Source organism: Leopardus geoffroyi, chromosome A3 (assembly GCF_018350155.1).
Source record: "Leopardus geoffroyi isolate Oge1 chromosome A3, O.geoffroyi_Oge1_pat1.0, whole genome shotgun sequence".
Lineage (NCBI taxonomy): Eukaryota > Metazoa > Chordata > Mammalia > Carnivora > Felidae > Leopardus > Leopardus geoffroyi.
Genome location: NC_059336.1, coordinates 137,393,978 through 137,466,066, shown reverse-complemented (window position 1 = coordinate 137,466,066; position 72,089 = coordinate 137,393,978). Strand labels below are relative to the sequence as shown.

Sequence of the window (72,089 nt, the reverse complement as noted above, 5' to 3'; positions counted from 1 at the left end):
AAAGTCTTAGAAACTGTTGCCCAGCAGAGCAGGGTGAAGAGAATGGTGAGTAAATGTAATGTGGGTCTCAGATGGGATCCCGGGACAGAGGAAGGGCGTCATTTAAAAAAAGGAAAAATTTGAATAATATCTGGCTTTTACCTAATAATACTGTATTCATGTTAGTTTTGTGTTTGTCTCAAATATACGCATCTGACATACGGAATTCTCTCTACTGTACTTGCAACATTATTATAAACCTACAAGTACTGAAACTATTCAGATTCTTTCAAAAGTTTATTTAAATAATTAACACCCTTCTGATATGATTCATCAATGAAATAAAAAGATAAGGCACACGGGGCGCCTGGGTGGCTCAGTCGGTTAAGCGGCTGACTTCTGCTCAGGTCATGATCTCGCGGTCCGCGAGTTCGAGCCCCGCGTCGGGCTCTGTGCTGACAGCTCAGAGCCCGGAGCCTGTTTCAGATTCTGTGTCTCCCTCTCTCTCTGACCCTCCCCCGTTCATGCTGTGTCTCTCTCTGTCTCAAAAATAAATAAGCGTTAAAAATAAAAAATTAAAAAAAAAGATAAGGCACAGATAATATTGCTAGTGAAAAAGGAAACAGTTGCAGACACAGCTAACTTTAAAAAAAAATAGGAAAATGCCATCAAAAACTTTAGGACATGATTAGTATATAAAAATGCCATGGATTTCTACATTGATTTCGTATCCTGCAACTTTACTGAATTAATTGATCAGTTTTAGTAGTTTATTGGTAGAGTGTTTAGGGTTTTCTGTATATCATATCGTGTTGTCTGCAAATAGAGAAAAAATACAGACAGCCAACAGACACATGAAAAGATGCTCAACATCACTCATCATCAGGCAAATGCAAACAAAACTACAATGAGATATCACCGCACATCTGTCAGAACAAGAAAGAACAAGTTTGGCAAGGATGTAGAGAAATAGGAACCCTCATGCACTGTTGGTGGGAATGCAGACTGGTGCAGCCGCTCTGGAAAACAGTATAGAGGTCCCTCAAAAAGTTAAAAATGGAAATACCATATGATCTAGTAATCGACCCACTGGGTATTTACCCAAAAAATACAAAAACACTAATTCAAAGGGCTACCCCTATGCACCCCTATGTTCATAGCAGCATTATTTACCACAGCCAAGATATGGAAACAGCCAAAGTGTCCATCGTTATATGAATGGTTACACAAGAGGCAGTATATATATGCACAGTGGAACACTATTCAGCCACAAATAAAATGAAATCTTGACATTGGTGACAACATAGCTGAGGCTAGAGAGTATAATGCTAAGTGAGATAAGGCAATCAGAGAAAGACGAATGCCATATGGTCTCACTCATATGTGGAACTTAAGAAACAAAACAAATGAGCAAAGTGGGCAAAAAAGGAGAAAGAGACACGCCAAGAAACAGATTCTTTTTTCTTTTTTTTTTTTTTCAATGTTTATTTATTTTTGGGACAGAGAGAGACAGAGCATGAACGGGGTAGGGGCAGAGAGAGAGGGAGACACAGAATCGGAAACAGGCTCCAGGCTCTGAGCCATCAGCCCAGAGCCTGACGCGGGGCTCGAACTCCCGGACCGCGAGATCGTGACCTGGCTGAAGTCGGACGCTTAACCGACTGCGCCACCCAGGCGCCCCCAAGAAACAGATTCTTAACTACAGAGAACAAATTGATGGTCACCAGAGGGCAGGTGGGTGGGGGTGGGGGAAAGGTGACGGGGATGAAGGGAACACGTCTCAGGATGAGCACTGAGTAAGGTACAGAAGTGTTGAATCACTGTATTGTACACCTGAAGCTAATACAGCACTGTATGTTGACTACACGGGAATTAAAATGAAAAACTGAATAAAAAATCTTCAGGGCAGCCATTTTGAAAGTTTAAGTGAAATAGGCAAATTCCTAGAAAGCGTATAACTTAAAATGGGTGACATGAACTATCCAGAGAAATATTTAACATTAAGCAAGTTGAATCACTAGCTTAAATGCATGCCCACAAAGAAAACAAGAAGCTGAGTATCTGTAGAAGTGATTTCATTACAGTTTCTCACAATAAGCAGATCATTCCGTCTCATAGGAACTTTTCCAGGGAATAGAGAAGGGGACACTGTGCTTCTTTTGATTTCTGAGAACGGCGTAATCTTCTTCCTCCAACCAGACTGGGGAGATAATACTGAAAGCGGCAAAGAAGAGATCATTCTTGACTAAATGCAGAATGAACCTCAATTAATTTTTAAATCTTTAAGAAAACATAGCAACCCAGATAGTTCAATTCTTACCCCAAAACTGGTAACTTCGGTCACATCGGGCTTACCCAGGATTACACGTGAGATTTACACTTAGGAAATCTGTAAATGATTTTTACTCTATTTCCCGACTCAGGAGGGCAAACACATTCAGTTAGCTCTTGGGTCTAAATCGGACTACACTAGTGTGAGTCACGCCTTTAAGAACACTTTCTGGGCTTCTCCTACAAGATAGGGAGAAGCGGTGGGCTCTGTGCAGGGACAGAAGACCCAGAAGCAGAAAATACACTCCTTGCTCCCAAACAGCTTGCAACAGACCTAGGGAACACAAGTCACAAACGGATAATTAGTGAGGCGTGGGTTAGATACCAGCTCGAGAGAGAAATGGATGTGTCACTGACTCAAACAAAGTCGAATGTCAACTAATTGGTGTTCTTGCCTCTAGATTTGTCCCATCCAGATACTTCCCTTACACACCAGGGACAGATGATTGCTGCTAAACATACTTCAGAAGCTCTTCAGTAAAAAATAGATAATAAAAGAGGAGAAGAGAAGAGGAGAGAAAAGAAAAGGAGAGAAAGGAAAAGAAAAGAAAAGAAGAGAAAAGAAAAGAAAAAAGACAAGAAAAGAAAGGAAAAGAAAAAGCTCTCTTATCCCTTTCATACAACCTAGGGTGCAATTATTACCGACCTACTAGATGCCAAACACTCTGCTTCAGTTGAAACATACTGGTATGGTGGTGGTGGTGGAGGCGGGGGGGACTTACTAGAAATTCGAGAAAGGTACAAAGTGATTCATCTTTAAAAAATGCCCTGTGTGTCAACATCGAGTTTAAGGAATGATATATCTTTAACTACTAATATAATACATAACATAACAGTTGTCAATTGCGAGGAAAGGATTATAGCAGTTACATTCTTTTAAAAGTGGTTAGCACTAAAGAATTTCTGTGCCTAAAGTCTGAAGAAGTCAGCAGCGAAACACATGATGATAGGATTCATTTTTCTTCAAATAACAAAAGTAATATATCCTCATTAAGGAAGGAAGAACACACAGAAAATAAGAAAGTGAAACAATCACGTATAATCCCCCTATCCAGAGAAAACTGTTCTTTTTATCTTTACTATATTCCACTTGAAGCTCTCTCTGATTTGTGTATCTTGCGGCATTTCATCTTTTTCTGTCTATAGGGAGTTAGATAAATAGATACTATGATATGTGTATGTATATGTATGTACACAGAATAGTTACGAAATTGAAGGGTTTTCCCTTCTTCCTTTCTTTCGTGTTTCTTTTAACTAAAAAGTCATTTAGAATAGAGATCTGTGGTGGAACTCTGCCGATGACAATGAACAGGAAGGATGAAGCCCAAGGCTAAAATTGTAGCCCCTGTCACTTGCTTATATCTTTAATCAGTAATTAAAGGGTTTTGCTGGTTCCATTCAATAGTAGCATCTTTCTTAATGGCCTGCAGCCATTCAGCTAGACCAGTGATTTAATCATTTCATCATGCCACCAGCTTGATCTGAAATCCCTTTGTAGGATCCTTTACAGTTTAAAGAGGCTTATTTTTACGTTAGAATGATCTGAAGGGTCCAAGATTAAGGTCTAAGAAAATCTCATGTATTTACCCGGTATTGAGCTGAAACCTGGAATATACATACTAAAGTCTCTTCCATCCATGACGAGGAAGGAGTTTCGAGAGTACGATGATGAGTACGGCGTGCTAAGTGAAGATTGCCATCTTCTAAACGTTTCGAAGGCCTGGTCATTTACTCTTGTTTTCTTTTATGCCCTCCCACAAGTTAGGTTACCTTTAGAAATGCATATGCTTGTCATCAAAACACAACTTTATCCTCATGTGGAGTCGATGTTGAGTTTGCCTTTGCCGAAACCATCTGGAAAATCTAAAGAGCTTTCGATATTTTTATATAATTTGCAGGCATCACTAGTTTCCATAGGACTGCATTTTTGCCTTTTACTTCAGAGATGGTTACTATCAAAACAGTATAATAATAGATTTGGATTATCGTAAAAAATGATAATCACAAAGTATTTGGTGTCTCTGTCAATGTCATAGAAGAATAAAACTTTATCATCGTTAAGTCCTGAGGCAGCAAAAATGTTCTTCTTTACAGTTGCAGGTAAGCCAGAAAACCTGGTAAGACAAAATAAAAGTGTCCCAATTTGGATTTTAGCAAGTTGGGCTTCTCACCTCCGCTTCCGATGAAAACCCTGCTCATTTCATTCACTGGCCCACTGTGTGGATGCAGGTTCATTTCCTGCGATGTTTATATCAGCTCAGGGAAAAAAAAAATGTATTTTATATAATGATCACATATAAGCATGTGTATGTCTCTATATGTAAATACTGTACATATATGTATACGGATGTATATATCACGGTACACAAATTTAAAGTCGTGCAGCATTTGAAAATACTATCTCGGTACATTTTGGCAACAAAATGGCATTAAGGGTGGTATGTTAGTATCTCCATCTTACGAATGAGAAAAGACAGACGTCTACGGCTAAATAATGTGCCCATAGGGGGCAACATGTGTCAAACGGTCCTTTTCACCGACTCACACTCTGTGCCATCAACCACTATGAAGTGGCTTTTGGCCCCACTGTATAGTTAGTTAACTTCCCTCAGTTTACTCACGGGATTAAATACGCTCCCCTAGGTGTGGCTGGTCCATGTGGGTCCATCATGGGCAGGAGTCAAATTCCTTCATGGCCACGATGTGTTATAACCATTATCGTTGCTCTTTTGAGTCTGGATGTTTCGTCCGATAAACCGTGGGTCCCGTAGACTAGGCGCAGTCATCGTGACTCGACCCCAGTGTTTCCCACAACTATTGTTCACTGCCACATAAATCTCAAGTGTCACCTGTGTCTCTGGCCTCCTTATACAAAGCATTACCTCTGGGTAGCGCTTCTCCATTAAACTGTTGACATGAAATGACCCTCTTTGTGTGTTTGCTTTGTGTGATGAGTCTGCACTCAGAAGGTAAGTTCTCTACGTGTCTTCTTCTGAGGATCTCAGCGTGGAGAGCAAGACTTTGCATATGGCAGTGCTTGGATGGATCATCGCAAACTAAAAAAAAAAAAAAGGATGCATTTTCTGTTTGTTTTTAAAGAAGTGTAGAGGGGCGCCTGGGTGGCTCAGTCGGTTGAGCGTCCGACTTTGGCTTGGGTCATGATCTCGCGGTCCGGGGGTTCGGGCCCCGCGTCGGGCTCTGTGCTGACAGCTCGGAGCCTGGAGCCTGTTTCGGATTCTGTGTCTCCCTCTTTCTCTGACCCTCCCCTGTTCATGCTCTCTCTCTGTCGCAAAAATAAGTAAATGTTAAAAAAGAAATAAAAAAAAAATAAAGAAGTGTATAAACCTGAAAAATTTTTTTGAACAGCAGAACTAAGACCCATTTTTGGTGTCTGCCACCTTCACACACTATGCTCTTTGGTCACTTAAAGACCAGCTATGGGCAGCGCCACCTAGATTTCTTCGCAAGAACAAAGGAGGCTCCACGGGAGAGGTGCTAGGTACGTACTCTTAATGATTCTTGAGATCAGTGTTATCGTTCACATTTTACATATATGCAAGATGAAGCTCACATGTTTTAGAAGCTGGAAAAAGTTACACGTGCCATTAGAAAAAATATAAAGCCAAGGTTACTCTTCCTCCAAAGTACAAGGCTTTTCATTCTCCCATGCAAGGTCAGAGAGACCCTAAAAGCATCTCACCTCCCATCGCTCCCATCGATGTCAAGGGCCGCCTGTGGCTGCAAGAGGGTCCCAATAGCAAGGTTCACCTTCCTTCATGCACAATTAGAACTCCAAACAATTAAATTTTGCCAATATAGTTGTCCTTATCACTCAAACATTCCTTAGAAGTACTCAAGTGTTTAACCGTTGCAAAGCTTCTAAGTATACCAAGCATTCCATGGATGGTTTTCCTTTGGCTCAAGACTCACCGGAATTTGAAATTGGCAAATCCAGTCGACCTACCAAAGTTTAATTTTCTCTCTGGAAAATCCTGGTCTGAATCAATCGATGCCTTCAAAGTCAGCTCCTGATGACCAGCATTCATCTAACTGATTAAGGGAATGACACTAACGATCCTTCCCACAGTAAATTAACTGTTTTTCTCCTCTTTGGTGGTGTTTCTATCATTCACCAGCCAACCAAGTACCTAAAAGTTTGGGAGGGCTTTGGCTAGACTATTAGCGCTTTTTGCCTCCAGCCATAATATCTCCCCAAGTCCAGGCCCACAACTTGTAAGAAGGATCTCAACAAACCTGAAGCTGTGATTAACCACAAGCGTGTGAGGTTATAAACCATGTATTTTAAGAATTCATTAAAGAAATTCCAACTCTTTAGCTTGATGGAAAACAGGCCGAGGAGAACACGAAAACTAATTTCATGTGTCAAGGAAAATCAAGTGGATGGACGCTCTCAGGCCTGAAGGATTAACCGAGAGCAGTTGTAGCTCTTGGGAAAACTTTCCCTTCAGTTTAAAACATAACTGCTAAAAAAACCTAAGCTGTCCAGAGATGGAGAAGAGGAAGTGAGTTTTCATCTAGTACAAGAAGAAACACTTACTTGGTGACCACCACGTGAAAAGCAGTGTGCCGGTTGGTTTTCGTTTGTTTGTTTGTTTTAGTTTTTGGTTTTTCATAAAAGACGAATCGGGAAACTAATGGTATGCTCAATTTTGGGGGTGAAAAACAGAGTCACAGAAGCGAGGCAACTCACCTTCAACTTATCCAGCTAAGCGACGACAGAGCCTAAGCCTAGCCCACCGCCCCTGCCCCTCCTGCCCTTCCATTTCCCACGTGCTGGTCAAGGTAGAACCCCCCCCCCCCCAACCCAGGACTGTTTCTTCTGTGAGTAGACCTCATGGCTTCAGGTTTGGTACGGGCACAGGTCCTGGCTCCTGATGATGCTGAGGGCTCTGGTGCCCCATCAGAGATTTTCTTGGAAGTCTACTTGGGCGGGACAAGCGTGCTTCGGGGCCAGCGCTGGTACAGCTGGTTTATGATGAAATAGGGGAGCTCCGTCATCAACTAACCATTAAAACAACCCTTAATTCCAGGCTCGTAATTTTGCAAGTTGAAAAAATGGTTTTATTCATATTGGGTTTTTTTGGTACTCGAGACGTAACAGCAAGAATTATACTGGCCCAAATCTGGCAAAAGGGACAAATAAAATCTGGTCTAGTTCGCGTTGCAGTTTCACCTATGTTATTAAAAATCAGCTGTTTGTTAACATAACAACCAGTAGCTCAAAGAGAGGAGGAGTCGAGGAGGGAGACACAATATGGCGGTGAGTTTATTCCAGGTTTGATTAATGGGCAGATATGGGCTTGCTGTTCTGCAAGGCAAATTTAGGTTGAGCTGAAGATGGGGTGGGGGGGGGGAGAAGAAAGCTCAGATTTGAAGCAGAAATGCCATGTTATTGAAAGAATGAAAGAGTCTTTGGGGAGATAGCTATGGTTCCAAAAGTCTGACTTTCACACGAGATATCTAAGTGGGAATAACCGCTGCGGAACTGTCTGAAGTCTGGGAGCCCCGGGGCAGAAGGACTCCCAAAGTAGGCGGTTCAAAATCTCCCGAAGCCAAATCGTTTCTGAGATTTGCCACGGGCTATTTGTATAGTACTCGGCCTATAAAACAAACTCATAGGCTTAAAGGTGTGTCCCCTAACTCTGCCAAGTACCGTGGGGAATACCACAGAGGATACATGGGGTCTGTGCTCTCAAGCAGGTGTGCTGTACATGGAGGGAGAAAGAGAGAGAAAAGAAGAGAGCCAGGATATCTCAGCAGCCTAAGTGAAGTGATACATAATTGGAGATTCACTAATAATAATAGGATTGCCCAGTAATAGACAGTGTTCCTATACGTCACATATTGTGCCGGGCTCAAGGATTAAGAGTGGGTATTAGCCTCACTTTCCCGGTGAAGGAACAGAAGCACAGTAGCTAGTTTGCTTAAAATCACTCAGGAACTGATCGTGCTGGAGTCGTAAATGAGAACGGCTGAGCCCAAAGCCTGTGTTTTTTGCAATCCATCATGTTGGAAGGGACATCTTCAGCCGGAGGGATCACAGACGCTGCTCTTGTTGACTGTCAGAAGCCAAGGTGTAGACCTTACTCTCGACTGACATGTTTTGGAATGCAGGCTGTCCTAAACTTCGTCCTGAGAACCACCTCGATCCAACATGCTGTTACCTGTAACTCTCTCAGGCACAGATGGTTCCCGGCATATTGTTCACACCTCATAGGTATCTGTTGCATGCTCATTTCATTGTATGGTGCCGACCAGAAAGTGCTCACACAAACGCCATACAAATCTCCCAAAGGAGTCGCCACCTTCGTTTACAGGTGTTTAAGCTGGTGCTACCCAGCACTATGTTTTTTCTTAATGCTTTTCTCTTTTACATTTCTTGACTAAACTTAAAGTGGTACAACGGTACAAAACACAGTGGAAAAAAAATTTTTTTTTTTTTAAGTAGTCTCCATGCCAGCATGGAGCCCAAGGTGGGGCTTGAACTCGTGATGCTGAGATCAAGAACTGAGCTGAGATCAAGAGTCAGACACTTAACTGACCGACCCACTCACGTGCCCCCAGAACGAAACTTTTTGAAGCTAACTAAGAGAATTTTCAGGGGCGCCAGGGTGGCTGAGTCGGTCGAGCATGCAATTCTTGATTTTGGCTCAGGTCATGGTCTCACCATTTGTGAGACTGAGCCCCCACCCCCCCGCCCCCGTTGGGCTCTGAGCTCTCAGAACCGAGCCTCCTTGAGATTCTCCCCCTCTCTCTACCCTTCCCCCTCTCGTACTCTCTCAGTATGAATAAATAAATAAATAAATAAACAAAATAAATAAACCTATAATAAATAAATAAACTATAATAAATACAATAAATAAATAAAAAACTATAATAAATAAAATAAATAAATAAATAAATAAATAAATAAATAAATAAATAAAAAATAAATGCGGTCATTAAGGGGTAGAGCTAGGATTTGAATAAAAACCATATGGTTTCAGAAATTTCTCTTTTCTTCCATTCACAAATATCAATCTTTATGTATGTTTGGGGCTACACAGTTATACCCATGTACCTGTGTGAGAGATATAGGTGTGAATACTTGTACAATCACATGTCCACATGAAAGGTGGAACACCTGACTTAGGACTAAGCACCAGCTTAGTATTCAGGACCTGACCTCCTGGGACCACCCCACGCGCCCACTTGCACCCCTGTGATTGCCAACCATTCTCAGGTCCAGTCCTGCAGGACTATTTGGGGTCTCCCACCCCATCCGACCTTTGCCTGTTGCAGACCAGCTGTACGCTCTCAGCCAGTGGTGTTCTATTTACTCTGCCATACATAACACAAATCCTACTCACTCGTTGAAGTTTCCTTTAACCTTCCGCAACAAAATGCTTAATTCCTTGGTTCTCCCAAACTACCGTGTATGTGTCTTTACTGTACCATTGTGTTAAGCTTTCAGTATATTTTTGCTACCGGCTATGGACTTTCAGGGGATAAATATTTGTTTCTCTGTCCTCATCAAATAATATGGTCCATGATACAGCATAAGTGCTCAGCACAAGTCGGGTGAGTGAAAGACCTCCTCAGTCTTTCCTTACTGGGGGTCGATGGTCGTGATGGCCAACGCCCTCCAGCCAAGAGGTCAAACATTCACGGCAACCTTTGGTTTTGTCACTGTGCTTTTTAGGTCTTGGAATGCCCCTTTCTCTTTCCACATTATTTTTATTTTTGTTTTCACGTTGGTGGTCCTGTCTTTAGATTTAGTTCAATCCAATCAATATTAAGTTCTATAAAAGTTCAGGAAGTTTGAAAGGTTCTAGGGATAAAAAGAAGATGTTGATGGCAACCCTACCCCACCTCCCGCAAAGTTCATAGTTTAGGAGGGAGGCACAGCAGTTACACCAGTTACAGCAGAATGTGGCAGCCTCCAGGGAAATGGACTAAGGACCGTGATGGACTGTCTAAGGGGATTAGGGAGAGCTTTTTGCAAGAGTTGGCACTTGAGAAGTACGTTGAGGAATGAGTTGTTAACCAGGTTCCCAAAGGAGGTGGGGCAGTTTCCAAGTCTGCACGGTCTCTGTGTAGTCCAGTCTCCCACACCCAACACATGGAGTTTGTAAAATACACTCAGGGAATCCATATCAGCATAAAAATGAATTTTTTGTCTTAATTTTTGAAGGAATTTTATAGTCAGGCTCTTAAGATATTAGTTATGGTTGGCTAGGCACTCCCAGCAATCCCTATAGGTGATGTAGCTAAGCAAGCATGGAAACAAGAAAAATTAGCATCTGAACTGGTACAAACAATGAACTTTTTAAAGATTAGGAATTATAGGTACAGTAAACAGTGAAGTTGACAGAATGTATATGTTGCGGACCTATCGCCTGTTGATTATAACTTTGTTGTTCTTAATTTCAAATTTTGGATCCAAAAGGTTTTCAGGACTCAGTCACTTACGTGAGCCCCCAGGCTTTGCAAATCCCCACCTAGACTGCCTAATGGCTACGGGACAGGGCCTGGAGGCTGGAGAGATGCGCCCACGGCAGGAAGAAAAAATTTGATGGTGAGGGCAGGCAAGATAGGCATCTACGTTAGGAAACCGTGGAGGTTTTGATATTACTGTAGATTAAGTATAAAAGGCATTTTCCCCAAACTCACAGATTGTCTCTGTAGTGGTAATATCTAGTTAATATCAGAGTTTTGCGTCTCTTGCTATAAGTTTGTAAAATTTGCTTTCTGGAGGCTTTCCTTTGTTCTCTTACTTAACCGCATTGTCTCTCTCACACACTATGTTTTTTTTCTCTGAGATGCTAAGCATTCCATGCCTTCCACCAAGTTGCACAATGTACGTATTTACTTTGTCTATTGACTCAATATCTGGGTCAAGCCTAGAAGTGGATGTCTCTGTCACGAAGCTCTTGGTCCCCTTCCCTACTTGCCACCTGCCATCGTGTCTTGCCGATTCCCGCTGACATCAGCTCCTAAAGCCACGCCATTCTGTCTTTATCCCAGTCAGGAGAGAAGAGTTAATGCCTTTACTTCCGGAACCCGCCTTGTTTAGGTTGAGAAAGGCTTTCTGGTTTCAGAACACCAGGAAAACAGTCTCTATAGAAAATAAAGAAAAATTATTTTCTAACATTCTTACTGTTTTAATTGCCTTAAGTAATCTTCTAGCCAGAAAAATCTGTCATCCAAATGATATCAATTTAAGACTCATTCCTTGGAGTGCCTGAGTGGCTCAGTCTATTGAGCGTCCGACCCTTGATTTCAGTTCAGGTCATGGTCTCGTGGCTCGTGAGATCGAGCCCCACGTCGGGCTCTGTATTGACAGCCTGGAGCCTGCTTTGGATTCTCTCTCTCTCTCTCTCTCTCTCTCTCTCTCTCTCCCTCTCTCTGCCCCTCCCCTGCTTGAGTTCTTTCTCTCTCTCACAATAAATAAATAAACATTAAAAAAAGACTCATTTTCTGACCTTTTAGAACATATGTAGGAGAAACTTTCTTTCTTTCTTTCTTTCTTTCTTTCTTTCTTTCTTTCATTCAAGCAAGCTATATTTAAATGCTATTACTCTATTAAAAAATATGGTTGTGTCTCACTATTTAAAAAGAGCCACTTAAAATGAAAAAAAAACATACTATTTTGAATGCATTAAAGTTTTATATAGTGAGATGACGTCTATATGATTTTGTTTACATACTAAAACTGTCCATGGCATCAAATGATGAAATGGTTAAAAGCGTTACACATGATTTTACTCATACATGTGCGTTTTTTGGTGATTATATGACAATACACAACATTTTCAAAACAGCCTGAATTTAATAATAAAAGAGAAAACAGTTGTGTAGCACATATACAATGATCAGCTACTGATTTATTATTATTATTAGTATTATTATTACTATTATTTTCAATGCTTTAGTTATCAGTACAGTATTGAGGTCTCTTTTTATAATGAGATTCCTATGGAAATAGTCACAATTGTTGCTGTGGAATGACTCCAGAAAGGAGACGGATCAGAGATCGCTCTAGTGTTGTCAAGCCTATGACTTGAGTCAGTTCAGAGAAACTCGCTGCAAATGGGTCATTTATTGCCGGCCAGGGCATTCTTTGATCCTGTCATTCTGTCTTCCTTATCCTTTTGTAGTTACACCCATCTTCTCTCTCCCTGGCCCCTCTCAGCAATTCCCAGTGACCACTGCCATTGAAACCATCGGAAGGGACGTGTGACCGAAACCACAGGGGCTTCTAGAGACAGGGAGCGCCTACTGCGTGCCGTCCAGGCGAGCTCCTCACACGTGCCAAGGGGACACGAGGTTAAGCCATTTTCTCTCACAATGACAAAGCAACATGAAAAAGTTCATGAAAAGAGTCACCTTCTGGTATTAACCTGCACATTTCGAGAGCCATATTTGTATCCCGGAGGGTGGACAGAAAAACCTAAAGTATGAGTTTTACTTCCGTAATGTTTCCCCAGTATAACAGTATATCTAATGTTTGATATATTGGTCAACTTAAATTTCCACAGCTTAAAATTGCAGAATTTAAAAAAGTAAGTATAGATTTAAATTGGATTTAAATCTTTAAAAAATACCATTCTTCAAGGTCTTCATATACCAATCATCAGTCCCCGGGGTCCTCAAAGAAACAAAATAATGATTATTTTTCAATGCACAGAGAGATTAGTTAGAAAGTTGGGAGTGCAACTACTTGGTTTATTAATCAATAACAATGCTGAAGAAATAAGATGCTTATAACGGTGCAATTAATGTAATTCACCTCTTCAGGCACACTTATAAAAGTCAAATCGCTCACAGTTGGCATACAGACATCCAGAATCACGCTTCCTGGTTTCGTGTGGACTGAACTGATTCTTGACTCTCTCGCCCACACGCCAGGGTCTCTGCTCCGGCCAATATCTGTTCTGCTAAGCCTTTACATTCCCCAAATAAAAAAGATGTGTACTTTTAGGTATATTAAAAAAAAAAAATCAGAGATTGTGGCAATCAGATTAAAAACGGGATAAACTCGGGGTGCCTGAGTGGCTCAGTCAGTTGAGCGACCGACTTGAGCTCAGGTCATGATCTCCCGGTCTGTGAGTTCGAGCCCCACATCAGGCTCTGTGCTGATAGCTCAGAGCCTGGAACCTGCTTCGGATTCTGTGTCTCCCTCTCTCTCTGCCCCTTCCCTGCTCATGCTCTGTCTCTGTCTCTCTCTCTGTCTCTCTCTCTCTGTCAAAAATAAGTAAACATTAAAAGATTTAAAAAAAACGGATAAACTTTAGGTATTTCCTATCAGAGTTAAAAAAAAGGGGGTCGGTAGTGGTTGAGATGTTGAAGAAAAGGGGCGCACTAGTGGCTGCTTAATAATTGCCAAAGTCGGGGCGCCTGGGTGGCGCAGTCGGTTAAGCGTCCGACTTCAGCCAGGTCACGATCTCGCGGTCCGTGAGTTCGAGCCCCGCGTCGGGCTCTGGGCTGATGGCTCGGAGCCTGGAGCCTGTTTCCGATTCTGTGTCTCCCTCTCTCTCTGCCCCTCCCCCGTTCATGCTCTGTCTCTCTCTGTCCCAAAAATAAATAAACGTTGAAAAAAAAAAAATTACCAAAGTCATGTGAACAAGGACAATATTAACTGACTGACCATAAAGACGTCTTGCCAAGTACTATTTTACCCCGTTCACTTCGGATTCAATCCAAGTATCCGGATACAGCCCCCCTACTTTTCAAACGCTCCCTTTGCGTCGTTTTGTTTTTTTATAAAAGACCTACGTTGATTCCTCTTGTCCCTCAGGGCAAGAAACCTGAAGAGAATTTTCATTTCTAGGGACAAAAAGGCTGAAAGGAGAGGAGAGTGCAACGTTGGTACCGCGGCGAGCTGTCTTAGCGGCAGGTGCACGGGGCCCCGCCCACCTCCCCCAACCACACCCCGCGTCTCAGCCTCCAGCCCCGGGGCTCTGAGCTGGTGTCACGGCGTGATCTTGGTTCGGTCTGGACATCTGTCAGCAAGAGATGTCCGAAGCTCTCAGATATATCTAAAAGAGCTGTTTTTTCTTTGCGGGACTCTGGGAAGGGTGGTGTCCGGGAATGTTGAAAAAGGTTTCCCTGTAAGTTAACGTCAATTGCTTCTTGCTTTGTGTCGTTTTGGCTTAAGGAAGGTTTCATAGGAACACTCTACTTTTGGATAGAGCGGGTGGGGGACCCGTATCTGGTTACCTTTCTGTAAAAATCAGTAACGTGCTCAAAACTGGTCATCTGCTGACCTTCTTGCCAGCTCTCCCACTGCGATCCACAGGTAGAGACTTTTCACAGTCTGACCCACAGGGATTTCCCGGTGGTTTGCTCCCCATCTTCTGGCCAGCTGCTACACAGGCCCCTGTCTTCTCCACATGTTGCCCCTGGAACCTAGCTTAGACGAATCCTTCAGGGTGGCGAGTCCAAATTCTGTTCCCTACACGTGCACCTTATACATTTTCAAGGTCCAGCCCACATGCTTCCTCCTGCCTGAAATATTCACGGACACCGTTAGACAGAATATCGTCCTTCTCAACCGCTCCCGGCTCTTTCTCCGGGCCACTCAAATGCCTTATGGCATGTGCGGTTTTGCAACATCATTACTGATGGGCCCGTATTTTGCTGTATGCTCCTCAAGGGCAGCGCTCGTAGATTCCTCCTAACACATGTGCCGTGCCTGTGGTGACGGGTCAGAATATTCTTGCTGAGTAAACGTGTTCCCACAAGTAATCATAATAATTCTCACGTGTGAGTGTTTTCATATATTAAACTAAGTATTTCCGCCTTCCCTGACGTATTCCTAACACAGTTCCTGTAAACCTAAGACTATGAAAGCAAATCATGAAAACCGACCCAGAAGAAAACTTACACCTGTAAGGAACCTTACATATTACATTGTTCAATGTGAATTATCCTTTTCCAGATGCAGAAGCGAAAGCTCAGAGAGGAACGGAAATTTGCCCAAGGCACTGAGAAATGTGAGACCCTTTTACGCCAAGAGCATATACTTACTCTCAATGAAAATCCCAAGCTTCTGATTTAAAAGAACATGAATAAATTAGGAGGATGTTATTATACAACCAAAGGTCCTTAAAAACAACGAGAAAAGAGGGGCGCCTGGGTGGCGCAGTCGGTTAAGCGTCCGACTTCAGCCAGGTCACGATCTCGCGGTCCGTGAGTTCGAGCCCCGCGTCGGGCTCTGGGCTGATGGCTCAGAGCCTGGAGCCTGTTTCCGATTCTGTGTCTCCCTCTCTCTCTGCCCCTCCCCCGTTCATGCTCTGTCTCTCTCTGTCCCCCCAAAAATAAATAAACGTTGAAAAAAAAATTAAAAAAAAAAAAACAACGAGAAAAGAGAGAAGAAACCTGCAGACAGGCCCGTGTCTGGGGTCCCCATGGATTTAAGCACAAATGACAACCTGGTCTTCCTTCCTGGGCCACGGCCCCTCCTCTGACTCAGAGATCGGTGGACCCGAGGCCTCTCAGGTGTATCACCTGGGACCAGGGTCCCAGGACCGACGGGCCACCCCGAGTCACTCCAGCTGATGCTCAGGAGAAACTTCCCGTCATCGTGTGAAGATTCAAGCAGGATTTGTGGGCCTGCCTGGGCCTTCTACTCGTTTGCAGTGGATTTCTGTAGTCTCGTAATTCTTCTCTGCAGGTTACACCTTTTGTACTGATGATATACTCACTATACGCATCCAAATGCAGAGAGCTAGAGACCATGCGGAGATGTTTCTGGAAGCCCATCCACCAGACACTTAAACGTATTTGTGAACATGTATTCATGACTGCCAACAAGTCCCTGAACTGTAGGCAGGACCTGAAAATTGAGACAGGGAGGTTGAGTGCAGAGGCGTGGGAGAAAGCACACCCCCCTGGGTCGTGGGGGATGGACTCTGGAGTCAGGGTGAAGGATAAAGGCAGAAGGTGTGCGAGACCAAGGGGGGGAAAGCGCGGTGACAGCAGGCACGGGAATCCCTGAAAACAAACACAGTCAGCTGTGACTTTCACCAAGGGCTGTCCTAAGCCCAGATATGAGCGACTGGCTCATTCAGTTTCAACCAGGAAGTTTTACACAGATGCCTACTTTGCAGGTACACACTCATCAATTCAGGGGTCACAGATGATGGGGACTCACAGATGCTGAAACAGATGGTGTTGGAAGACACACGTCCCAAGTGTCCTGGTGCATGAAAGGCAGGTCTAGAAGAGAGGCCACGCCACAGCCCCTCTGCTGGCACGCTGTGTTAACCCCGGCCACCCCTTGGCCACTTCAAGAGCCGAGCCAGATGGAAATTCAAACTATTGACGCTCATTCACTTCCGCCTTCCATCGACACATGATTGTCGATTATCTACTTTGTGCCGGGTTCCATTTTAGGCGCAGGAGATGAAATGGTAAACCGAATGGAAACCAAAAAACAAAACCTCTGATATCATGGAGTCTGTGTCTTAGTAGGGGAGGAAGGCCCTAGACAGGTAACTCATGAGTCACTATCAGATAATGATCCGTTTGAATCTGAGAGCACTCTGGAGAATTACCCGAACTCTCTCAGGTACGCATGGAAGAGATGGTGTTGGGGAGTCAAGGCACAGGCAGGAACCGTGTCTCCTGAGCTGTGAGTTTCCACTTAGATATTGATAATCACCTACCTCCTTTCGCTTTGCTTTCAGAGAAACTGAGAGTTAAATGTGTGACTCAAATCCTGGATGCCCGTCAAGGAGCCGACAGTACGGTTTGATGTATCAAACTCATTACAACATGGTTGTTTTTTTCCCCACTTCAATTTCCTCTTTTTAATTTGATTTATTTAGAAAATCCCCCACTCTCTAACGTTCATTGGTAAAAAAAATTTCATACTCCCTAGAAATTACTTATTGATGTTAGTTAGACATGGCCAACTTTAAATAGGCAGTGTGGTTGCACATTTAAAAGGGAAAACGGAAGGTACTTTGTAATTGAGGGAGTGCTTTTCGTATTCAATTTCCTTAAAAAGTCTGCACAGCCATAACCATCTTATTTTCTGCTTGCTTAACCAAAACTATGAATAAGCCCGATTCTGCAAGCGGGATCTGTTAAAACCTCCAAGAAACAGGTCAAGAGGGTATCGGGCTCAGTCTTTTCCATGGCAGAGCTCAGTGTTGCCAGATTCCTGGCTGATCCCATGTTGAACCACACGCTTTCTTCCCCTTGGAACCACCACACTCTGATGCCATAAGCTCACGCGTTGACACCGCTCTATTCCTCACATTGACCGTCTCCTCATGTGTGTGTTTGCTGGCCCTCTGTGCTTAGAAGCAGGTCTACACCGAGTTACCAATCCTGACTTCTGACGGACACCTTCAAATTCGGAAAGGTTGGTGGCTAAAATTAGCCTTAGAAAGGAAGGTCACTGGCCAAGGTCTTCTAGACTTTCTAAAGTAATGGACATAGAAGTGATCTCTTGATCACCATTAACGTTACTATATTAAGGAGCCAGATGATGGAGCCTGAGAAGGATTCCGGCCAGTTGAAAGTATTTCTTACCCTGGCTATAAAATCACGTCCAGCTGGCAGAACATTCCCTACGGATCACAGGGAGGAACACAGAAGGTCCTTCCCTTCCACAAGATAAATCTGAAATGCCACAAATAACAAAACATAAGAAAGCACTGTAGAGTCGAGAGTAAAAAAAGTCCTCATTATTAAAGGTCTTTATCATTTAGGTAAAAGTTATGTAACTTTTCACTTATTTCAAAAGATGGTTAACCTTGGTTTCTTCACTATGTAAGTCCATGTTACAACAGGTAGATACGAATGGAATTTAAATGTCAACCCAAAGCCCCCAGACACAGCGTTTCCTATTTCACACTGACATTTGATTAAATCACACGGATGCACTGAGAGAGTAAACGATTCCCTTGAAGGATATTCGGCATGCTAACATTTTTGATTTGAAATATTAATTGTAACACACTAACTCATGGTGGCGGAGATATTTGCCAACCTGACACGCAATGGTTTTCAAATTCTGATTTCAGAGGGACAATCGGCATTCTGGAATCTCTTTAATTGACATTTCTGGGCACCGGGAAGAAAAATCTTAAGAGGTATGTGCAAGTAAGGGTGTTTCAAGTGGTAGATGAATCGTGTAATTAGGGAGATATTTGGAGGAAAATGTCAGTCTGTGGGGAAGTGTGAGAACGTGGTTAAGATGAAGACAGAAACCGCATCGAAAAGGTGCCTGTTTGGCAAGAGAAATAAAAACGACCTCAGAGGAAGCCCTGCTCTAAAAGCCCTGGCTCCCTGACTTCTCTACCTGGGCTGCGCGTTTCACTTAGGATTGTAGTTCCTTAGTTTGAGACAGAATCCAAAACACAGAAAGGGGAGACGAGGAACAGCATGTACAGGGTTTAATTAAAGCCACTTAGAAAGCAGAGAGCTAACACAGACCCTGTCTGGTTTTCCAACAACTTTAACCTCCCAACTGTCTCCCTAATATATTATTAAGTTACATAATCAGTACACGTTCTTTCTGTAACACCAAGAGCGTCGCCTTACAGAAGGGAACATGCACTGATGATGTGTATACACGTGAGTGTGTGCTCACGTGGGTGTCCCTAGGTGATGGAAGGCTTTATGTCACCATGGAGATGTTCACATTGTGAGCCATCACTCACGCTCCGTTCCAGCTTTCTATCCGGTTCTATCTATGAATGTTTTCATTCGAACATTCATTCGGTATTTTCAGATTCCTAGGGCTGCTGTGCTGGTCGGTGAGGGGCACATAAATACAGCACATTCACCTTCCTCACAGAGCTCACCATGCAGACAAGCGGACGTGTGTACAGAGGATCGAACAAGATGTCACAAGAGATGTGCTTGTGAGCACAGATCATGGAGGTCATTGCCTTAGCTGGTTTGTTACTGTAACAAAGTCTGAAAGACATTTATTTGTCACGGTTCTGGAGGTTGGCAGTCCAAGATCAGGTTGCCAGGGCGCTCAATGTCTGGTGAGGGTCCCCTTCTTGGTTCACAGACGGCCGCCTTCTGCTGTGTCCTCACAGTGGGGAAGGGAGGAGGGAGCTCTCTGGGGTCTTTCATAAGGGCACTAATTCCGTTCACGGGCCTGTAGTATTCAGCGCACAGCAGTCATCATGATAGACTTCCTGGATGAGATCATACTTACTTGGGTTTTCAGAAAGGCAGCTTGGCATAATGGAAATAGCCAGGATTTCATAGTCAGAGACCTGTGTTTAAGTCTACCTGTGAGTCATCTGACATTTGGGGAGAACATTCCTCTGAACCTTCTGTTCACATCTGTCCAGGGCAGAAGCACATATCCCTGAGTGGGGACATGCACTCAGTGATTTGAATGTGTGACAGCAGAGGTAGAGGGCACGTGGGGAATTTTCAATAATGTGTCACAGAGTTAGCACTAATTATTATTCTAACAGGTAGAGGTTACCAGGTAGCAGAGGAGAAGGGAGGGAAAGAACGTTCTCGATGGAGGTAGCCGGCTATGCAAACCCTCAGATGTGAGAGAGAGTGGCATCTGAGCAAAAGGGCAAAGATTGAGCTATGCTGCCTTCCACTCAAGGAGGGGGCTGGGCACAGGGCTGAGCCCTTACAGGGCAACCGGGCAGGGAGAGCCTTGCACACCACACCGGGGGAATAAAAGTTGCTATGAAGACAGCAAGAAACCAATGAGAAAGTTGAAGAACAGAGTGGTGTTATCAGACTTCTGTTTGAGAAGGATGCTCTGAGAGTTCAGCGTAGAGAATGGTGAACGTTGGTGAAGCCAGGTCTGGGACAACCATTAGGCGGTCGTGGGAGGTGTGGAGAGGGCATCCGGGTCAGCATACCTGGAATAAATCAGAGAGATACATCATGAGCAGAATTGCAAGGTGGGATATGGAGGGTGGTGGAGAAAGGAGGTGGAGAAAGAGTCAAGAAGGGCTCTTATGTCCAACTTGGCCCATGGCTGGAGCCCGTGCCTGGATGGAAAATACACATCATGAGCAAGGGAAGAAGATTAATTCGCTTTGGCACAGGTGGAGTTAGAGCTGCTGTAGGATGTTCAGGTAACAGTACGTAAACATCAGGAGCACGAGAGAGGGGTGTGATTATGAACGGAGACTCATGGATGGGCAGCGGGCACATGGCAATTGCGATCCAAGGCGGGGCTGGTACGGACTCATTTTGTTCCTACGATAGGATCTTCGGTGTGGCCACATTTGAATCCAAATGAAACTTATGTTGGAAGGGCACATTGCAGCAGACATCAGTTTGCGGTCACAAAACCGATTCGAGGCTACCATTGACGTTACCCGACAGGCTCCAAAGGAAGCTTTAGAACATTTAATATTTAACCTTTTTCATTCTGTGCCTAAACCACTTGCTTACGAAGGACCTATAATTGCTGAATTATCACTTTTTGGTCTGGAACCTCTCTTCTCATTAGTCATGTTAAGTATATGACTACGCTTTTAATGTTGCTGTTAGTAAAGAAGTAGTTATTATGGAAAAATTCCACTTCCAAACCATACAAGTAGAATAATGGATATGCAAATCTCTCGAAAGAGACAGAGCTCAAGCCTCGTGTGTCTTGCGCTAAACCCCATACTTCTTACGTTTGTGTTGGCTGCCTCCACCTTGCTTTGGTAGAGGAGGACTTGTAAATCAGGATCCATAGTTCCTTCCTGCCACTATGTATAAATGTGTATCTTAGTCTGGGTCATAAATTTGACTTTTTTGTGTTTGATAACTGATGAAACACATGTGACTCACAACTCTTGGAATATTTGGGCGATTGGTATTCCCGTCAGGCATTGGGGGAATGAGGAGAAACCCAGAGGAAGTAATTAATGATCCCTGCCTATCAGTTCTTTTTTTGTTGTTGTTAATGTTTATTTTTGAGAGAGAGAGAGAGAGAGCAGGGGAGGGGCAGAGAGAGAGGGAGATGAGAATCCGAAGCAGGCTCTGGGCTCTGAGCTGTCAGCACAGAGCCTGATGGGGGGCTTGAACCCACGAACAGTGAGACCTGCTCCGAAGTCAGATGCTTAACCAATCGAGGCACCCAGGCGACCCTCTGCCTATCATTTCGAAAGCTTGGCAACACCATGTTCTGGGCCTGTGGCTTTAGAACACACATCATTTTACATGATTTAATTTTCCTCAACACACTCACTGTATTTTTGAGAACACGAGAAAATAAACTGGCGGATTGAATCTATCACGAATTATTGCTAGACTGATTCTGTAAAGATCCCTTGGGATTTGCCAGCTGCTGAGATTCAGAGGCAGGTGGAAGCTTGTGCAGAAAAAACACACATGCCCACGGTCTTTGCTCGGGAGCACACTTCCTTACTGGATTGATGAGATGATCTCTATTGCAAGAGGTTCATTTTTCTAACTGACGAGGCATTGTGTTTTCAGTGTTAACGGGCTAGGTTGGCAATCTGGTTCTGCTATTAATTAACATAATAATTAAGAAGACAATATTTTAACCATATCAGCTTGTGTCTCGCTTGAAAATATAGAACCTGAAACAATAATTTATTTCTAACAATAATTTCTACTACTAGAGAGTGATGTCTTCCAGTTGCGTGTAAATTAAAAAGCTGTTATCGCCAAGAGATGCGTGCACTATCATTGATCAGAGAGGTCCATTGCTTTTACCAGTGGCTGGATTACGTCTCTCGTGCCTTCATGGGTTTAGAGATCAGTGTTCTGGGTGAATAACACAAAGTCACCGTGCTGGAAGATGTCCATTTCTTCTGGGGCCAACATGACCAGGTACAGCCTACCAGATGTTGAATGGGAGCCCTAGCAGAGGACTGGTAGACGGGGCAGAAGGACAAGGCAGGAAATACCCCCTTTTGGCTCGATCATTCTGTTACTTATTCATGCCACGTATATATGTTGCCACTTTAATGTAGAAATACAGGGGGGCAATATTGGGATTCCTCAGTTTTTCTTTCAAACATTTATAGGAATTTTGACTTGAATTTAAAAATATAAAATAATGGCAGGCAAATAAATGTTATGTTACATTTTATTTTTATGAAAATGAAATATCCTTTAAAGGCATTGGCATCTGGTAAACCCAGTGTCTGCTGGGTGTGGTCCCTGTGACGCAGTAGCCCTCAGAGTGTCATTTACACAAGCTCTATTACAGCACTTTTCAAACAGAAGCTCTTTGCCCCCCAGTGGATATTGGGCAATATCTGGGGACTTTGGGATCGCCCCAACTCGAGGCAAAGGGGGTGCTACCGGCCGCTAGTGGGTGGAGGCCACGGTTGCTTGAAACACCCTGCAGTCAACAGGACAGCCCCCTCTCAACAAGGAATGGTCCACTCCAGAATGCCGATGTACTCTATGCACCATATCTTTGCAGGCAAATCACAGAGTTCACGCTTTGGACCTGTCCCTGTTAGAGTTTAAACGCAGAGCCCGGGAACCTGATAACAGGGGTAGAAATACGCCCCATCTTCCCAGGGCCATATTACGTACAATTTTCCATCTGGCTTCCATGCTGAGGCCCACAGAAGCCCTGAAGAATAGATTTATTGCAGCTTGTGCAGGACCTAGCCGTGGAGAGCTCTGCCTGAGTATTTATTGCATTTGGCACAGGTGCTCGTTTTTGTTGGATGTTTGCGTAGAGTTTTATTAATTCAACTTTTACCGTATTCCAATATTTTCGGTTAATATGGGAGTTTAAAATTCGTGGGCCATCTGCTTTAGATGCTGCAAGGTGTCTGCTACCAAAGATTTGGAAAGATGCAACGCAGGAGATGCGCAGGTTGTCTCAGGAAAATAAATAAAATAATTAAAACGCCACACTTGCTATTGTCCAAATGAATTTTCAAAACGAATTTTCAATTTTTTGCTAACAAGCCGTGTGAGCATGTAAATCAACACAAAGTGCATTCTGACGCGTAGTGTCTACAGAGAGGGGTCCGTATCTGTGTCCTCACATGCGTGCATTTCACAACAGCAAGAATACTTTTCGTTTAATATGGATTTCAATAGCAATGTGGAGCGCATAGGACATTTTAACTTGCCAAGACAAACGTTGACGTAGAATCCTTGCACACGCGTGTTCATTACAATTTACTGACACGTGTCAGAGATGTCTTTTTTGAGATGTGCTGATTTGGCGAATAAGCTGTGGGGTGTCCTAGGGCTGGGACACGTGGCATTTGCATGGAACTTTCTAAGACTCAAGAATTCTGGTAAACTCGGGTCATCTGCTCAAGTACTACTTCTACAGAGATTTCTCTGAAAGACCTTCTTAAACAGAACCCTTGGCCACTCTGTATCTGTCTCACTCTTTTTTTTTTTCTTCATTGCATTTGTTACTTCTAACGTTGTATTCTAGACATGTTCCATTATTTTCTGTTGTCTTCCCCACTGCGCATGTGCAAACTCCCAGAGAACACATTTTATGTCCTATTAGCCATTGTCTCCTCAGAAGCTAAGGAGTGTCTGGCAGTAATTAAATGCTACAAGAAGTGTATTAAATACATTTTAGGGAGGGGCACCTGGGAGGCTCAGTCGGGTGAGCATCTAATCCTTGGTTTCAGCTCAGGTCATGATCTCATGGTTCATGAGATAGAGCCCCAAGTTGGGCTCCAAGCTGAATGCAGACCTTGCTTGAGATTCTCTCTCTCCCTGTCCCTCTGTCCCTCTCCCCAACTCGTGCTCTCTCTAAATGAAAAAAAAAAAAAGTAATAAAGGAAAGAAATAAATGAGATTAATTTAGGGGTACATGAGTGGCTCAGTCTGACTTTGGCTCGGGTCATGATCTCACAGTTTGTGAGTTTGAACCCCACATCTGGGCTCACTGCTATCAGGAGAGAGTCTGCTTCGGATCTTCTGTCCCCTTCTCTCTCTGCTCCTTCTCTGGTCATGTGCACCCTCTCTCGCTCTCTCTCAAAAATAAACAATTATAAATAAATAAATAAATAAATAAATAAATAAATTTATTTTAAGGTGAAGCTTCACAATTTTTATATACACAAGCAATAATAATAATGTTTTAAGTACACCGACCACTTACTATGTGCCAGGCACATTGTGTCAAGTGTCTCACTTAATGTCATCATGGCCCACGGAGGAAGGTGATATTAGTAGCCCCAATTTGTAGATTATAGAACTGAAACTCGGTCAAGTTTAGTAATTTGCCCATCTAGAATGACCAAAAAGGGGCGCCTGGGTGGCTCAGGTGGTTGAGCGTCCGACTTTGGCTCAGGTCATGACCTCCTGGTTCGTGAGTTCGAGCCCCGTGTCGAGCTCTGTGCTGACAGCTCAGAGCCTGGAGCCTGTTTCGGATTCTGTGTCTCCCTCTCTCTCTGCCCCTCCCCTGTTCATGCTCTGTCTCTCTCTGTCTCAAAAATAAATAAATGTTAAAAAAAAATTTAGAACGACCAAAAAGAACGCAGGTAAGATTTGAACCAAATACTTTGATTCGGCAGTCTGACATTCTAACCATTTATGCAGTGAGGTTGACCATGAAGTTAGAGCTCAACTACACTTATCCACGTACTGGAGTGGTAAAATGTCGCTTGCTTTTACAAAAATCATTTTATGAGTACTGTCCGAAGAATTTGCGATAATGACAATGCTCATGCGTTAGGATTTTATGTATCGTTTCTCTCTTTAAACATGACCAACTTAGCTCTGGTCACCAATGAACTCTCAAATAATGCATCCTCCAAAGAAGCACACAAATGCTGTGAACTGCGTGTATGTGCATATATTTGACTTCGGAGTCATCCGACATGCTCCTTTCCGGAGCTCCTGTCTGAATTAGAGGCTCTGAAGGTGGGGCCTGTGTAATTCTGATCACACTCGTTAAAACACTGGGTAAGGAGAAATTCTTGAAATGTTACACCAGTTTTACAGAAAGAGATCCAGCCGATACGTGATTGTTTTATAATTCTATGATAAAATATATGGCATATTCCCTTCCAAACAATTTCGGGTCAGTGATCAATTTCGCCGATGCAAATCATTCTCTCTTGATAACGTCCTTTGTTACACTGCCCCTAGAAAGCCTGGCGATTCCATTAACACTGGCCTGAACTCTGCCTGTGTTGATGCTCAGTTGGATGCCACCAGTCCCACTGGCTTCTCATGATCGCAAGCCTATGACCTATGGGAAACCAGAACATTTTAGAGACTAGTAAAGTTAGTGTTATTTTTTCATTTAGCATCAAAGTTCGTTTGGATGTCATAGTATGTTTAACATGCTGCAGACGTGAAAAGATGGATGTTTAGAACTTGCTAGAACATTTTGACTTACATGCTTTGAAAGGTTCATTTAACCCCTTATTATTTTAATGATCTTTTAAATATTCACTAATTGACATTAAGATTTTAATCGCTGCCATCCCCACATGAATGCTTCATTGCTTTTTAAATTTGGAGGACTGTTGCTTCTTTGCAGTGTCTGGTTAGCTCAGTTTGGTACAAAAACTATCAAGGCCTCAAGTTTCGATCTGCGTCTTAGTTGCAACCAGTGGTCTTCGGGATGTGATTTATTGTTCACAATAAAACTGGGCAAGGTCAGAATAGCCAATGAGGTTGGAAAAACTACGCAAAACATGTGCAGTGTGGTTATTACAGTAATAGTGTATCCACAGTGACTATAGTAATGAATGAAATCAGTATAATATTATCGGACTGATGTTTCCATGGACTGTCGAAGTTAATCTTCCCAACTTCTTCCGTAATACACGTACTTTTCGGCACCTGAGGCTCAGTTGTCTCTCTTCACACAGCTTGCATGTGATTGGGGGAAAAATAATTGAAATTGTGCTGTGCACGTTTTCTGAAATCAATCCATTGGGGCCCTTATTATCTGAAAACTAACGCTTCACCAGAACAGATACATACCGACAAAAGTCCTTTTCCTTCCTACCTCTCTGTTTGCACAGCTCTTGGGAGTTTTTATTTCAGTCAGTGTTCACCTTTATTTATTAATCGCTTTTACTAAGTCGTGTCGAAGGAGCTAAATACATAGTGGTTTGGTTAAAAGTTTATCTTTTTACAAAAGCAACTCCATTAGAAAAAAACAAAAACAAAAACAATGAGGCTACATGAGTTTTCTGCCTTATTCTCTGATTCCAAACTATTTTAAATGATTTTTATAATTATTATTAACTGCAGACCCACTTGAAACTAAAAAAGAAAAGGTGTGGGAATAAAGTTTTCAGAACTATCCAACTTGTCTCTTACTGTGGCAATAAATCTTACTAACTTAACCTAGAGGAAGATGATGTCATTTTAGGAATAATTTACATTTCTTTGATTATACCTCAAGCAAATGTTGTGCATACGTCAGTGATTCTCACAGTGATTTCCACACTCCAGCCCTCCCACCAGGGGGAATATCCCTGAGATACTTTCAGAAGTCCTGTGAGATAGAAAGTATTTTCATAATGATACTAAAATGTACACCAAAACCCATAAAATACCTAGGAATAAACTTGACCAAAGAGGTCAAAAACCTATACATTGAAAACTATAGAAAGATTATGAAAGGAATTAAAGAAAACACACAAAAAAATGGAACAACATTCCATGCTCATGGATTGGAGAACAAATATTGTTAAAATGTCGATACTACCCAAAGCGATCTATACATTCAATGCAATCCCTATCAAAATAACACCAACATTCTTCACAGAGCTAGAACAAACAATCCTAAAATTTGTATGGAACCAGAAAAGACCCTGAATCGCCAAAGAAATCCTGAAAAAGAAAACCAAAGCTGGAGGTATTGCAGTTCCAGACTTCAAGCTGCATTACAAAGCTGTAATCATCAAGACAGTATGGTATTGGCACAAGAACAGACACTCAGATGAATGGAACAGAATAGAGAACCCAGAAATGGACCCACACACGTATGGCCAATTAATCTTTGACAAAACAATAAAGAATATCCAATGGAAAAAGACAGTCTCTTCAGCAAATGGTGTTGGGAAAACTGGAGAGCGACATGCAGAAGAATGAACCTGGACCACATTCTTACAACATACACAAAAACAAACTCAAAATGGATGAAAGACCTCAATGTAAGACAGGAAGCCATCAAAATCCTCTAGGTGAAAGCCAGCAAAAACCTCTTTGACCTCAGCTGCAGCAACTGCTTACTCAACACGTCTCTGAGGCAAGGGAAACAGAAGCAAAAATGAACTATTGGGACCTCGTCAAGGTAAAAATCTTCTGTAAGGTGAAGGAAACAATCAGCAAAACTAGAAGGCAACTGATAGAATGGGAGAAGATATTTGCAAATGACATATTGGATAAAAGTTAGTATCCAAAATCTATAAAGAACTCAATACCCCAGAAGCACATAATCTAGTGAAGAAATGGGCAAAAGACACATGAAAAAATGTTGAACATCACTCATCATCAGGGAAATGCAAATCTAAACCACATGAGATACGACCTCACTCAGAATGGCTTACCTTACCACTCAGAATGGCTAAAATTCACAACTCCGGCAACAACAGATCTTGACGAGGATGCAGAGAAAGGGGAACTTTTTTCACTGCTGGTGGGAATGCAAACTGGTGCGGCCACTCTGGAAAACAGCATGGAGGTTCCTCAAAAAATTAAAAACAGAACTATCCTGGGACCCAGGAATTGCACTAGTAGGAATTTATCCAAAGGATACAGGAGTGCTGATTGGAAGGGGCACGTGCACCCCAGTGTTTATAGCAGCACTATGAACAATAGCCAAAGTATGGAAAGAGCCCAAATGTCCATTGACTGATGAATGAACAAAGAAGATGTCAGGTACATATACAATGGAATATTGCTCTGTGATCACAAAGAAGTCTTGCCATTTGCAACAATGTGGATGGAACTGGAGGGTATTATGCTAAGTGAAATAAGTTAGAGGAAGACAAATATGTTATTCCACTTATATGTGGAATTTAAGAAACAAAACAAATGAGCATAAGGGAAGGGAAGCAAAAATAATATACGAACAAAGAGGGAGACAAACCGTAAGAGACTTAAATACAGAGAATAAACAGGGTTGCTGGTGGGGTGTTGCATGGGGGGAAGGGCTCAAGGGGTGATGGGCATTAAGGAGGACACTTGTTGGGATGAGCAATGGTGTTATATATAAGTGATGAATCACTAAATTCTATTCCTGAAATCATTATTGCACGGTATGTTAACTAACAGATTTAAATTAAAGCAATAATGATAAAAAATAAAATAAAACACACAATAAAATAAAATAAAATAAAATAAAATAAAATATAATTTGCCTGTTTCACTGTGTTGCTATTTGCTCTGGTGGGTGAAATTGCTAGCGCCTTAGTTAGAATCAAACTGTACTTTCCGCCATTTATTTTATTCACCTTCACGCACCAGGCAGAGAGGAAAAAACAAAGGAAAACACAGTTTGATGTAAGGATCTCCTTGAAGAAGCAGTATTGCATTTTCACACTGGACATGTGTCTAGTTAATAGTCTATGTTACAGGGAGCGCCTGGGTGTCTCAGTCAGTTGAGCGTCCGGCTGTGGCTCAGGTCACGAACTCACTGATTATGGGTTTGGGCCCCGCATCGGGCTCTGTGCTGATGGTTCGGAGCCTGGAGCCTGCTTCGGAGTCTGTGTCTCCCTCTCTCTCTGTTGCTCCCCAGCTTTCTCTCCCTCAAAAATAAATAAAGATTGAAAAAAAAATTAAAAAAAAGTAGTCTATATTGCGAAATGATGAGTATGCTTTTAGTATTTCTCCTGCATGACAAAATCCAGTGGGATAAACGTTGAGCTTTCAAGTGAATAACTTGTATCTGTAATAATCTAAAATAATGTAAAGACAATTCAAAATGTAATATAGACATATGGATTGTGCACAAAGTTGATTGGTATGGTTTCTGATTCCACTTTGCAACCAGATATCAAACTACCACTTGCTGGGTTTTGGTATAGTATTAAGGAAGGATACCATCAATTATCGGAAAAGACCATTAAAATACTCCTGTTTTTCCACACCTTATTTGTGTAAGACAGGATCTTCTATATATGTTTAAAACACAATAGCATATAAAAACAAATTTAGTGGAGAAATAGATAGAAGAATCCATATATTTTCAATTAATCCAGGTACTAAAGTGATTTATAAAAACACGATGACGTAAGCATGCTTGAAGTTGGAAATGATTTCTGCAAATAGCTGTCCTCTCATTAAAATAACATAAATATATCTCTCTCTTAATTTCCATGTCCTATAATGATAAACTGAGTTTATCTACTTTCATATTACTGTTGTGACCCAAAAATTGCTTTATGGAGTATCAATCGACCAGAGAAGAAGAGACAGATGGACAGGATGTGCCATTTAAGGCCAGAGTACTTCAATACTTTAATATTATCTCCCCCACAAGGACAACCAAGAAGGCCCCAGGTTTCACATGGGAATCTACAAGCTACTGGCTCCTCTTTAAGCGTGGGCTCCTGGATGATCGGGAGGAACAGAGTTTCCCGCCACATAATATGTGACACGCATTGTGAAGGAGAAGTAAACTTCCGTGCATTTAGCCACTAAAATCTGGGGGATCATTTGTTACTGCAGCATAATCTAAATTAACCTGACTAACAATGCATTTCAGTGACGTGGGGCGTGGGACCGAGTGGTGGCCAAGCTGGATTAAGTTGAATGTGCTGAAGAGTTTGAAACAGAACAGTTAGTGATTCCTTTATGGCGGGCATGCCTAAAATGATAGGAATACACTTCTTGAGACTTTACAAGGCAATAAGTTGAATTTTTAGAAAAGGATGTATAGCTGATGAAACAAATGGAATGCAAGTTTCTTCTGGAATCTCCTGGCATGTGCGATTTGGGTGCAATGCTATAGACTCAGACAGAACCGAGTGAGTCCTGGCATGACCATTCAATCACACGAACATGAGGAATTACTCAGTTGTCTCAGCTTCAGACCCTCTTTCAAATGCAAGTAATACTTTGAAACCCCGGGTTTATTGGGAAGATGATAATAATAAATGAATGAGAACATCGAGAAGATCGTGTAGACTATGATGAACATTTAAAATTCATTATTAGTTTCTGTCTTGATAACCTTTACTCCAAACATATGTCCAGAAACTTTACCAAGAACTGTAATTATTTCTTACCAATTTGTAACAGAAAGTGCAATTTCAAGAGCCTGTTTGGTTAGGCACAAGCATAGGTACAATAATCTTGACACGTAAGATTAAACATTCGCTTCCATCTGCAAAGGAGTTTTGACCAAAACTTTATTTTTTTCTAGAAAACTTCCTCCTAAGCCACTCTTACAGCTGCTAGTTTTGCTGTGAGTTCATTTACAGCAGGTGGCCATGAAATTTTTGGTTCTATTTCCCCTCAGAGTAAAATGTGTTGCTGTTTTTGTATTTCCCATCATTTGGAAAATAAAACGTGTACTCAGATACCCGGATCCTTTGTTTCTGTTTCTTTGCATTGTCTGGGTAAACAGCTCACTTCCTGCTTTCAGGGACCAAGCCCAGAGGAAAACAAGCTCCCACCATCAGCCAGCTCCACGGAACAATGGATCCGGGGAACAATGTCCCACCTGAATTAGGGAAATGTGGCCACCTGGAGTCTATCCCTTTGTGGGCATTGCTTCGCTACAGGATGTGGGTTCTGCCGCTCAGTGGGCCGGACAGAAATAAGACAGTAATGTCCTCTGAATCTTGATATCATGTCTGCTGTCCCCAGGAGGCAACTATACCTCAAGAGTTCCTTCTTCTGGGAAACGTAATAATGGCGATCTGCAGAACAATGGCATAAGTAAGCACGACTCATGTACGACACATGGCCCAGTAAGCCTATAGGAGACAAAATTGTCCTACTTTGAGGCAAAATTGTGGTTTTTTTCAGCCTTGCTGGAAAGACTGCATTGCGCAAGGGCTTCTTGCTGAGAAGGAGAACATAGAACCTCAAGGCAAGCCGCTCAGGATGTGTTTGTAAGCAGAGTATGTACTTCTACGGCAGGGAAACTTGCGTTCCTACCTCGGGCCCGACGTCTACCAGATGCATGAAGTATCTCGAACAGTGTCTGGACAGAGGCTGAGGAGTGACCCAAAGAAAGAGGACCATTTGGTGGCCGAAGACGGGACAGCAGATGGAACCTGGAGAGGTCGGGAGACAGATCAGGCTTTGGCACTAAGAGGCTGCTAAGGTGAGCGTCAGATGACGAGAGGATGGGTCAGGAGGTCCCTGCAATGTGCCAAAGGTGTGCGCGAGGAGCTCTGGAGAGAAACGGAACGGAGGGGGTGGCGGTTAGAGCCCCATTTTCAGATGTCTATTGCTCTTCTGCCTAAAGGTTTAGTTATGACCATATATCCATCCATTACCTTCCAGATTTATGTTGAGGACAACTTTTTACCTCTTTCCATGATTGTGAAATAAAACGATTCTCTTGACACTTAGAATTGCAAGGGGCTTATTCAAGGGAGAAAGCTTTTCTTTTCTTTTCTTTTTTCTTTTCTTTTCTTTTCTTTTCTTCTTTTCAACATAATAACATTTTATAAGTAAACGAATAATAAAAGTATTATTTTTAACAGAAAATATTAAATATGGCATATTGATTTTCTTTTTTTTTTAAATATGAAATTTATTGTCAAATTTGTTTCCATACAACACACAGTGCTCATTCTGACAGGTGCCCTCCTCAATGCCCATCACCCACCCTCCCCACCCTCCCACCCCCCATCAACTCTCAGTTTATTCTGTTTTTAAGAGTCTCTTATGGTTTGACTCTCTCCCTCTCTAATTTTTTTCCCCCTTCCCCTCCCCTATGGTCTTCTGTTAAGTTTCTCAGGATCCACATAAGAATGAAAACATATGGTATGTGTCTTTCTCTGTATGACTTATTTCACTTAGCATAACACTCTGTGGTTCCATCCACGTTGCTACAAAAGGCTATCAATGGCCAAATTATGGAAAGAGCCTAAATGTCCACCAACTGATGAATGGATAAAGAAATTGTGGTTTATATACACCATGGAATACTACTTGGCAATGAGAAAGAATGAAATATGGCCTTTTGTAGCAACGTGGAAAGCTTTTATTTCCAAAACATGTATGTGATATTAACTTTTGAAGGGAGCGGGGAGGGCGATGCCATGAGCGGAAGGGGCTCTAATGCTCAGGCACGTCAAAGAGACGTCGTGCTGCCTGTGAGTGTGTGTCATTGGATAACAAGACAGGCAGCTTACTCGGACAAAATTGCCTGAAAGTTTATCCAGCAGCATCTACTAGAAGCAAGAATAATCTTCCAGCCAGATTCCTGAGCACTCACTATAGATTTTATTATTGGTAATAACAATTATATCCCTAAACAGTTAGAGTTTGCCTGATGAAATCTTATGTAGTTACAGATTTATTAAAATTCATACATCAACACAAATTTTACATGGGAACAATCAAACCATATGCAAGATGAATTACCATGTGCTGATGGGTTGAATGACTCATGTAATGAGGACCTGAAATCCAGAGGAAGAAGAGATTTGAGCTTTTGCACAGCGTTTGGCTTGAGAGGATAAGAATCTCTCAATTTTTTGAGAGATTTGGAGAGATTTTGAGAGATCTCAAAAGTGTTGAGTGTTTGTGGACGGAGAAGCAGGAAGGAAGGAAGGAAGGAAGGAAGGAAGGAAAGAAGGAAGGAACAAAGGAAGGAAGGTGGAAGGAAGGAAGAAACAAAGGAAGGAAGGAAGGAAGGTGGAAGGAAGGAAGGAAGGAAGGAAGGAAGGAAGGAAGGAAGGAAAGAAGGAAGGATATGGCTCTGGAGAACCGGCGTTGTGGGACTCACAGGGTTGCACCTGATCCGCTGGGAGGGAGGTCACATTAGAACATACAGAGGTGTCTGGAGAAGGTCACAATGACGAGGGGATCACATAGAGCAACGTTTCTGCGTCCTTCGGAGGGGCAGAAGGGCTCACCGTGGGTCCTGTACGGTAGCCCAGAACAAAGGCAACGAACCCACGGAGTAAACGTGCGTGTGGCGGAAAATGTGCGTGAGGTGCCTCAGACTTTTTTTGAGTGGCTCTAGTTAACGACTCCTCTGATTTAATATGAGCTGTTAAAAAGAATCACTGCTTTTCGACCAAATTATCATACCCCTAAAAATGCTCGTCAGCCTGTCAGAGCCGTGCCTGCAGCTTGAACCCTCCGATGATTTAACTTTCCCTCAATATTCCGTCTTCTAGTCATAAAAGTGTAGATAAATAACTCAAGTGCAAACAGAAATTCTTTTACCTCTTTTCAGGGAGCTGCTCTGAGCGCCCAGGGCCCCTGTGCCCCTCGACTCTGCAGCACAGTTTAGCGTGAAGATATTGGCTGAAAAACCCAAGCATTCTGCACTAGCAGATGGGGCGTGTGGCCATTTTTGAAAAGGAACAAATGTATGAATTTAATTAGGAAGGGATTTGACAGGCTCCTTTCCTTTGGTTGCATAATTTTGGAGACAATTGGGATAAAGTGCATTTTTTTTTTCCCTCTCAAAGATAACACTACTGTAGCATTTTCCCATTTCTCCCTTTTTCCCCCCGATGTTTTTACATGCCTGCCTTGGTTTTGGAGCTCATAAATGATATTGTTTATGCGACTTTCTTTTTTTTTTCCCCGAGATCTGTGGCACAGACCGGTCGTGTCTGTGACTCTTCTGACAGGAGACCCACTTGGCATGCAGGCACTTAATTTATGGCTGGCCGAGTGCTAACAGCAGCCTGCCTCTGAGACCCCGTGCCTCACCCCACCTTGAGCAGTTTGTCAAGGATGTTGTGAGGCTGAGGAAACGCACTCTTTTCGGGGGGCAGGTCTCAGCGCATTACGTGATTTTTACAGGGGATATTTTAGCGGTACAATCCTTGGCCTTGCAATATAGGAAGAACTGGGGACAAAGGAAACGCCCTTAATGTCAGCCCAGTTCTTGGTGCTGAGCAGCACAGGTTGTACAAGAATCTGTGTGAAGAGAAGGCATACAGACCCCTTTTCGTGATGTCCTTCATCCACAAGAGGGTCGAACGACGAACCTCGGGCATAAACGTGCCTAAAGCAAGGATGCTTTTGACTCAGCTATTTATTTAATCTGCAAGACAGATACAATACCAACCCTATCCACAGGGCAACCTGAGAGCGGTTGATTGCGATAATATCTGTAGAAAGACTGGAGGCCCTAACATGTAGAGGGCGTTACGTGAGACTTTCACAGGCCCTGGGCTTGGAGGCGCTCTCAAAAGCGTGGGCAAGGCGACCTATCCCTGAAGGGCTGCAACACCTGACAGCCTAGGTCTTTTGTCTTATCCGTGACCTGTCGTCGTGTCTTCGTCTGTCCTTTGAAACCTGGTCCCTCATATGGGACGGAAAGGATGCACAGAGTTGAAACTGTGGGTGGGGCACAGACAGTAGATCTTGCGTGTGGGCTTTGCAGCTTCTTCCACATCGAGGGAGATGACAAAAAGGTCAAGGGAAAAATACTGCACACCCCGCTGACCCTGGAGAGTGAAGATGGTGAATTACTTTGTGTGTTCCTTGAACAAATATGTATCGAGTAATTGCTATCTGCCAGCCCCTTGCTCGATATGTTAGAGGGCAGGACAGATATCATTCTGCTCTTCTGAGGCAGAGTGATCAGCACCCATCTATAATAAAAGAGTAAAATATCAAATGTACGTAATCGGGACTTTGGGGAGGAAAACAGGACAGCGTGAAAGGGAAAACACAAGATGTGGGTGGTGGGTGGTCAGGAGGACATCCCTGGGATCGTAACGTGTAAAATGCGACCAGACGACATAAAAGGAGCCAGCCGGGAGAAGAACACAGAGGGGGCCCTTTTTACACTGAAGGCACAGCACGTACCTAGGTCCTGAGGCAGGGGAGTGAGTCCCACTTCCGAGGAAACACGATGCCAAGTAAGCCATTCCAGAGGTCAGGTCACACGGTGTGTCCTTGGACATGTTAAGAAATTTCTGTGTATGTGGACGTGTACTGGAGGGTGATTGCTTGAAAATTGCGAGTGAGGCCGTTGGCTATGAAATTGAGAAGAAATGGATGGGTTTGAGGTTGGCACACACATGGCCAGTAGGACGTGTTGCAGTGAAGGAAAGAGGTTCTTCAGAAATACCTCCGAATGTTGAAGCAAATGTAGGGCAAATGATTTGAGATTGGTGTGATTGCCCGAGACCAGGTGTACTGTGGGGACAGGAGTTTTAAGACGTAAAAGCACGAAAGGATGCATTTAAGAGGGTAGAAATGAGGATTCAGTTTCAGATATTATAACTTTGAAAATCGGAGAGGCATATTGGTAAGATGTCCATTGGGTGCGGGATACGACCTCTAGAGTTGAATTTCGTCCGAGTGTGAGGTGTGCATTTTGGATCTGCCAGCTAAGTGGTATGTAAAATGATCCGAGGCCATAAAATAAGAGAAGGGTGGAATGACAGGACAGAGCGGGAGAGGATTCAAAATTCAACTGGCTTCCCAAGTCACTGGGAAAAATAGGAAGAGAAAACAAACAAACAAAGGAGAGAACAGCCATAGGAATCAAAACCAGGAGTATGTGAAATCCTGAGCTCCAAGAACAGCGATTTAATCGGGAGAGATAGTCCAGTGCGTCAAAAATTCCTGAGAGAATAAACAAGAAGAAATGAAATGGCTTCAAATATCATTTACTGGATTTGACCACATGTGAATGTCTAGTCACTTTGTCAAAAGCCATTTCAGGGGAGCCAGCAGTTAGAGGGAATAAGGAAATGGGAGGAATCGAGTAGAAAACCCACTTGAGAAGCATGAGGACAAAGTGGCTACGAATTGAGAAAAAGGGAGGTGGACATTTGGAAGGAGGGCAGTGGAGCGATGTGGTCAGAGTGGATGGCACCGTGAGGCCGAAAGACAGTTGTCTGGGGGATTCCAGAACGTGTGCGCGTGGGCTTATGCAGATGAGTCCCTCAGGAGCCAGAGGGCAAGCACACAGGAGGAAGCACAGTGGTATCCTCAGCCTCCGTGGATGGATTGGCCATCCGTCAGCGGAAGGAAGAAGTCTGATGGGTGCAGCATGGGTGGATGGAGAGAAGTCTAGAGCAGGGGTTTCCAAAATTCTCACTACCACGAACACCCTTTCATTCTCCCTACACAAGGCCTATCGTTTAAAATATTTTATGTGCAACACTCACTTAGTTAATTCAAGTAGCTTCTTTTCCCCTAAAAAACCAATGGGTCAGCGTGCCGCATAAGGTAAAATTTTGCTAAGTATGGAAATATGTGCTCTTACGACTTTCGCTCGCTCGTTCTTGGCCATCGCTGTGGCTAACTTGTCTCTAGCGTGAGTATCGCTGTCTCAGAGGGAATTTCGCCACTCAGGACGGAGGTAAATAGGAAGAAGGTGAACACGTTTTCAAACGTTTACTCATTTTTGAGAAAGAGAGAGAGAGCATTAGTGAGGGAGAGGCAGAGAGAGAGGGAGACAGAGAATCCAAAGCAGGCTCCGTGCTGACAGGAGAGAGCCCAACGCGGGGCTCAGACTCACGGACAGTTGGATCATGACCTGAGCCGAAGTCAGACACTTAACCAGCGGAGCCACCCTGGCGCCCCAAAGATGGACGCTTTGTGAAGGGTTACAGGTGCCTGTATCCCTAGCCCAGTATCCACTTCTGAGCAGCAGATCAATAACCAATAAGGGGAAAGGCAGAGCCTGCCAACAGAAGACCAACGGGAGAGGCAAAATGCACCTGACAGTGACTCCCCAGTTCTGTGCGCACAGCCCCACACTGACGCCTGAGCCCATAACCCCACGACGACGGGAGCCAGCTCCCCTGGTACTGTGCCCCGTGGGCGTGTTGCTGGGAAGGTGGCACCAACTAGACTTCCGGGGTGCCATCTGTGGGTGGACCGCCTGTAGTCATGACCATCACACGGTGCCGTGTCCTCCGGAGCTGTGATGTTGCGTCTTTGAGACAGTGAGCGCAAGTCAGAGCGACTCTCCTTCACATCGCTCTCAGTGACCTGCTTGGGGGAACATGCGGTTTCCTTTCCTGAAACTCTAGCCTTTGCGGGTTAGAGGTTCCGGTTCCATCAGGGAGCACGTATGCGTCCCACTAAATTATAAGCTACGGTTGCTACCCAGGCACTCGATGTTCCCCATGGAAAAGCACCAGCAAACACAAAGAGGAAGGAGTTTAGAGTGAGGGACTCTCAGAAATTGTTCTTCTCCTTTCCAAATTTTGAAATTAGCAAGTTATATGCAATCTGTCTCCAGGAACTTACCTTCAGAGTTAAAAATCAAAGACCGCACGGCATAAAGAGCCATTCTGCTTGACCTTACATATAAATTCCAGGGATGGTATTTCATTTTAGACTTGAGATTTATGGCTGAGAATAGATGACTACGTTTTTAAGAGTTTCCTTTTGTCGTAATTCTTTTTTTTTTTTTTTTTCAACGTTTATTTATTTTTGGGACAGAGAGAGACAGAGCATGAACGGGGGAGGGGCAGAGAGAGAGGGAGGCACAGAATCGGAAACAGGCTCCAGGCTCCGAGCCGTCAGCCCAGAGCCCGACGCGGGGCTCGAACTCACGGACCGCGAGATCGTGACCTGGCTGACGTCGGACGCTTAGCCGACTGCGCCACCCAGGCGCCCCTGTCGTCATTCTTAATATGAAGATGACAGACTTGAGGTGCGTTTAGCAAGTGAAATGATGTAAGACACTATATAAAATGATAGACACACGATGCCTGTATTTTCAGCTCTGATTTCAGGAACACAGAAAAACCCAAAGTGTGGAAAATCTTTAATTTCTGGCATCTATCATGACGTAGGTTATTTTGGATATTAAAATGAATAAAAAATACCAAATTTCCCCTGATGGCAACTGTGAGCATATTTTTAAATACTATTAAGTGACAGTGCAACATGTTCAAAATGGTCTTTAGCAGGTGTTCTCCTGAAGCAAAAGCTGTGTTGCTATAAAAAGCAAGTAACAGGAAATGGTTACATTAAAACGATGTCTAACAATACCGAAATATGAGAAGGAGAATGAACCGTGGATCATCGTGATTTGACTCTTCTGGTGCCACGATGTTTTATCGTCCACACAAAAGAATAGTTTATTCTGGGTCATAGTTTTCGCCAAGATCTAAGTGAATTGTTTTCCTAATTTGAAAGGTAGAAAACTGTCAGTGATAAACCATGAAAAGTAAAATAAAAAAATAAAATAATGGAAATAAGTTATAAACTACTATTGATGTAGTATCTCTAATACCATGTTTTTATTGAAAGGAGCAGAAGAGAAATACTCCTTGCAACCTGCTTGGTTTTTCATTGAGTTCATGATGGGTAAACGTGCATATTAAATATAGTTCAACCGGGGCGCCTGGGTGGCTCAGGTTGGTTAAGTGACTGACTCATGACTTCAGCTCAGGTCATGATCTCACGGTTTCGTGGGTTCGAGCCTCGTTTCAAGCTCTGCGTACTGACCATGCAGAACCTGCTTGGGATTCTCCCTCTCCTCTCTCTCTCTGCCTCTCCTCTCTCGACCTCTCCTCAGGTCATGATCTCATGGTGTGTGAGTTCGAGCCCCATGTAAGGTCTCTGGGCTGTCATCTGAGAGCCTGCTTTAGACCCTCTGTTCCCCTATCTCTCTGCCCCTTCCCTGCTTATGCTCTCCTCTCAAAAATTTGACAGAATATTTATTTTATTTCTCAAAAATAAATAAACAAAAAACCCAAAAAGACTATCCTGTAATAATAGCCTGGAAGAGAAAGACAAATCCCTAATTGCAAATTATCATCTCATTTATATCATTATTTAACTAATTTTACTTATAAGATATCTCAAAAGCACATAATACACAAATAACAAAAAATATATATGTAAATGGTATAAAACAGATGGCTAATACTTTACCATACAAATGTTATATCCGTTTTGTTATAAATATCCATATATTAGCTGTAATAATAACAAAAATAATGATAAAAATACCAATTAATTAAAATATCTTATTAGAGACAACTGCATAGAAAGAAAGAAAAAAGAAAGAGAAAGAAGGAAAGAGAAAGAAAGGAAGGAAGGAAGGAAGGAAAGAAGGAAGGAAGAAAAGAAAGAAAGAAAGAAAGAAAGAGAAAGAATGAAAAGACTTTTACTTCTGACTAGAAGAGTTGAAGATTTTTCTTCTCTCAAGCAAAGAGCTAGAAAACTGGAAAACTTTCAGATGCAAATACGGTCAGATCTTGGACAGCAGGCAATACAGATCCGGGATCCTGGAGAAAGGGCAAAAAATTAAATTAGTCCCAACATTGTTCTGGCTTTGTTCTTGAGATACTTTCTGCACACATTACCAGAACGGGGAACCAAAAATAGCCTAGTATGAAAGAATACTTACTGTGTAATTCAATTTACGTATAATAAATCTATAAACAATAAATCCACTCTGTAATAAAATTCAGTTGTTCCCCGGATGTGGTAGCAAGAGACCTACTGACAAGAGAAACAGAAAAATTCACGTATGAGATGGAAATATTCCATTACTTCAGATGTGCCGTGTTTATGCAGGGGTGCACATCCTCCTAACTACCCAGCTGCATTTAAAATAGGATTCGTGGGGCTCCTGGGTGGCTCAGTAGGCTAAGTGTCTGACCTTGGCTGAGGTCACGGTCTCACAGTTCGTGAGTTCGAGCCCCGCGTCGGGCTCTGGGCTGACGGCTCGGAGCCTGGAGCCTGCTTCGGATTCTGTGTCTCCCTCGCTCTCTGCCCCTCCCCCACTTGTGCTCTGTCTCTCTCTCTCTCAAAAATAAATAAACATTAAAAAAAATAAAAACATCGCTTCTCGGCCTTTTGGCTAAGATCAAGTGTAAAAAAAAATAAAAACAAACATGGACACGTGGGGTGCCTGGGTGGCTCAGTGGGCTGTCTGACTCTTGATTTCGGCTCAGGTCATGATCTCACAGTTCCTGAGTTCGAGCCCTGCATCTGGCTCTGCACTGACAGTGTGGATTCTCTCTCTCCCTCTCTCTCTCTCTGACCCTCCCCCGCTTGCTCTCCCTCTTTCTCTCAAAAATAAGTACATAAACTAAAAAAATTTTTTTAAACCAAAACTACAAATGAATATAAATCAACAATTAATCCAAGTATTAAACAACTGTATACACCAATAAACTGCAAAAAGTAAATAAGGAGAAATTAGTGAGTTATGACAGAAAATTAGTAGGACTGACAGTCCAGCCAAATATAATTTTTGAAATTTTTAGTAAGTGAATGTCCAACAAAAACAAAAAAGAATAAGTATCAATATATCATACTGAAATTGATTAAGGCTATATAACCTAAGCTACAGAGGCATTTAATAATTCAAAGCAAATGTTGTACATAGATAAATGTTAGCCAATTTTAAATATTCACTTTCTAATATAAATTTAAATTAATGAGACAACACAAGACACGTGTTAAATATTAAATGTGGCAGTAAGCACAGAAATTATTTTCAAAGTTTGCAATGAAGTGCCTCAAAACTACACAGGTACATACAGGATTGTGGGTTAATTCCAATCAAACTTTGTAGAACACATAAGTCACATCCTATTTCAAAATAACCCAGAGAATTAAAAAAAGAGCACTGGGTGTTGTATGGAAACTAATTTGACAATAAATATCATATATTAAAAAAATTAAAAAATTAAAAAAAAGAAAAAAGAAAAAAGAAATTGGAGTTCTCTTAGATTCATTTTATGAACCATAACAAAAATGTGACCAATGGTATAACCTACCTTAACAATATGGATTCAAAGTCGTAAAAAAGTTACTAGATGCAGCCAAAGCCATACAATAAGCCCAACTGAGATTTATTGCAGGAAAACAGCCTCATCGAACATATAGGACCATCGCAATGCATCCAGTAGGTCAACAAGGTGCCACAATACGTTGATAAAATCAGCAAGTATTTTTTTTTTTGGTAGCTTTATTTAATATCTTTCCCAAGCCCTACAACACATCCTCTGAAAGTACACAATTCAATGCTTCTTCGTATATTTACAGAGTTGCGTGATTATCTATTCACTATCATCCTTATCTACTTTTAGAATATTTTCATCGCTTCACGCCATTCACAGCCATTCCTCTTTTCTGCCAAATTCCCCGAGCTCTGGGCACACTAATCCGTATTTTGATTCCATATATTTGCATACACTGGGCATTTCATATAAATAGAATCATACCATACACGGTCTTTGTGACTGGCTTCTTTCATTAGGCATAACGTTTCAAGGTTTTTTCGTGTTGCAGCTTGTATCTGCGTTTCATTTTTTATTGGAGAATACTATTCCGTTGTACGTGATATCCGCATTACCTATCCAGGATCAGACAATGGACATTTGAGCTGTCTCCATGTTTTGACCGTTACGAAAAATGCTACTATCAACATTCGGGGACAGGGTAAGATGTTTACGTGGATGTTTGTTTCCAAATCTCTTAGAGAGATACTTGGGGATGTGGATTTAGAAAGTCATCTGATTTCTCTATGTTTAGCATTTTGAGAAATTGGCCAACTGTTTTGTAAAGTGGCTGCGCTTTCCAATTTGGTTGCCTTTTGTTTCTTTTCCTTGCCTGATTGTTCTGGCTAGAACTTCCAATACAATGTGGGACAGCCTGGTGAAACCAGCCTTGATGGGCCGATGTACTCCTCGTCTTAAAGCCGCCAGTCATTCAGTGTGAACATGCTAGCTGTGGCATTTTCCTACATGCCCTTTACTGGGTTAAGAAAGTTCCTTCCTGTGTCTAATTTCTGAGTGTTTTTGTCATGAAAGAGGTTGGGTTTTCTCAAATGTTTTTTTTTTCTTTCCCTTTTTTTTTTTCTTGTATCTCTTTGGATGGTCATGTGGCTTTTGTTCTTTATTTTTTTAATGCAACGCATCATAATTGGGTTCTGGCTGTCGTAAGAACCTTGCATACCCGACATAAATCCCACATGGTGGTGGTAATCCACAGGATCCCTTTTATGTTCTGCTGGATGAAATTTGCTGGCATGTTGTTGAGGATTTCTTGGTCTGCAGTTTTCTTTTATTGAAGTACCTTTGGTTTGGGAACAGGAAAATTCTAGACGCACACCATGTGCTGGAGAGTGATGCTTCCTTAGATTTCTGGGAGGATTTTGTGAGGGACTGGTATTAATTCTTCCTGGGATGTTTGGTGGAATTCGCCATTTGAATTGCGAATTCGGTTGGGCAGTGAAACCATTTTAGCTTTGCTCTTTCCTTCATGGGAGGCTTTCATACGAATAATTCGACACTTTCCTGTGGTGGGTATGTTTGCATTTTGTATTTCTTTATGAGTCAGTGTCGGTAGTTTTGCATTTCTAGGAATTTCTCTTTTTCATCCAAGTTGTCTAATTTGTTGGCGTAAGTTGTTAGTCGTATTTCATCACAATCTTTCTGAATTTCTGTAAAGTCAGCCCCAGTGTCCCCTCTTATGTTTCTAATTTTGATGGTACATGTCTTCTGTCTTTTTTTCTTGGTTTGTCTTGCTGAAAATATATCAAGTGTGTTGATTGTTCCCAAGGGCTTACTTTGCATTTTCTTGATTTTCTCCATTGTTTTTCTTTTCCTTATTTCTTTAATTCCTGCTCCGATCTTTACTTCCTTCCTTGTTTTCTTAAGGTTTATTTTGTTTTTCTTTTCAGTGTCTCAAGGTAAAAAATGGTAGGTTATTGATTTGAGGTCTGTTTTCTTTTTTAATACAAACATTTCCCATTGTAAATTTTCTCCGAAATAGTTTTAACTGCATTTCATAAGTTTGGTATGTTTTGTTTTCATTTTAACGTATCCGAAAATATTTTATAATTTCTCTTCTAGTCTCTTCTTTGACCAACTGTTTTTTTAAGAAACATATTTTATAATTTTCACAAACTTATGAATTTTTCAAATTTCTTTCTCATGGTGATTTCTAGTTTAGTTATATTGACATTTTAGAATATACTTGTATCCATATCTGTGTCAATATTTTCAAATTCAGAAGTCTTGTTTTATAGGCTTGAATGGATGTTACCCTCTGGAGCGCTCCATTTATGCTTGAGAAGAATTTGTATTCTGTTTTCTTTGGGTAAAGTGTTGTGTCTGTGGTATGTTAGCTCTGATTGGTTTCTATAGTGCTCAAGTCTTACCTAAACTTGTCAATAATCTGTCCAATTGTCTTGTCCAGTATTTAAAGTGGGCTATTCGTGTCTGCAATTATTACTGTTGAGTTTTCTATTTCTCCCTGAATTGTTCTGTTTTTGATTCAAGTAACTTAGAACTCTGTTGTTAAGTATATGTGTATACACACACACACACACACACAGACACACACACACACACACATATATATATGTATATATATATATATATATATATATATATATATATATATATATTTCATTATTATGAAATGTCCTTTGTCTCTCTTAAGAAAGTCATTGTTTTATGGTCCAGTATGTCTATTGCAAGTTTGGCTACTCCGAGTCTCTCATGCTTTCTTGACATGATATCATTTCTGATTCTTTTGTTTCCATATCTGTTTCTTTGATTCTAAAGTATGTCCCCTGTAGAGCAAGAGAAGAAAATCATCAACTTTATTACAAGAAAGTTATAAGTGTCTAGTCTAGCAAATGCTTCTTTAACATGATAAAGAATACCTACCTCAAGCAATTTGCTAAAATCAGGCTTCTTCACTGAAAAAATACAAGCATGTCTTCTAAATACAGAACGAAGAAAAAAATGAATACTGACGCTGCCTTGTAAAATGACTACTCTCTGGTCATTGGCTGATGCTGTAAGATTATTTCTTTTTTTCTCTTTCTTTCTTTCCCTCTTTCTTTTTTTAATGAGAGGGACAAAAAGTTTAAATTAGGAGGAAAAAAAAAACTTCATCCCATTTCTAGTACTCCAGATTCCTGTTTCCTCCTCTGCTTTTCTTCATAGTTCCTATAACCCCTTAGTAGTAGATGCTATTCTATTTGTATTTAACTTTTTTATCAGCTGTCTGTATTCTTCTACTAAAATGTTAGCTTCAGGCAACAAGAACTTTTCTCTCTGGTTTTTTTTTTTTTCCCTTCTGTGCCCCAACGCCACAGACGGAGCCTGAAACATAAAAAAGCTTAATAAAAAATGTGTGCAATATGTGGGTTATTTGAAGATGAAATAAATTCTACCCTAGAAAATAATGAAGTAGATCAACCAAAATTGTAGTGGAATACCAAGTTTCAATAAGATGGTTAGTTTCTTTTTTTTTTTTTTTTTTTCAACGTTTATTTATTTTTGGGACAGCGAGAGACAGAGCATGAACGGGGGAGGGGCAGAGAGAGAAGGAGACACAGAATCGGAAACAGGCTCCAGGCTCTGAGCCATCAGCCCAGAGCCCGACGCGGGGCTCGAACTCACGAACCGCGAGATCGTGACCTGGCTGAAGTCGGACGCTTAACCGACTGCGCCACCCAGGCGCCCCAGATGGTTAGTTTCAAATAGCTATAAAAACTAGTGAATTTCTTATATGTAAAAATTAACTTTTGCAAAAATAATGGTTCTCAGCAGCAAGATTAAACGTGTCTGAGAATGAACCTAACTGCAAATACAACAACATGCAGGGGAAACTTCAAATCAATATCAGGAGGCATCTAAAAACTCAATAAATAAATGCACCGTGCTCCTGAGTGGGGAGAATAAATACTGTTTTTCTCACAAAATTAATCTATGTATTTAGTGCAACCACCTTCAAAATCCCAATGAATATTTTTGGAAGCATGAGGAAAATCCCTGAAGCCCACCTGTGATAACGAATTGATAAAAACATTCGAGAAAAGTCATGATTTGGTGGGGGAAGTGGCAAGATTTGCATTCTGTGTATTATATGATGCGAATAAGGATAATTAATAGCATGTCGTCAGGTGAAACTGTTGCCTCAATAGGCAGGCAGATCAGTAAAAAGGGCTACGGTGTCCCCAAGCCATCCGCCTGCACACGGAAATTTATACGATAACGTCATTTCAAATCAGGAAGGAAATATGAATGATTTCAACCCATGACAAAATAGTATAGATTCTGAACATGCACTATTTTCTAAAATTACTTAGGGATGGGTAAAAGATCTAAATGTGTAAAACAAGAAATGAGAAAATTATGATTTTTAATATAGGTAAAGATTGGTTTCATCTCTGAAACCAAACTCCAAAGCAGAAGCTATAAAGAAAATGATGGATACTTTTGTGTGTGGAAAATGTTCAAAAACAAAAGGATTGGAAAACGTGTGCTGCCTGTGATTGGCAACTTATAAAGATCCTGACAATACATAGAGTCTTTCTAAGCCATCGAAACAAGTATGGACCCAACTGACAGAAAAGGAACAAAATACGTCGGGAAGTCACTTTTCAGAAAAACGGAGGTCGGCACAGCCCTGCTTCTAGATTCCCCTAGAAGGAGCGGGTTATTGGAATGGGGCTGTAAGCTTTGCCAGTGACAGGACTGGGACACCACAACCTTGGGTCTCATACCTGATCAAGGAGTACCCGGGAGCTTCCTCAGGGACCCGGCAAAGCAGGGGTGATTTACCCACAAAGCGTTACATTTGCTTCTGCCCCGTAACCAGCCGGCCTCCCCTCCCCTAAGGCCTGTCTCCGTGGCTAAGTTAATCGGAAAGATATAAAAGGCATCATTGTGTTCCTTTCTCCAGCATCCAACACCCACCTGAAACACTCCATCATATGAAAAAGGAATTTCTCACACCATGCAAGTGATCAATAATCATATGGCCCAGTTATTAGAAATATAAAAAGGGGCATTTAAAAACTACTCCAAGGGCAACCATAAAAGAATACCGCCCTGAATTGAGAAAGATGAGCGGGTCCAGCTTGCACACATTGCTGGTGTCTGTGTCAGCAAATGTGCTCATCAGAGTCATTTACAGATTTATATCCTAGTCCATGAAAAATGGCACATTCTTTACTTTTTTCTAAATTTATAAATGTTTAAAATGTTTCTTTGTTTTTGAGCGCGAGTGGGGGAGGGGCAGAGAGAGGGGGAGACACAGAATCCGAAGCAGGCTCTGGGCTCTGAGCTGTCAGCTTGAACCCACAAACCGCGAGATCACGAGCTGAGCCAAAGTCAGATGCTTAACCGACTGAGCCCCCCGGGCGCCCCGCATCTTCTTTAATACATCCATTCTACTTGACACATTAATGAATGGGGGAAATGTAAGAATGTGCAGAAAATTGAGTCAGAATGATATTAATTGCATGAATAGCCAGACTTAGACAAGACTTCAAATGCTCTACCAGTGAACTTGTACAGGGGTATAAACTGAGAGGAGACACTGGCCAACCATGCAAAGCATTATTGAAGTTTATAAATTAGCATGGAAAGTAGCCATGATACATGGCAGAGGGAAAAAATCCGGTTCAAAATTATATGAAGTTTGTTTTTATTTTACAAAAACTATTGTATTTACAATGTCTTAAGATTACTGCTGATACTTGCATCACACGGCTTCTTATTTTTGATATTTTAAATGATCACCTTTACTTTAGTAATTTTAAAGTTATTTTTCAAAATGCACTCGTTACATAAAAAGCCACCTTGTTAAAAAAGTGCGGCTGTGTGTTACAAGGGATACGTGTTTGCCCAAGTCGTTACGTGTGAACTATTCACAATAATGTAAGGGATTACTGAGGAAACTGGTTTTGTGACTTTTAGTCTATTTCTGTAATTTGCTATTTACTAGGAAACACTTACTATCACCGGGTTTACCGCTACCGTTAACCAACAAATGGTCCAATTTTCAAATGCGTGATATTCTCAGATGATTACTTTCCAGAGTTGCAAACGTCCTGATTGTGAATCTCATTTTAATTCCCATCCTGTTCAGTCCCGTCTCCCTCCTCTTGGCGATTTTCAAAGAGCTCATGCTGTCTTCACGTGACCTTCGGCTGCGTTGATCATCCACCGATTATTGTGATGAGGAAAATTGATTTAAAAACCGTTCTAAAAAATGATGATGTGCCATGCAAGTTTCGTTTCATTTTTAACAATTGTCTCTAACAATTTCTGTGTGAATTCACATCTTGCCTGCCCCCCGGGAGAATACTTTTCTTCGCCCCTGGGAAGGGTAGCATACAGATGGAACATTCACTGTAAAGAGTAACACGCCTCTCGAAGATCAAGCAAACCCTAGCACGGGAGGAACTTTGCAAGGGATAACACCAGCTGACGCTGACGTGGCCTGTGCTGTTTAAAACGTTCTCTCATCTATATAATTTGAGCCTCTGTTTCAATCGCGAGGCTTTATTGTTAAGCACAGACTATATCCAATGAAAGAGAACTGGGGAGCGTTCATGCCGATAATCAGTGATCGCAAGGACTAAGCTAAGAAAGCAACATTCATAATATCTCTGTTATTAATTAAAAACTGGACTCAGAGGGGTAGCGCGATGTCAGAGGCCCCGCCTGCTGTCGGCAATGGTTATCTGAAATCAAGTCAAGATGGGAAACTGAATATATTTAATGTAATTATGTGGTATGTTCACTCGCTCCTGTAAGTGTGTTCAAGAGATAGAAATAACACCTTCAAGGAGTGTCACCTCCATCTTGGGGACGGACACAAAAGACAGGGGGTGTGATTACGATGTGCTCTACTGGAGACGTGCACAAAGTGCTGTGGCCGCACAGGGAAGCTAGCTCTGACACACACACACACACATGCACACACTCACACGCTCACACCCAGGCACAGGCTCTCACACGCATGCTCTTACGCTGTCCCACTCTTCCCCACAGCAAGTAAGGTGGGACCAGAGGCTCCACAGGGAAGATGTGACTTGAATGGGTCTGGACAGACGGCAAAGATGAAAAAAAACAATTTTTTTTTAATGTCTATTGATTTTTTGAGAGACAGAGACAGGGCATGAGCAGAGGAGGGGTAGAAATAGAGGGAGACACAGATTCCGATGCAGGCTCCAGGCTCTGAGCTGTCAGCACGGAGCCAGAAGTGGGGCTCGAGCTCAGGAACCTTGAGATCATGACATGAGCCCAAGTGGGACGCTTAACCGGCTGAGCCCCCCCAGGTACCCCAGACGACAAAGATTGTTCGTGGGGACATGGGGTTGGTCACTCTTGGGCAGAGGGAAAGGGTTCCAAGAAAACAGCCGAGCTGTGACAGCAGTCCGCCGTTGCTAAGAGTCCCATAAGATTCCAAGAAACAAGGACAGGAAGGGAGGGAAGGCCGGACTCTGGAAGCGAGTGGAGACCCAGAAACGTCCACCCACTGCCCCCTCCATAATTCCAGCCATGGACCCTGTCCCGATCCTCTCCTCGGAATTCCTCACCACAAGGCCAATCACACAGTTTATTTCCCCCCCAGAGGGGCCTGGCTTTTGCTTCGGTCGTTAATGAATCCCTAGTTTCTACGACGGCGCCGGCCATGCAGGAGGTGCTTAATAAATGTGTTACAAACGCAGGATAAGAGCCAGAATAAAGGTTACCTTACGGGTTCCCATTCTGGCTGTATCATTAGACGGCCGTATGGGCTTTGGCGAGTCTGTCTGAACTTTGATTCTCCCCCTTTAAATAATGGGAAACTTCTCATGATGGGAATACCCGTAACAGCTGATCTCATGCGACTGCTGGGGAAGCAAATTACACATGCAAGCCCTCAGCCACGCGAGTGTCCAACGGCCTCCGATGCGAGGGGGCCGGCGGTGCCGGTGACGATCAGGACAATGGCGAGGTCACCAGGGCGTGCCCGACTTCCGGTTTGGGCGGTGGTGGTGACAGCGGTGCCATCGTTTTGCTTTCTGGGGACCGAGAAGACGCCTGCAGTGTAATTGCTTCCGGGGTCCGCCCCACGGTCCGCTGGGCCGCACCAGCGACCACGACTGATAACCGGGCCCAGAGCTCCTCGTCTGGAAACGAGAATTCATTCGCAAAGACGCAAACCTGCGATTAGCTGCCTGCGATAGGTTCCCGGTGCCTACGAGCCCCGACGCGGGCAAATACGGCCCAGGGTGCTGTGCGCGTGCGCACACTTTGCTCCCACGTGTGCCACTGATGTCCCGGATGGAGCACCCGTCTCCGGCATTCTGTTTCCGGGACCCTAAGTCACGTGGGCGTCGTTGCTGGTAAGAGCCACTGCCACGTGGGCCGCGATCGGACCCGGTTTTGGGACGCACTTTGGATAATAACTAGGGTCTCTGGCCTTGATCTCTGCGGGCCCCGGGTAGAAGCCCGTCAGGTCACGAGCGATCTGTCCTCCTGGTCCACACAAGCCCTTTTAGATCATTTACCAAGTGGATCCTCTAAATTCTCAAACAAACAAACAAACAAACAAAAAAATTTCTAAGCAAACAACGAGTTTGCTCTCTCAGCAGCGGGGTCTCCAAAATACACAGAACCTGCTGTACCATTCATCCAGCAGGGGGCACCCGACCAGTGAACAGGACAGACCCCCCAGTTATCCACACCTGCTTCTGGAGGGGCTCCCAGGGGCCCCCACCTCAAACAGGTCTGCGTGAGGCGTTGTGTTCCCTGTCCCCCAAACCATCGTCTGACTACCCCTTCTCACCTCTCTCCCCCCACCCCCCAAGTATTTGTCCCATGAGGTCGTAAGCCTGTTATTAGCCCAGACATGGGGGGGGGGGCAGTGCATGAACCGAAGGAAGAACAGAGGGAACAGATGAACTGTCCTGGGGCCATCGGGGGCTTTGCCAGGAAACGTGGCCAGAATTTCTCACAACCTCCTAGGAAGCCGACTCATCTGGAAGAGGGTAGCAAGGAGGCCGTGCATTCGGTGTCCCCTCTTATTGTCATTTTAAGGTCACCCGGGAGGAGAGTCTGTCCAGCCGCTGACTGCGCGTGAGAAAGGAAGGCTGTATTCTCAGTGACACAGACGAGTTGTTCCACGCATGGTCCATCGCGGAGACGGGAGTTCTCACCATGTTTTTTGATAGCAAACCCTCAGGTATTGAAAAGCCCAGCTCCTCGGTGTCTGGTATCCTGAGACTCAGCTTGTCTGAGGCGCAGTGTCACGGGAGACCCTTCTCTTTGTCTTCCCCCCGTAAGGCATTTCCTCACCTTGCTCATCTCCCATCGCACCTCCTCTTGGGAGGCACGGGCCACCGTGGGGGTGACACCCTACGCTGCCTCCTAATCGGCCGCCGTGGCTCGCTCGCTCTCTCTCGGCTCACGTCCTGCTCCAGAAATAGAAGCATTTAACGTCCCCCTCCCTGACGCCCTGCCCGCGTCCCTTCTGTCCCGGAGACACACACAGTTGCAGGTGGACGACCTCCTCTCTGGCAGTTCCGCAAAGGTCAGAAAACTGAGACGCAGAGAAAAGAAAATGCCAACCTGGGAATTACTGAATGTGTGTCCGTGCAGAAGGCCAGGCCTTTTAGAAGATAAATATCACAGATGGAGAGAGTGCTCGGGGACCTTTGTGTTGTCACAGTTTACTGCGAGATTTATAGAGTCCACGCTGCTGAATCCGGCCTCCAGTTCAGCACCCGGACATCCTCGAGGCCCAGCTTCGTCTGTTTGCTGCCCCAGACCTATTGCCTCCCTTCCTTCCTCCTGCTCCCCATTTCTGGGATTTGGGGTTCCGTTGACCCCCGCTGAGATGGAATGTTCCTTGCTGGGTTTTTCAACTGTGGCCAGGAAGTTGGGGTCATTTTCTGAAGAAAAATAATTTGCCTTCTAGAAGTTTTTAGTAAAAGAAGAACTCTAGAAAGTAGGTTTTGTGATTATCTACGTCTGGGAGAAAACAATCAATTAGGTCAAGGTCTCTGCCACTAACCAGAGGCAATACCAGAGGAAGGAATAACCAGAGGAAGGAAAAGAAGTGGCTAGGCTACATCTGGTAGCTGAAATTTGGGAAATTTCCTCTCAGCTGGATCAGAGAGGAATGTTCCTCAGGAGGGTCACTCGAAACACATCTTGCATGTTGGTACCTGCAGTCGTGTGTCTGACAATGTATTCCATTCTTAATACTGACCTCGGCATTCGGAGCCCCGGGGTGTGGAGTCGGCCAGGTGTGAACCTGCTTGCACATCAGGGTAGCTCAGACTTGGGGGCCCCACGGGACAATGGGTGTGGTTCGTGACTCCGCTGTTTCCAATCTATGTGGTTTTGAGGGTGATCACTAGAAATCACCGAACTTCACAAAGCCCCTCGTCTGCCTCGTTTCCACGATGGGCGTAAGGCCAAGCCTACACCTTGCGATAGTTGGGAAAATGGAATAACGGGATACAGGCCACATACCTACACTGTGTCCCTCCCGTCCCCAGGTCTGAATTTCTCCTGAGAGATCAGACAGCAAAAACGTATGGAACTGAGGGCGATGGCCATAACTGACTTCCCAGCTTCGGACACCTGCCATGACATCCACACCGATCCACTGCTTCAAGCCTCTGTTTCTCGATGGGCCAGACTGAGCCCAGAGTGTAAACCAGGATCCCCTTAGTGCTGAAGAGCGTCCGGAGAGGGAAACGGAGTCCTTCTGTGAAAAACAGTAATGTTACCGCTGCTTAGCGTCTACAGTGATCAACCGTGATCACACCATGTTGGGGACATAAGTGTTTTATTCGACAGCTAACTGCAGGCTAACGAACACACAGAGCAAAGTTTTCGTGTAAGCGTCTTAAAACTTACTTCCTTTTTGGGGCGCCTGGGTGGCGCAGTCGGTTGAGCGTCCGACTTCAGCCAGGTCACGATCTCGCGGTCCGTGAGTTCGAGCCCCGCGTCGGGCTCTGGGCTGATGGCTCAGAGCCTGGAGCCTGTTTCCGATTCTGTGTCTCCCTCTCTCTCTGCCCCTCCCCCGTTCATGCTCTGTCTCTCTCTGTCCCAAAAATAAATAAACGTCGAAAACTTACTTCCTTTTGATAGAAGACCAGATAAATGTGTCGATCTGCTTTCTTCTAAAAATCAAAATGCCTGTCAAAAATCATTCTCGTCCTCTCTGTGGTTGAGTTAATCAAAACTTTGCAGTACTTTGAAACACACTGAGAATGTACTGATTTTACAATAACAGTGGTTTTCCAAAACGGGCTGATGCCGACAAAACATTGGTCATCGGCAGAGTAGGGGTAACGTTGGACCAGTGTGTCTAACTTGAGGGCCTTTGTTGCCATTACAATTTTTGACAATTTATCTGATATTTTTGTTGTGTTTTGGTTTTATTCTCAAGTGAACCAGACAACTTCACTATGTATTCTCTTGAGATCCAGGGGAAATTGTCATCCTTGCAGGCGTTATCTTCAAAAAGAAATCCTTATGCTGCACGGAAATTTTTTGTAACATTCAACTGCTTAGACTGTTAATTCCTAAGTGATAGTTTATCTTCTTGGGGGAAAAAAAACCCTCCTAAACGATGTCTTGCTCTTAAGATGTCACATTGGGTGGTGAACGGTGAACCTTACCGGGGCCAGGGGCACATACACTAAAACAGAGCAGCGCTGGGTGCGTGCAAGGGTGATTTTTCTCCCACGCCGTTCCGCGGTGAAACATCACTGCCATTGTAGTTGCTCTGAGCCTCTGTGCTAGTTCCAGTCATATTTTTAATGCCCAATCGACCACGAAGCTTAGAATTTTCACTTCATGGCCTCATCAACAAATTGATCCCTAATTTCCATATGATTAAGAGAAAAATGCCTCTTTTGTAAGAGACTAGCCCTATGTCCAGCAAAGTGATACATGAAAAATAAGAAACAATTCAAGTTGGCTAATGAAAAATTTAATTTCTCTTCACAGAGGTATGACACAGCCAATCGTCCACATTCACAGGGCTTATGTTGCGTTTTCGGCCGTGTCAAGAGAGGAAGAAAAATGGAGCCATGAACTTGGGTTGTAATTGCAGTCCTCCCCGCCTGGGTGTGGTCGTGCACCTGTAAGAACTTCATGAGTTCTCATCCGCCCTCTCCTTTCCTGGACCCCAGCCGCTGGAGAAGCTTTAAAAAAATATCTTTCATGAGGAACAAATGCCATTAGCGTGAAGACTGTCTTCTATGGTTTTGAGGCAAGATATTAAGGCAGACATTTGCATTTTCCAGAGACAGGTGCCAGAATGTAGCGAAAGAGAACATAGTAAAAGTCTCCAAATGAGTGCCAAAGGCTTTTTACTTGAAAGAATGTCTGTCGAGTCTGTGCACTACATACAGTAAGAAGAACCTTGGCCCCTGGTGACCAAAATAGGGGTAAGAAGACTGCAATTCAGCGTCTGCATGGCCCATCTCCTCTCCAGGCGAAACAGTACAGAAGAGGGGACCATCCCCTGCCCTCTCACTGCTGGCACTCCGGTGCAGCTGGCCGGGTGACTGCCTGGTAGGTCCGCGCGGTGGCCGCTGTTATCGGGGCACCGTGGAGACGCCCGGATCCGAGGCCTGCAGAAAGTTCACCGATCCCGATCTCCTCCTCAGGCTCGACTCCAACATCGTGGAACATTTCGTGTCACTTGGCACTGTGTTTATTCTAGAAAATGGAATAGAAGAACAATTTGTCTTGGCCTTAAGGTATTGCCATTTCCCTTTCTTACTGTTTTTGTAAACCAAAATATAAAATATGTAACTATGTGAGGGTATGGGTGTTCAGTGAAGTTATCACGGTAGTCATTTCGCAGTACTTAAGTCCATCCAGTCGTTATTGGCGCACTTTAAACTTATACAGCGTTATATCTCAGGAAAACTGGGGGGAAATAAAAAGGTAATCTTGCTTGAAAAGGCAAGACTCACTGATTTTTGAAGATGTTGATTTCCTTCGGGCCAGCCACGTAGCCTCTTTGAGCCAAAGTTCCTTAAACTGCGCAAATAAAACACGGGGCTCGTAGTCTTTCCGTGTATTATAGGCTGTCGCATCCTCCAGAGTTGAAAGGTTGGGTGTAAGTGGTTTCACTGGGAACCGTGTTCTGATGTGCGCTTCTCCAAAAAAGAAAAGAGAAGAAAGAGAAGAAAACCAAGAAATTAATTACAAGCCATGAACAACAAAATTAGAAACAATATACACACACACGCGCACGTTCCCGCACACACACACGCTGACAACTGCCAGGGATTCAACACTGTTTAACTTCTCTCACGATGCACAGAACCACTAGTGACTTAGAATGTCCTGTCTGCAGCCCTCCCGCCTTTCTCTCTGTTGTTGAAATGGCCAGGGAAGCAGGCACCAGCCCCGTTTACTTACACTTAGAAAACTTCGGGGTTTTCTAGAAGTGTTCAAAGATTTTTTTTAATTACTATTATTTCCTTGAAAAACAGGATTTCTGGGGCTCTGTCCTCTATTGGCTCAGAGATGTATTTTAATAGACCCAATGTATACTGAGGACGGGTCTCAGATCTGGCCTCCTGCGTGGCCACCCGAGATGTATTTATTTTTTAATTTATATTTTTAACCGCCTTTGCCCCCGAGGATCTCATTAAAGTGAAAAACAAGCACAGGGAAGACCCGGGCTGCCAACGTTGGCCTTCTGTGTCCAAGACAGAACTCTCATCGTCCACACGCTCCTGGAGGCCGGACAGAGCCTCAGGGCACTGCGCAGAAATAAAACAAACAGATGGAAGTTTTGTTTGCATTGAGGGTCACGGGGAAGGCTGACCGCTCCTATAGATTTCCTTCTTTGTACCTTAAAAAAACGAGGGTATGTACAGAAAGATAAGGGCTCTGGGCGCCTGGGTGGCTCAGTGGGTTGAGCGACCGAGTAGGGCTCAGGTCATGATCTCACAGTTCGTGAGTTCAAGCCCCGCGTCGGGCTCTGTGCTGACAGCTCGGAGCGTGGAGCCCGCTTCGGATTCTGTGTTTCCCTCTCTCTATGCCCCTCCCCCACTCATGCTCTGTCTCTCTCTGTCTCAGAAATAAATAAACATTAAAAAAAATTTGTTTTTAAAGAAAGGTAAGGGCTCTGCGCGCCAGTAAAGGGCAGGCGACCAAACAAAAGATAATGCAATAGTTTCCTGTGGCCAGTAGCGATGCCCATGATTGTAACATGCAATTAAATGCAATTAATAAGCTGCACGACCCGGACATAAAAGCTGGAGATGGAGGCATTCCAGGATTGCGGAATCTGGGGCGAGAACTAGCAGGACAGCAGCGACTAGCTCGCTGTTCGAAAAGGTCCATAAGGCCCGAGTGAATACCTGGTGAGTCCTCGCATGGCAGAAAGAGAGATGATAGCTTTCTCTCTCCTCTTCTTATAAGGGCATTAATCCCATTATGAAGGTGGAGCCCTTACTACCTCATCACCTCTTATAGACCCTGCCTCCTAAAAGCATGACCTTGGGGGTGAGGGCTTCAGCCTACCGATTTGGGGGCACACAGACATTCAGTCTGTGGCAGCTTAGGTTCCTTTAAGTTTAAAATGGGCTTAGGGGTAAGCCAGGAGAAGACTGTGTGATGTGACTGTTTTCAGGAGGTAGGGTTTAATGGTCCCTATGTCCTTCTTCTGGACGTCTCTGTCAGTCTGAATTCCTGCTTTATGCTTGGGGGTTTCTAGGGCATTCCACGTTACTTAACTGGTTTCATTTGGAACGGCCAATATGGGGGCGACAACCAACGGTGATGAGAATACTGGTATAATAGCAATCGAACTCTTACTCCAAATCAAGTATTGCGGTCCACACCTCATATGAAGTGCCTCACTACACATTCACATTCCCTTGGGGACATGCATGTCAGGAACCATGTGTAAGGAATAAACACACTGAGATAGGCTCGTGTTTTCACAGGAAAGAGCTAAATGGAGAGGTGAAGAGGCATGTCTCATAGTGGACCATTAGGTGATTTAGTAGAGCCAGGAGGGCACTGTTATTGGAGCCAAAGAACAGAGGCCAATGCCCCCCTCCATTTCTAGTCCTCTCTGTCCTTTGTGTCAAAGTCAATTATGCCTGTTGGAATGAATTCCTTGACTCTCTTACCTTGAATGTACTTGGCTTCCTTAAATCATGGAACCATCGCTTGAAGAAAGGCCCAGGGAAGTCCTTTTGCCCATATTCCCAGACTGGGCCCCGTGGAACCAAAGTGCGTGTGAACACGTTCAGAAATGGCCATGCGTCCTGCATGTTCCACGCAGAGTGCCAGGCAGAAACACCAAGATGCTTTAATGCCTCAGCAGTTCCCAAAGCACTAAGCTCTATGTTTATGGCATGTGATTCACTGGTTCACCATAGAAATGACGAGAACATAAACAGATAAGGATTTCTTCAAGGTAAACCGGAAAATCAGGGGGAGAGCAACGGGTTGTCTCCAAATATGCTGTTGATCAGTGCCAAATAAAAACCCGTTTTCTAGTCACCTCTAATACAGACCTTTTGAAGAGTTTAATATTTAGTTGGCGATATTGTCAAATGCTATAGAGAGACATTTTTAAGTATATGTGGATTTTATTCCATGGATTTTCATATGATTACAGTGACTTCTTCTTTTTTCTCTTCTCCTCATTAACAGGCACTTTATTCATTTGGTCTCGATATCAAGGTTAAACAGAACTCGACTGCCCTTCAGCCTTTATATTCACAAGGTTAAACGTAACATATGCTCCGTTCTTGGGCCCTAATTACGCTCCTAACCATTTGCCTCGTGTATCATAACTCCCGAGTATGCTGTGAGAGGAAAAAATTAGAAATTTAACAATTCTTGAAAGACTCAAAATCCAATTAGATCATCATCTGATTTATATGCTAAGTCTTCACAGTGAAGCACAATGTAGAAAAATGAGCTGTAATTGTTTTGGGAATGTTCCAGAGACACCAGAAAGACGTCATTTACAATAAATTATTATGGCTTCCTTTTCCTTGTTTTTTCTTTATGTATTGTAATTACAATATTGATTATCTCTGAAGGATTAGTCCACGACTAAGTGAACATAACCTGCTTTGCCTGGTTAAATCAGCAAACGTACACGTTATTGATTCTTCACATTTTGTACCAATTACTAACCAGAAAGTAACTGATCACACATCCTGAGCTTATCGGTAGATATTTTGGATTTATGAGAATTCCTTCATGCTAATGTGAAACCCATTTTCCCCAATGCAGGTGGAATGCTTCACTGGATAAACAATTCATCGAGGCTGGCATTTTGGTTGTTTTCTGTCTGCTGAGAAACAAACACTGGGAAGACCTATAGAAACGCACAGGTTTTAATATTCACACTCGTACCCTGACCAAGTACCGTAGACGTTTAAGGACAATTCTAATAACTTGCTTAGTATTTCATCCCAGAATTTCCCTGAGGAAATCCCCAGGTCGGAAGCACTGTTCGCACACTCTCATTGCAAGAATGTGGAGCCTTGAGTTTCAGATTCTTCTTAGAAAAGTGGTGGGGTAGCCTGACGGGGGAGTGTGGCAGATTGACCAAGATCACGCACTGCCAAGCCCCAACTGAGGGCTCACGATTGTCCGTCCACTGGGGGCAATGCGGTGGCTTAGTTTGAATTTGTTGTTCAGCTGGATGAAAAGATAATCCTTAACTCTGTAGCTATTTTTAAATGACTTTCCTGTTCAAGTGAAAGGAATCCTCCCCAGTCAAGCAGGTGCACTGACATTTAATGCAAAGACTACCTCTGGGGCAGAAGGAATTATCCATAATTCAGGGTCCTTTATGCAGACTTCCAGGAGCCTGCGAAATACTTTTCCTTTTCAAATGGTTGCATCACAGACTCATTTTCACACTCTAACCATTTCCTGGGGTTTCCAGGGTGTCTTTAAGTTTATGTATTTTGAGAGAGAGAGAGAGAGAGGGAGAGGGAAGGGTAGAGAAAGGGGGGCAGAGGATCTGAAGAGGGCTCTGTGCGGACAGCAGAGAGCCCGATGCGGGGCTTGAACTCAAGAACTGCAAGATCATGACCTGTGCTGAAGTTGGGCGTTCAACTGGCTGAACCACCATGGTGTGGTGCCCCCACACCGTGTGTCTTTCAAGTTCACATATTTTCGCTTCTTCTTTTAAAATACCCTTAGGCTAAACTTAATATGCAACGTATTTAAAAGCATAAATGAACCCACTCATGTGATTTAGAGTCATAGGTCATGTTTGGTTTTATAGAAAATGACATCATTTATTTTTTTGAATAAGAGCATTGTAGAGTTGCCCAGCCACAAATTGTAGGTTTTATTCCAGATCCTCCACAGCTACACTGAGCCTTTCCACTTAAATTATTTTTTCACTGGTGGAAGATTGAATAGAGCAATAATAATCCTCCGAAATACTCTGAGGAGACTTTACGTATAAGAAGTCTAGAGAGTTCTGCCAATCCTTATTTTTTAAGATCGATATAACCGGTGTAGGTTGGTCATGCATGCATACGTACACGCACATCCATGCATACACTGGTGGCCTTTGTTGGTGGCTGTGCACGTCGATGTACCTCTTGTGGATAAAAATGGCAATGGATAGCAAGAGTCTTTCATATTTTTACACTGTGACAACCCATCAATTGCACTCTTAGCAACTGATTCAAAACTAATCATTTAATAGAAAAATCAATGTATGCAACGGGCGTGTTTTCCCAATACTATAAATAGTAGTAAAATATGCAATATTGCAATACATTAAAATTATGATGATGGGGTCCATATAGATGAATAGAAATTGGGACACTTTGTTCCAGGAAAAGAGTAGATATGCTACTGATTTCAACTACGTTAAGTTATGTATACGTTACATATGTATATAACTTACACATTAACATACTGAATGAAAGTTCTTGTCTTTGGCCGGTAAGATTACATTAAGCATTTAAAACATAATACCTTATTTTGTTTCCAGTTAAATTATTAATTTTAAAAAGATAAGTGATTGGGGCGCCTGGATGGCTCAGTTGGTTGATCATCCAACTTCGGCTCAGGTCATGATCTCACGGTTCGTGGGTTCAAGCCTTGCATCGGGCTCTGTGCTGACAGCTCAGAGCCTGGAGCCTGCTTCCGATTCTGTGTGAGTGTGTCTCTCTCTCTGCCCCAGCCCTGCTCATGCTCTGTTTCTCTCTCTCAAAAATAAATAAACACTAAAAAAAATTTAAAAAGGTAAGTGATAAAACACTGGTACTTTGCGGCTAAACATTATTATAAAGCAAATAAATTTAAAAACACTAACAACAACAACAACAACAACAAAACAACCCGGCATCATTGCATTTTTATTTATAACATGGCCATGAATGTTACTCAACGTTTTCTGAAAATTGATCTGCGTAAAAATCGTGAGATAGGAAGTAAAATAAAAGGGCAGCGTCATCTGCCTGAAGATCAAACTTGAGGTGCTGAAGGGTAGCAGTGGAGCCCTGACTTCTGTCTTCCCAGAGCAGGGCTGTCAGATTTCAGTCCTCTGCTCCTGACATGTCCGTGCCCAGCAGCCCACGTGGGGGACGTCCTCAGAGGGACACTGCTCTTCTGCTTCACAGGGTGCATCAGGAGCCGGGAGTGTTACTGATCCGACACAGGCACCGGGACCCTGTGGGATCGGATGTCCCCCAGGCCCATCGAAGGGTGCCCTGTTCAAAGAGGAAGACCATGCAGGAGGTGGAGAAGTGGTCAGCGTGTTAGAGAAGGACTTAGAAGGGCCCTCCTGGCAAGAACGCGCACAGGCACGCTGGAGATGTTACAGCGGCTGTGAGAAGACTTTACAAGTACGCAGAACTTCTATTCGAACCAGGGGAGCCCTTTACAGAGCGAGATTTCTGTTTCCACCGTCCGGAAACCCGGCTGGATCTCTTACCAGGGAAAAGAGTCAGTTCCAAAGGCCGCCCCTGAACGAAATCGCTTTCCCCCGCTGACAGCGGGGTGAGGGTAGGTCTCGTGTGGCAGGCAGGCCCTGGCCAGTCCCTCCGGGGATCTGGGAAAAACTCAGCAAAATGATCAAATTTTTGTTTTATGGAGAGGAGGCAGAAACCCTCCCGGCCTGCTAACATACTCTCGCCTCAGGAGTCTGAAGGAAAGATGGGTCTCAACTTGTCCCCCACTAGGGACCCAGTCAAACCCTTGGTGATTTTCATCAGCTGTCAGGAGCGGGCAGGTAGTTTTGCAAGACGAGGCAGGAAATGAGGCTATTAAATTACAGCCTTTCTCAGAGGGGCCCTGCCATTCTCCTCCCCCTTCCTACAGATGTTCTATCAAAGGAAGTCATTGTGGCCATTTATCTTGCCAAACTTAAAATACCTTCTTCAGAACTAATTTTTCCCTCAGTACTTGAGGTCTTTGTCCTCTCTGTCTTGCCTCCCTGATCTTGTATGGATCTAAGATTAATTTGCACTAGCCAGGAGTTCAACAACAAAATCAATTTCAATTGGGTCAGACGGGGTCACTCTGGGCTCGGCAGTGTGAGGAAAGAAATAGATGGTTATCATTCTGGAAGCACAATGCTGAGGGCCGGTAGGAAGAGAGAAGCGGCACATTCCCATAAAAGCAGTAAATAATTCTTTCCAAAGCACCAGAAACAACCAGGAATTGGGCTTATTTTCCATCAGTGTTTCCAAAAACCATACATAAGCAGGTAAACTATGCCCTCGAGGAAGTGGAGAAAGTCAGCAGGTGACATTGGGCACACCTTTGGAAGGTCTGCCATTGGGCTCGTCACTGGTACAGCCACTGAGTGGGTCTCCTATCCTCCTCTTAGCTCATCATGTGTTTAAATTAAATGCATATTTTCCTTATAGGAATGTTCTCTGGCAATGCCCACAAAGCATCTTAAGATAGGCCTTTATAGGGCAAACGTCCTAGAAACAAAAGCAACAATGGTTGTGTTTATCCCCTCTGCCCCCCTCCCCAGCCTCGTCGCTGAAAGGTCCCATCAGTAGAAAGGGCATTCAGGGAGTACACTGAAACAAAGCCAGGTACATCATTAGGTTTTGGCGTTTTACTTGGTCATCAAGGTCAAAAAATCAAGAATAACAAGATTTTCTCTGTTTCTTCCTTAAAAATGTTAAAACATATAATGGTTCTTGACAGTTTACTTAGTATAAAAATGTACCAGTGTCATAGAAAATATTCCTTCTTACTCTTTACTTTTCTTTTTTTTTAAGTCTATTTATTTATTTTGAGAGAGAGGAAGAAGAGAGAGGACATGTGAGACTGGGAGGGGCAGAGAAAGAGTATGTGGGGAGACAGAGAGAGAGAGAGAGAGAGAGAGAGAATCCTAAGCAGGCTCCACGCTGTCAGCACAGAGCCCAGCTTGGGGCTCGATCCCACGAACTGAAATCATGACCTGAGCCGAAATCAAGAGCTGGGCACTTAACCGACTGAGCCACCCAGACGCCCCACCCTTTACCTTCCTTAATTCAAAATGGATTAGTGGACACCAGTCGTGTAGAAATGCACTTGGTGGGTATTTAGAGCAAAGAAGAGAAGAATGAACCATGGGTCTTGCTCTCAATGAGCTGTATCAGAACGGTCCCACACCTGAGAACTGGGGGATTGATAAAATGAGATCCCTTTCAGTTGAAAAAAGATAATGTGTTTGTTATGTACACGTATTATTGTGAGTAGTTGTACGTATAATTTCATTCAACTGACACAGGGGATGTTGGGAGATTGTTGAAACTGTGGTTTCAGTTGCACGGATCAAAATCCATCCCAGCTAATTTAAGCAACAAGGGCTTTATTTTAGGCTGCCGATCGTCAGAAGGACTGAGGTTTTGGGGTGGAGCCTGGCAACACTCAAGCTGCAGCCATGAAGGGAGCCCCTGGCCCTGCCACACTCAGGACGTCGAGGCTGATGCATGAAGCCATGGGGCAGCCAACGCCTCCCGGAGCACGTCGACAGAATACGGGGCTCCTCCCCTTAGATCCATTGGGAAATCCAATATTCCGAGTAAATCCGATCGGCAGGACTCCCAGCACCTCTAACCTCAGCTTCAGCTCGTCTGAGCAGTACAGTTGTTATTTTTGGAGCCTCTACACTCCCGCAGGGGGTTGGGTCAGCCATCCAGCATTAACTGCCACACTGGCTATCATTCCAGTTCTCACGGAAGGGGCAGAATTCAGGGAAGGTTTCACTAGAGCAAATACCTTCTCTGGCCCCGAGATAGCGGGCTGTGAGTCCAACACAAGCCTAAAGCCTCACACCATTCCGTTTCGCCATGCAGCCCGCTGAGCCAACAGGGATCCAAGGATATGGTGGGTTATAAAATCCGTAAGTCTGGGGGAGGTACACACAGCATATGTGGGCTAAGGAAGAGGAAGATACTGGTTTTGACTAGGGAGGAGGAAAGGCCTGGGGCTGAGAATCACAGAGGCGTTCAGATGAGTCCAGTCCTTGGATGTGTTCTTTGAAAGCTGCCTAGAACCTAAGCATGCCCGTGAACGGGAGAGATCCTTCCGGGGAGAAAATGAGCACAGTTGCTGTGTAAGGGGGCTGAGGCAGATCATCGGGACAAAACACACGTCTCGTCACAGTAAAGGCAAAAGAGGGGGAGGGGGAAACATGTGACACATGCACACCCTGGTCCCGTTGGGCTTTGGTCCCGTTCGGGCGCCTCAAAGCTCCGGGAGGCTTTGAGCTTGACGTCCTCAGCTTGATGCTTCGGGAAAATCAGTCTCTTTACCTGCGCTCCTGATAACGGAATACGGTTTTTCCACAAAATCTGTTCCCAACAAACCAGAATTGGCAGCCGAGCAGGTAACCACGACTGGACTTGTCTCTCGTTTGACCTGGACGCGTGGAAGGTGATTCTTGGCTAGAAAGTTAGGGTCCACGTGGTCTGATGCACAAGTAACAACATTCTGCGGCCTGCAAGCCACTCGATTCGACCACCGATCGTGACCGTATCAAGTGTAGGGAAGGGAGCCTCTGGAACTCACAAAAGGGAGAAAGAGATCGAGCAAATGTGAGATGTGACCATCATGCGTTGGTGAGTTTCTTCATGACAAAACATACATAAAGGGCTGTGGCCCCGTATTTGGAGGGGTATAAAGATAAAATGCAGACTGAGGCCGCCGCCTAGCCCTCCCGAAGGCACTCGGGCTTGCTAACACGGCACAGGCCATAGACGTGGGGACTGAGGAACCGAGGGGGGATCCAGCCCCAAAGAGGCCAGCCCCAGGTGGCACGGTCCTGAAGCCAAATCACGTCTCCTGGCGAATATAGGTTCTGCCCAAGGACATTCTAGAAGCAGGGAGGCAGCGAAAAAGAAAGAGACCCCCTCGAAAGGAGGGGTACCTATTCTGTTAGGTGTAGAACTCGTGTGAGGCACACTGCTCCCCCGGAGACACGCACAAGCGTGTGCACACAGGCAGGCACGCACACACACACTCCTACACGTGTGTGCGCACACCAAGCGCCTAGAATCGATTATGGCATAACAAACAAAAGCTGGACCCTGGCGCTTGTCCTCGGCCCGGTGCATTTACAAAGGGCCATGAGAGCACATGGCCACAGGACAGCGTCCCCGGGGCTGGGCTTGGGGAGGTAACCCTCGTGCCGGCCCTTTCCCTGGTCACCCTGGACCCAGGGCGGAGCCAGAGTTACAAATGAGAAGGACGAAATGCAAATGCTTATTGATGGAAATGGTGTCAGATGAGAACAGGAATAAATTAATGACTGTAATGGGCCTTTTATTTTTTAAGTTTTAAAAATGTTATTAAATATTATTTATTAAATGTTATTTAATTTTTATTATTTTATTTATTTTAGAGAAAGAGAGAGAGAGACAGAGCATAAGCAGGGGAGGGGCAGAGAGGGAGGGGGACACAGAATCCGAAGCAGGCTCCAGGCTCTGAGTGGTCAGCACAGAGCCTGACATGAGGCTCGATCCCACAAACCACAAGATGATGACCTGAGCCAGAATCAAGAGTCAGATGCTTAACTGACTGAGCCACCCAGGCGCCCCTGTAATGAGTCTTTTAAAATACACACTTGCAGGGTGCCTGGGTGGCTCAGTTGGTCAAGGTCCGACTTCCACTCAGGTCATGATCTCACGGTTCTTGAGTTCGAGCCCCGCGTCGGGCTCTGTGCTGACCGCTCGGAGCCTGCAGCCTGCTTCGGATTCTGTGTCTCCCTCTTTCTGCCCCTCCCCTGCTTGCTCTGTCTCTCAAATAAATAATAAAACATTAAAAAAATTTAAAGAAACTAAAATACACGCTTGTGACCGCAGAACTTTGTCACTCACCACAACCATGCCACACCCTCTTGGCTCACCTTGTCACATCCTTAGCTCACCTTGCTGACGGGCAGGGGGTGGAAACAGGAAAGACAGTTGAATTGCTGTCCATCAGGGACAGATGCAGGGACATGGAGAGAGGAGGAAAGCCGCAGGGCACCGCGCGAGCATGTGGGAAGGAGGAAGGAGGGTGCCGTGGCTGTGAGCAGATCTTTTATAAAATAAGACAGGTTTTCAAGGATTTTATGGCTCAACGTTTATTTCCAACACGCGCCCTTCCTCTCTGTCTCTCTCCAGGTCTTACAGGAAACGCACCTTTGTGCTAAGGTGACCCCAGACGTAGATGCCCGTGTGTTGGCAGGAAGCCCACGGGCCCCTGGACACACCGGGGGTTCCGTATCTAAAAATAACGATAAAGTAAGACTGAGGAAATATTCCCTTTAAAGAGAAAAACGGAGAACTCTCACAAAGCCCAGGAGACCAGCAACGCTAAAGTTGGCAATGGTCATCGGAGCCCCTCGTCTTTTGCACGGCTGATGTAGTCAGGCAGAAACACCCGGATTTCTCCCCAGGCCCACACACAAGGACAGGGCCTGGTGCCACCCTCTCCCTTTCCCCACCCAGCTGGCTCCTGTGTCGACAGAACATCCCCGCTGCACGAAGCAAACTGTGGTGTTCTTTAAAGTACGTGGTTTGAAAACGCTAAGGTGCACACACGTGTGTGTACCTATGTGTACGTGTGCATGGATGTGTATGCCTGAACCTCTACATACTCGTGCGCACACACACGCATGCACACACACACACATTGATATATACAGTTTCAACAAAGCTTGTCATCAGAACATGACTGCACTTTTATACATTAAATACACGGAATTTTTGAAGTGATCTAATGATGGCAGGAGAGCAGAGGAAGCAGGGACCCCACACGCTGCCGAGAGGAAGGGGAACGCCTTTGTGGAAGCTCATTTGATACCCTTTGCAGAAGCATTAGTCATACCAGCGCATGGAGAGATCTTCTGTTATTGGGGTTTTATCCTAAGGATAAATAAGTACTTACGTACAGATCTACCTACGAGGATATTCACTGAAACTCTGTTTATAATAACGAGATATTGAAAACAAAATGCTTAATAGTAGACATTTGGTAGTGCATACTTAAAATGGGATATTAAGCAGTCTTTTAGGATTATATTATATTTGTAAACGTAGCCACATATAAAGATAAAGAATGAAATCAAAATAAAGCTTATAAAACAGGTTGTACACTATGAATCCCTTTATGTTAACATAGGCATAAAGATCCAGAATAGTGTTTATCATAATAGCTGTAATTATTTTTGAGGCGAAGAGACTACAGCTGATTTTTATCGACATTTCACTTATGCGTGTTTTCAAATATTTTACTATTAACAAGTATGTTGATGTATGACTACGACGGGCTGATATAATTGCTTTGTGTTACATATCAGCACTCCGCTGGTCACCTCAGCAGGAACTTCTTCAACTTCCTCTTTTCCTTAACATGCAAGCTCCTTCAAAACCTGGTCATAACTTAAAAAAAATCTTCATTACTGTTTATGTCAATATCTTGACAATACATTTACAGCAACGACATGTTCTTATGAGACAAATCTCGTAAAGCTATAGGGAACCGAGATGAGTACCTTACCAGAGTAAAGGGTATATTGTCAAGGGCTGTCATTAAAGGGGGAGGGAATCATTGCCTGTCCTAGGTCACAAAAAAGTTACGTTACTAACAATCTGGAATTCTCATTTGGAGGCCCTTTCTGCAAGAAACTTCTCATATGTTGGCATACATGTGCTTATGTTTTAAAATTTTTTAATGTTTATTTATGTATTTAGAGAGAAAGAGGGAGAAAGGGGTGGACAGAGAAGGAGAGAGAGAATCCCAAGCAGGCTCTACACTGTCAGCACAGAGCCCGATGTGGGGTTCGAACCCATGAACCATGAGATCATGACCTGAGCTGAAATCGAGAGTTGGATGCTTAACCGAAGGAGCCACCCAGGCGCCCCTAAGCGATAATGAATTTAACAAATAATAGATAATCTAGGTATTGAATATGCGGTAATCCTACTCTTATTATCTCTCATAATTCTCTGTGTCCTTACTCTGACCGCCTCACTCTGACCTTGTTCGTCCTCACTCACCAACTCATCAAAACAAGTATAAGGTAGACCAGCCGAAGACGGGCTTCATGAGGCTGCACTCCGGTGCTGATGGGGTGAAGGACAAAGAGCCGCGTGTCAGCCTGACTCACGAAGCAGGATCATTACCATCATCGTCATCATACGAGAACGTACAGCTCTGTACATTAGTAGGAAGCCCTGTTGCCAAGATCTCCCATAGGTTGATTTATAGACGTCGGACAGCAGCCCTGTAGCGGATACTCTTACTGTCTCCATCTTGCGTATGAAGAAATGGGGCCAACGGTACACGTCCAGTAAAGTGTCCAGACAGTCTGGCTCTGGGACCTGATGTTCGGCCACCTCTTCTATCTTAGAATCACTCTGAAGATAACCCAGGAGAGAGACTTCTTCTCAATATGCTCCCGTCATTTGATCGCGTGTTTCCGTTGCGACTTTATAAAGCACAAGGACACTTGGATGGGAATGGGAAGGGGTTTCTACATTCCCTTCAGGAAAGATTTGGATTCGGGTGGACCCAAGTTTAAAATACCAGCCTTGGGGTGCCTGGGTGGCGCAGTCGGTTAAGCGTCCGACTTCAGCCAGGTCACGATCTCGCGGTCCGTGAGTTCGAGCCCCGCGTCGGGCTCTGGGCTGATGGCTCAGAGCCTGGGGCCTGTTTCTGATTCTGTGTCTCCCTCTCTCTCTGACCCTCCCCCGTTCATGCTCTGTCTCTCTCTGTCCCAAAAATAAATAAACGTTGAAAAAAAAATTAAAAAAAAAAAATACCAGCCTTGTCTCTCATTAGCTTTGTCGCTTTGGCCACAGAAAAGTGCCCCAGTTTTGTCACATAAACTCAGGAAGTAACAAGTATTTCATGAAAACAGATAAAAACACCTATAAAGAGTCCTACCATGATGCCTTACAGGAAGACCAAGAGTGCTTGGCACCTCCTCCAAGATGTCCACCAGGAGCTCAGAGAGGTAGGTGCAGTGACCTCCCACAGACGGTGCCCCTGGAGTGCCCACCCAGCCCCACTCCTCGGGACTTCATCACAACACAGTCCACCATTCACTAAGCTCAGCCGTGATCTCACTGTCCACTTTTCATGCCGTGGACTTGGGGGTCTTAGATTTAAGCATCCTTCCAACACTTTCTGGGCACATCTGGTTATTTCCACCCTTGGGTTTATTTTTTTCCTCCTCCTCCTTGTAAATAAGGTATCGTTATAATTGTGTCTGTGCAAAGGCTCACTTGCCTTGCTCTCTGTGGCCACAAGGTAGGGCCTGAGCCAGTCTGAGATCCAAGGGGCAATTCTCCCTTTGTGTCACCTCTTCCACTAATACACGGACCAGGGAGACTGCACGACTCCCTTCACCGCCAGCAGCAGCCAGGAGACTTGGCTGTCATGAGTTTGGCATTTCTTCCCTCAGTTTAATGCTCCTTTAATTCTTTCTTTTTTTTATAGACTTGACAAATTAGTGTCTCATGAGATGCTTTATCCACAGTCAACCGTCCTTCATAAAACCATGACACTTCCACATCTTTGCGAGTTGCCACAAATAACAAAATCCACGTTTACAAACATGTATCATGCCATCCGGTTGTAAACGCTTGATGGGAAAAATGAAAATACTCCTGAATTGATAGAGCCTTCAAGAATATGTTGGCATTTTGTGGGACACCCGTGTGGCTTAGTCCATTGAGCGTCTGACTCTTGATCTCAGCTCAGGTCTTGATCTCAGGATCGTGAGTTCAAGCCCTGCATTGGGCTCCGAGCTGGGCGAGAAGCCTACTTAAAAAAATATTATATTACATACATATATATAGTCATTCTGAATATATTCCTAGCATTCTAAAATAGACTGGAAGGATACAATGCCAATATCATGGTAAAAATATACATATATTTTTTCTTTTTAATATGTGACTTAAAAATTTTTTTTTAATGTTTATTTTTGAGAGAGAGCAGGGGAGGGACAGAGAGAGGGGGAGACACAGAATCTGAAGCAGGCTTCAGGTTCTGAGCTGTCAGCACAGAGCCCGACGCGGGGCTCAAGCTCACGAACCATGAGATCATGACCTGAGACAAAGTCAGACGCGTAACCCACTGAGCCACCCAGGCGCCCCTAATATGTGATTTTCTACGGTCTTATTTTTTTTTTCCTATCATGGTCACTTAGGGCTTCTATCATAATGTAATATCATCTGCAACACGTGCTTTCAAACCCTAAACTGAAAAAATTTCACAAGATCTTATGTAAGGGGTGCGATAGTTTGCAGGACTCCAGAAAAGGTGTGCAGGAAAGCAGGAGGGCCGTCTCCTCCTCTGGTTCGGTGCTACTCTCTTGCAGACCGCGTGTGAGCTCCGGACCTGGGCTGGAGCTGAGTGCGTGGCTTCCAGCCAAAGGCAACAGAGAGCGAGGTTCTGGCACCGTGTTTCTAAACAGAGCCAAATTAAACCGCATTATTATACTGTTAGTGATAGTACAACTTCCTAGAAAATTAAGTGTTTTGTTATTACAGGAACGCACTGGCAATTAGTAGATGTGCTTGATTTAAAATTTTAATATGCTTATTCGGTGTTAATATTGCATGATATTATCCCGCACAGCTTCTGTCTTTGGCGGTTGTGTTTCACTAGAACAATACCTAGAGGCAGAAGTGATTGACACACGTACAATAAAAAATCGTGTGAACAGCAATGGTGGGTGTTCGGTTGTTTGCGTTAGAAGAGGAAGAGCCTTAAAAAATGCGCCCGCTTATAAGAGGAGTAACGTTACCCTGTAAAAAATGAGATCAGTTGGTTGGAAACACAAGCTTTTTTTTTTTTTTTTTTTTTTTTTTTTTGAGTTAGCCACGTGGGAATAAAGCAGAAGAAGATGTGCCAGAGGGAGGGGCTGGCCACTGAATGCACCATTTTGCCCACTCACCAGGCCAACCAGAGGGCTTAGCTGGAAGTCCGACTGCAGGAGTTGGGGACTCGCTGCTCTTGAAGGGTTGTCTTCTATCATTTTGTTCATGTTGATTTATTTACAAAATTTTTTAATGTTTATTTATTTTTAACAGACAGAGAGAGAGAGAGAGTGAGAGAGACAGAGCATGAGTAGGGCAGGGACAGAGAGAGGGAGACAGAGGATCCTAAGCAGGCTCACTTCAGAGAGCACAGAGTCCAAAGTGGGGCTCGAACTCACGAACGGTGAGATCATGACCTGAGCCAAAGTCAGATGCTTAACTGACTGAGTCACCCAGGGGCCCCATCAAGGGTTATATTTTAGATGAATGTACTCAGCTGTCCGTCTCACCCACATGATGCCAGCATTGACAGAGTAAGACACACATCTCCTGCCTTGGGGTCTTCTCAGTCTGATTATAGGTAATCCATGAATGCAAAGGAAAGGTGAAACCCTAAATCACTGTCACAAAATTCTCAGAAATTCCCTTTGTGTCCCTAATCCCTGTGACACAATACACCCCAAACTGGATGTGGGGTCTAAACCTGAATCCTTGGCATCTTCAGGAGCCTAGATGGTCCAGCTAAGGAGAATTAAGTGTCTCCATGGGACAAGGTCCCCTAGATGAGCAGGAGGAGAGGTCATGCCAGAGGCCCAGCAGGAAGAGAGGTCATGCCAGAGACCCAGCAGGAAGAAAAGTTATGCGAGAGACCCAGCCGGATGAAGGCGGTTCTTGGGATGTCATTTCAGGGTGGGAAAGGGTAGCTGTGGTGCAGCTGGCTTTGGCACATCCCATGGCTGCTCAGTGGAGCTCTTGGGTGGTGAAGTGACTGTCTTGACAAGGGGCCGGGGTGCAGCCAAGGTGTGGCAAGACCCTCTGTACTTGGGTCGCCACTGGAGAGAGATCTCAGACAGAGTGGTGCTGTCCTGGGCTGGCTTTCTGCTCACATCCTAGGGACTGGACAATCAGGGCCGTGACAGGTGATGAAGAAAGGAAGGAATTCAAGAACTCTGAATAGCGCAGAAAACAGCTTGAGCTTTGCAAGGCAACTTCTATCACCACAGAAAGCAAAAAATCAATGCAAAAGCAAGTACAAACCACAATTGAGACAGTCATAGCAACAGCCTTCTGAACTCAGGGAAGCATGTCGTGGGAGGAGAGTGTGCATTTACTCACTGTGTCTCATGGTGGGGGAGCTCGGCTTGGTACCCCACATGAATCTACATGGTTTATACCAACTTCGGTGAAATAGTTGTCGCGTTTTTTTTTTTGTTTTGTTTTTTTGTTTTAAATTTTTTTTTTCAACGTTTATTTTTGGGACAGAGAGAGACAGAGCATGAACGGGGGAGGGGCAGAGAGAGAGGGAGACACAGAATCGGAAACAGGCTCCAAGCTCTGAGCCATCAGCCCAGAGCCCGACGCGGGGCTCGAACTCACGGACCGCGAGATCGTGACCTGGCTGAAGTCGGACGCTTAACCGACTGCGCCACCCAGGCGCCCCTGTTGTCGCGTTTTAACTACGGAGAAACGATACTGAGGGAACCACTAGTAAGTACATAGTCTTCAAAAAGCAGGACAGAACGTCGCAGGGGCCTGGGCTGGAGCTCAGAGGCCGACATCTTGTGCCATCCATTTTCAGTTGCGCATGCTTCCAAGGCCATACCTAAAAACACGAGAATAAGCCACTTGGTATTTCTATGCAAAAATTATGTTGATGATCACATGTTACGATGCATACATAATCGTCTGAAAAGCAGAAAACACAGGATCAGCTGGTCTTTTTTTTACTTCACTTATTGTAGTAAAACGTATATAACATAAGATTGCCATTTCAACCATTTTTCAGTGAGATTGCTTTCATTCCCCATATTCCATTTGCTTTTGCAGCCTATAAGGCTGCTGCGTGAGGCATGGTCCACGTAGTGAACAAAAATGTGATTATTTTATTTTGGTTGCAGGACAGGAAATGATCAATTGTTGAAAGGAATCATTTCCAGGCGAGAAGATAGGATGCTTTTGCCCAAAATTAGATGTGGAAGCCTCGTCAAAAGTCATGTAGTTCAACTGAGGTATAAATAGATTAAATGTCTTGCCAACACCACACATTTAGGTGGTAGCACATGATTCCGTGGAGCTTTATGAGCTAAAATTTAAATTTTTTTTACACTTATTCATTTTTGAGAGACAGAGCACAAGTGGAGGAGAAGCAGAAAGAGAGGGAGACACAGAATCCGAAGCAGGCTCCAGGCTCTGAGCTGTCAGCACAGAGCCCGACGCAGGGCTCGAACTCACAAACTGAGATCATGACCTGAGCTGAAGTCAGGCGCTTAACCGACTGAGCCACCCAGGCGCCCCTTTATGAGCTAAAATTTTAGCAAGACCCATAATTTACCTACTTCAGGGAACACCATGAGTTATCTATAAATTAGTGGTAGCTAGCGGTCTTGGAACAAGTGTTTGGTAAACTGTTCTGTGTATCTTGTGCTTGGGTGGTGACCTTGACTCAAGGTCAAGTCATGGGAGTATAGATCAACAGAACTTTTTTTTTTTGAAAAGAGCATTATAAAGT

The 72,089-nt window shown here is 43.8% G+C and overlaps 2 long non-coding RNA genes across 2 annotated transcripts; one reads left to right on the top strand and one right to left on the bottom strand.

The window, feature by feature from the left end:
* Positions 1–34,402: 34,402 nt before the first annotated feature.
* Positions 34,403–49,426, bottom strand: LOC123581659. The gene is made up of 4 exons (XR_006703915.1): positions 48,830–49,426; positions 39,719–39,813; positions 39,480–39,596; positions 34,403–34,835 (listed from the first exon to the last, which is right to left on the bottom strand). It is a non-coding gene; the product is annotated as an uncharacterized LOC123581659 (long non-coding RNA).
* LOC123581660 lies at positions 49,354–53,903 on the top strand. Its single transcript, XR_006703917.1, has 2 exons — positions 49,354–49,465; positions 53,088–53,903. It is a non-coding gene; the product is annotated as an uncharacterized LOC123581660 (long non-coding RNA).
* The last annotated feature ends 18,186 nt before the right edge of the window (positions 53,904–72,089 follow it).